We start from the raw sequence: 72,089 nt of genomic DNA on the forward strand, positions 1-72,089 counted from the left end.
TGTAAACTGTTTTACTAAATTTTATGGTTGTAAAACGTTTTCCATTTGTTTCTAATTGAAGTTTTTTTTTTTTTTTTTTTTTTTTTTTTACAACGAAACAAACACCAAAGAGTGATTTCCAAAGCATTTTTAGGTATCCAACCAAACACTAGAAAATTAATAATATAACGCTGATCAACGTATACTTGCTTGGAGACTTGGCCTGTAATTAATATATGTAAGATCAACTTATACTTTGACCGAAGAATTGGGTCTTTCAATCTTAAATTTAATTAGCAAGTACAAGTCGTACTGGTTAATACACGACTGACTTTCTATCAAAAAAAAAAAAAAAATACACGACTGACCTAGCAAAAGATTTATCAACCTGCATTCACACGATTACATACCGTCTTAGATTCTACTTGATAATCTATAAATAGCAACCAAACTATAACACTTTTGCAACATCAAGTTCTAGCTTAACATTTGCTCAAAAAAAAAGTTCTAGCTTAACTTCAAACTTTCTTAGCTATGGCTTATAATAAAGCTTTTTCTCTGTTTTCATTCACTCTCCTCCTCCTTCTCCTTCCTCTCCACTCGCATGCAACTTCACGAAACATCCATGACAAAAAATCATCACCCTTTGAGTTTCTCAAACATCTTCAGGGATGTCACAAGGGAGAACAGGTCAAAGGCATCCATAACCTCAAAGCCTACCTCAAAAATTTTGGTTATTTGAGCTATAACCATTCCAAAAATCACAATCATACTAATGATGATGATTTCGATGAACTCTTGGAATCTGCCATTAAAACATACCAACTAAACTACCATCTCAATGCCACTGGAACTTCGGATGCCAAAACAGTATCAACAATGATGATGCCTCGTTGTGGGGTGGCAGATATCTCCAATGGTACGAATTGGATGTGCTCAGGCAAGAAGAAACATCATCACCGCCATGGCTCTTTACATACCGTCTCTCACTATACTTTCTTCCAAGGAAATCCCAAGTGGCCATCTTCTAAGTACCATCTTACCTATGGATTTCTTCCTGGCACTCCAACTGAAGCAATGAGTCCCGTCGCAAAAGCTTTCGAAACATGGGCTGCCAACACACACTTCAAGTTCTCAAGAGCTCAGGAACACACAAATGCAAATATCAGAGTTAGTTTCCACAGGAGGGATCATGGAGATGGGCACGCTTTTGATGGAGCTGGTGGAATCTTAGCACATGCTTGGGCGCCTACTGATGGGAGATTCCATTATGATGCAGTTGAGCAGTGCAGTGTTGGAGCTGCCCCAAATGCGTTTGACTTGGAGACTCTTGCATTGCATGAAATTGGGCATCTTCTTGGACTCGATCATAGCTCGGTTGAAGGGGCCATCATGTGGCCTAGCATACGTCCAGGAGTGACCCAAGGTTTGCATAGGGACGATATTGATGGAATTAAAGCCTTATATAATTTTTGAGTGTGTAAGCCTAAATATTAGCGGGTAGAGAATAAAGCATTTGCTATCTACTAGTTAAATTAAGTGCCAATGCATGGCCTTAGGGGTACTAGGGTATACATACTTCGAAAAAGGGCAAGAGATTATTGCAAGGCGCATAATAAAGGTTTCACCGACTCACACGAGAAAGTGATGTTTGATTGTAATTTTCTTCATGCGGTAATAATAATGATTTGTTTGTTGTGATGTGGTAAATAAAGCTTTTAAAAAAAAATTCTAACTATAATAAAAATAATAATAATGATTTCTTTAGGATTTTTTATGATGGTGTTTCAACACGAAAACTGATGATGCTAAAAATCATCAGTTGAGTCACTCGTCCAATTCAGAATTTTTGAATATTTCGTAGGATATGCAAAATAAAAAGAATTGATCAAAGAAGCCACCAAATTGTGCTCGGTGGGAGAGCCTCCAATGCTTGAGTCAATATCAACTCATATTTTCCATATATAAATAGTTTTTGGTAGTTTTTGACATACCTTAGCAAGTGAGACAGCTTGTCTCTTTTATAGGTGACTTAGGTAGCTGTTGGACATAATTATAGGTGATTATTACCTTGAGTATAACAATTATTTTCTTTATGGGAGTTTAATACCTTGAGTAATGGTCGTCAATGAATATATTGAATGTTATTGAGCGGTTATCTTTCTTTGATGGCTTGCTAATGACTTAACGTCGTCCATTGTGGTTGACAACCAATTGATTTTCTTAGACTCATAAAAAACTATTAAAAAATTTGGATCTTTTAAAAGTAGGATATTATGTAGAGCAAGTTATCAATTCATACTAATGAAATATAAAATAAAATGATATGGATAAGATGTATTTGTCTAGGATCCTCGTCCGGTGAGCCATTGTCGAGAAACGACCTCAATTAGAACTCTACAAACAAAAAAAAAAAAAAAAAAAAAACATATGAGTCAACAAACAAGTATGAGATATGTACTACCCCAAAAACCAAGGAAGGCCTCCTGATAGGGAAACATGATTCCCAAAACATATGATCTGAATTTACGAGAGTAATGGTCATAAACGGATAAATCTAGAATCTATGTAACCCAAGAATAAAACTCCTATATATAATCTCCCTCGAACGCATGAAAAGAATCCTCCTCGGCCTAAATCATGATAGTTGCTTGAATTACAAGACTGATTAAGTGACCCAAGAGCTCTATAAATATAGTTGAATTCCAATTTCATGAGGTATGAGAAAATCACAACCGTAATATTCTCGCAATTGTGAATAGCGTGGGCATTAAGTCAAGCATCAAAAAAGTTTAGGTTGGCATTGCTGGAGTTTATGCCCTAAAATCCAATTTCTTAGCATATCATAAATAATTAAATAGTTTAATTATATGAGACTATCTATAAATGAACTAATGAGATATTATCTTAGTCTATGAGATGCATAGTATGTGATTTATGTGAAAAATCACAGAAGTTATAAATCACAAGTTCTTTGTTAACTCAGAATTTTAGTTCGTAGTTGATGATGAAATTGAGCATTTCATCTGCGAAGACTATAACATATCAACTAATATGATTTGTCTTGATCATGGAAGTGGAGACTTCTTGCAGACGACTAAATTTCTAGTTCGAAATAAATCAAACAAGTAAAATAGTTGTACAAATGTAAATTTGTATTGATGATTGTGTGGTACAATTCTCTGTGATTACAAATGAGTTATCCTCTGATTCGATCTCCTTGAAAGATTTGTTGATTGGATTTGTGGTAATGTGATTTTGACTTGAACACAAAGTATCCTTCAATTTGGTTGAAGGATGGATCGAAGATTGCTAAAACGGAATTACAATGAATTTCTGGCTATGAGCTTGTTAGAAATCCTTTGTTCTTCACGTTCTTCGTGTTCTTCGTGTGTTCTTCGTGTTCTTGGATTTGTGGGGAAGTTCTTCGGGGCTTTAGAGGCTTGAATCCGTAGAGCTTCACTAATTTTTGATTTGTTGATGTTTTCAGACACTTTAGGCTTGATTCCCGCAGACTTTTGGATCTAGGCGATGATTTGGATGATTTCTCTTCGAATGTTCTTCGTATTCGAAGTTGAAGTTCTTGAAGTTCTTGGAGGCTTTAGAGCTTGGTTCCGGCAGAGCTTCTGGACTTCTGAGTGCTTCAAATGGTTTGGTGTCCTCCTAAATGTCTAGGAAGGCTTCTATTTATAGGAGTTTTGGGGTAGGTAAGCGACACGTGGCGGAGTCTGATTGGTGACACATGGCAGAGCTTGATTGGTCTGCTTATGTCATCGCTTGCACATGTGGAATGATTGTGTCATCGCTTACACGTGCGAGGTTGCTTAGGTCATTGCTTACACGTGCGAGGCTGCTTATGTCATCGCTTGCACGAGCTGATGCATGATTGGTTTTTGTATGACACTTGGCAATTTCTGTTGGCTTCTGAATAGTAATAGTAAAATCTAGCAACAGCATGTGGCGCTTTGTAATTGGCTGCATTTTGTGGACTTGGTAGTGTGACGTGTCAGCTTTGATAGGTCGGAATTTTTCTTCTCTACAAATGCCCCCTCAAGACTCATTCACACACACAGTTTCAGAGTGTGGTGTGAGAATGAGTTTCGAAAACAGACTTTTACTCTTGGCTCTTCAAATGAAGTAATTGAAGGTGGCGGAGCTTTTAGCAGGATGAGATAATTTCCGAGGAGTAGACCCACCCATATGAAAGGTTTTGATGAGGCTGGAAAGAGGTTTGCAAGTATTTGAATGTACTTACATGACCGAGCTTCTTAGCAGAAGTTAAGTTGAAGTAACTTCAGAAGAGTATTTTTGGATTGTTGGCGGCGATCACATGGTGTAGAAGATGGGGAAGACGCGAGAATGGTGGCTGGGTACAGCCTGCAGAGTCATGGGGCTAGCCTCGTGTTTTCAAGAACCGCTGGTGAAGTTATATCAGAAGAGTAAACTTTGGATTACGGCGAGGCCATGTGGGAAAGTGGTTGAGTGCGCTTGTGTCATCGTTTTACTTAGGTCGAGGTAATTCCAGAAGCTTATGGATTCTGGAGATGACGGTGTTGGTGGTGAAGAAGACGGGGATGAAGCAAAGCGAATGGGTGAAACATACGCCACCATGGTTCTGATCCTGTATGTGCATTCTGGCAATTCAATTAATTTCAACTTGAGCAATTGTTCTAGCATTTCAGGCATATCGGTATCTAGGAAAGGATACACTTTTTGTTCCCATTCCTTGAGTGATGAGCACCACGTCTCACGCTGTTGGCCCACATCGGGCCTCTTTTCGTTGGCCTTCACATTTCTCGTTGAAATTTTGATTGGGGCAAGGTTGACATTCATTGAGTCTTTGACATTACTTTTCGGATTCCTGTCATTTTTCCTCATTTCCCGTTTCTCTTTCCTTTCCTCAGGTACGGGAGGTTTTGTATTTCCATGGTTAGAGATACTCAATTCCATGTCATGCGCACAAGTTGCTAACTCTTCAAATGTTTGGGGCTTTATCCCTTGAAGGATGTAAAGAAGTCCCCAATGCATGCCTTGGATGCACATCTCTATAGCAGATATTTCAGAAAGTCTATCCTTGCAATCTAGACTCAAAGAACGCCATCGATTGATATAATCAACGACAGGCTCATCTTCCCACTGTTTAGTATTGGTAAGTTCCATCATGCTCACCGTGCGCCGTGTGCTATAAAATCGGTTGAGAAACTCTCTTTCAAGTTGTTCCCAGCTATCGATTGACTCAGGTTCTAAGTCTGTATACCAATCAAAGGCATTTCCTTTCAGTGAACGAACAAACTGCTTTACCAAGAGGCCTCCTTGAGTCCCCGCATTCTCACATGTTTCTACAAAGTGAGCCACATGTTGCTTAGGGTTTCCTTTGCCATCAAATTGTAAGAACTTGGGGGGTTGATACCCATTTGGCATCCTCATATTATCGATGAGCTTTGTATAGGGCTTCAAATATATAAGAGAACTTGTAGAAGAGCCTCCATATTGTGCTCGAATAGTGTTCGTTATCATATCCTGCAATTGTTGGATAGATATTGAAGCCATTGAAGCGGAATGTCCGTGTTGAGAAGTGCCTTCACCTCCTTTTCCCTTATCACCCTTAACATTTTCTCCTTTCAAGGTAAAGCCAGGTGGGCGCTCAAGGTCATGACTTGATTCACCCGAATCTTCTACCTTCAGCTTGTTCATTAGGGTTGCAATTTTGACGTCCTTTTCTTCAAGTGATTTTGTGAGGAGGATGATCCGTTGTTCCATTTCAGCCATCTTTTCTTCCATGGTAGAGGTGTTAGTCATCATTACTGGCATGACCTCTAGAGATGATGGAGAAAATGATGAAATAGGATGAGTCAAAGGTACTTCATTCCTTAAGTTTCTCATCACAGGTGAAAAGTTGATAGAAAAGGTCCTTGTTGGGGATGATTCATTACTGTTCTCCAAATCTTTCGAGACAGATGAATCCTTATTGGTAGCTTTCCTATTTGCAAGAAAGTCTAGAGAGATGACAGTAGAAAGCTCGCCCTCTTTGGTTGGTTGAGGTTGAAGTCGATCAAGAGCTTTGGATCGACTGCGAGTGACTGGGCCGACATAATCATCAGTACTGGAAGCATCAACTACTGATTTTCGAACATTCTTGCTAGAGGCCATTGAAGTTGGTAGCAAGATGATGTTGAATTTCTTTTGAAGGAGAAAGAGATGAGAGGTAGAGAGGTCCCACCGGGCGTGCCAGAATATGTAGACGACTAAATTTCTAGTTCGAAATAAATCAAACAAGTAAAATAGTTGTACAAATGTGAATTTGTATTGATGATTGTGTGGTACAATTCTCTGTGATTACAAATGAGTTATCCTTTGATTCGATCTCCTTGAAAGATTTGTTGATTGGATTTATGGTAATGTGATTTTGACTTGAACACAAAGTATCCTTCAATTTGGTTGAAGGATGGATCGAAGATTGCTAAAACGGAATTACAATGAATTTCTGGCTATAAGCTTGTTAGAAATCCTTTGTTCTTCACGTTCTTCGTGTTCTTCGTGTGTTCTTCGTGTTCTTGGATTTGTGGGGGAAGTTCTTCGGGGCTTTAGAGGCTTGAATCCGTAGAGCTTCACTAATTTGTGATTTGTTGATGTTTTCGGACACTTTAGGCTTGATTCCCGCAGACTTTTGGATCAAGGCGGATGATTTGGATGATTTCTCTTCGAATGTTCTTCGTATTCGAAGTTGAAGTTCTTGAAGTTCTTGGAGGCTTTAGAGCTTGGTTCCGGCAGAGGTTCTGGACTTCTGAGTGCTTCAAATGGTTTGGTGTCCTCCTAAATGTCTTAGGAAGGCTTCTATTTATAAGAGTTTTGGGGTAGGTAAGCGACACGTGGCAGAGTCTGATTGGTGACACATGGCAGAGCTTGATTAGTCTGCTTATGTCATCGCTTGCACATGCTGGAATGATTGTGTCATCGCTTACACGTGCGAGGTTGCTTAGGTCATTGCTTACACGTGCGAGGCTGCTTATGTCATCGCTTGCACTAGCTGATGCATGATTGGTTCTTGTATGACACTTGGCGAATTTCTGTTGGCTTCTGAATAGTAATAGTAAAATCTAGCAACAGCATGTGGCGCTTTGTAATTGGCTGCATTTTGTGGACTTGGTAGTGTGACGTGTCAGCTTGTGATAGGTCAGGAATTTTCCTTCTCTACACTTCTAATTAATATGTTGATATGTTTTAAGAATTAAAATATATTGAACTGGACCGCTGTGAGATTTATTATTCTCCTAACGACTGTCAAATGAATAATAAATCTCACGACTTCTATTTACATCAACTCTAAATGCCAAGAGAATAATGGACGTGATCATGAGATGTAGGTTGCTTTGATATATCAGGAGTGAGATCTATAAGTTACGATCAAAATCTCAGTATGTTGGGCAGCCGCATTTAGTGGTGATGGAACATATATTCTTAAGATGGAATTCATAATCTCTTAACTGAGATATGAAATATTCCCTTGAGATAAATTTAATGGGTTTGGTTATTCAGAGTGTTGGGCCCAACCACTTTAGTAAGGAGTTACTAAAATATATATTTATGAAATTGGATTTCATAAATATATAATGAATAACATAAAAGATTAAACCGGGTACTCAAGGATTAAGATGTAGTAATCTTCAAAATGGCAGTCTATATTCATAACTTTGTATGACTACGAATATTTTAATGAAGGGGTTGCATGTATAATAAAGTCTTGGGATATAATCTATTAATAAGACCTAGAGTACAATTATATTCTTATAGTGGTATTGAATATAATTAATGGTAATTTTGGACTTGTCAAGAGTTGATAGAAAAGCCAAGACCCATTGGAGTTAAAGTCTTATTTGTTCTCTTTGGTCTCATCTCAAGCCACAAACTTAAGCCCAATTGGGTAGGCCTAAAAGGCTAATCCAATTAGATAATTGGTTTTTATTTAATAAGAGTTATTAAATAAAGAAACTACCAAGGTAGTTAAAATGTACGTATGATGAAAAGAAAATAAATTAGTTTTTCTCCATAAGAAGAAGAAGAAGAACTTTCTTTGAGAATCAACGTACAAAATGACTGATTGAAAGACCACACTTCTTGGGCATCATGTGGAATTAAGATGAAGATTAAAATTATTCTCAAGTCTTGGCTTTGAATTTCACTACATCAAGGTACGCTTCCTATTTTTTGTTTTAGAATTCAAGGTTATATGTTATCTCTCATGAATGAAGTAGATTCGTGATTGTTGTTTCTGCTATGTGTTTTGTATGAGATGCAAAACCAGATTTTCTAACAGGCATCACACTTAAGGGTGTCAATTCGAGTTAGAAGGTCATATTCATGTTATGTCGATGTATGGATATTCAGCAAAATGACTCAATCCATTTAATAATCATGTCATGACCCTTCAACCTTAACAAGAAATTTTAATGAATTAGGTGAACATGACAAGACTTACTTGATACGCTTAATAAACGGGTCGTGTTGTATAGGATTGACACGAATGTGACACAACCTATTTCAACCTGCTTAATATTAAATAGGTTGGGTTGACACAAATTCAATTTATTTAACCCGCTTAAAAAAAGCACGTGATTAATACTGTTATAAATTTAATAAACAACAGATTTAATACAAACTCATAACATAAAAATGCCTATTAAGCATACAATTTGAAAGTAAATAATTACATCAAATACTTAAAACACATCATCTAAAAGTATAAAATAACATCAAAGTACATAATAAATATTAGGTCCATAATGCAGTACTCTCTATCTAGAGTGAGAGGAAGGGTTTAGGGTTTGAGAGTGAGAGGGAGTGTGGACAGGCTGAAATTTAAAAAAAAAAATCAAATTAAATATTTATATGAAGGTTTAGAGATTTAGAGTTTGTAAAGTTCAAGGGCTTTATAACTGAATTGGCACCTTCCCATGCACAAAGTACTTAGGGGTCTAAGGGGAAAGAGTTTGTAAATTTTCAACTTATAATTATATCACTTATAAGTTTTTGTAATTACTTTTTTTTAAGTTAAAAAATATAGGTTGGATATAAAAGGTATTTGAACAATCTTGTTAACACCCCATTTTGCAACCTGCATTTAACCTCACATGAAGGATAAAAGAGTAATTTCACATTGAAAATAGGCATCTTAATTGTGGCCATTAGATCCTTAATTTCATTTCAACAAAATTATCTTAATGTTGTAACAATCAAATTGACTGGTCATAAGCCTTAATCGAACCATCAGATTGAAAATTGTCATCAAATTAAGTTTGAATGGCCAAGATGTACTATCACAAAATGAGTCTGACTATATATGATTATGAATAATTGATTTTAATTTGTTATAATTATAATCAATTTGAAATTAATGACGTGTCATAATTTTACTGACTAGGACTACTTCTTATGGTAAGGTTGCACATACTTGATTAATTAAATAATCAAACATTAATCATTCATTAAGTAATTTGTATAATTATCTTTTTAATTGGGGTAAATTTGGAATTGATTAAGTCTGAAATAGAAGTAATTTGAGCATATTAATGTTAACTAGCTTGTAACTCCATGCATATGCATGGATATACTTAAAGATATACAATAAGATGCATAATATAACTCCTATATATATATATATATATGATTTAAATACTATTAATAGTTATTTTAATATTTTGTTAACTCTTTAAAAAAATTTGTATAGATATTATTAGGTATGAAATGTAAATTGTCCTTTTTTTTTAAATTATTGTGAAACGCTTTTTTTTTACAATTCATTTATTCTAGACTCTTTGGTTTTTATACTTAATAACTCACTTGAATAAATATTTATGATGTGATCCCATATTTGATTCTAAAATTAAGAAATAAAACTTTTTAAAAATAAATAATTTAGAACACATGGTGCAAAATTGGAACTCTAATTTGAGTTTCTCTCAGCTTCACATATTATTATATATATAAATTGGAAACTAATTTGAGGCCTGTTAATATTAATTATGCTGAAACTATTTTCAAACAAATGATCTCTGTTCACTATTTCATTGATATCTCTCTGAATATTTTTAATATGTGAGTAAAGTTAATTTTACCAGAAACTAGACATTTGAGGCTTCAATTTGAGCACAAGAATGAAGCAATTGCGATCAGAATTGAGAAAAATATGATTTTTTGAAATTAGCTCTGAAAACTGTTATAGGAGCTACGGGAAAAACTAAGGTTTTAGATATTTTGCTTGCTCATCACTCCCACCAACCTCCAAATTTAATGCACCAACTTTCTCTAAATACTAAAATAGGGTCTAGGTTCATGATTTTCTTTGATCATTTGTCAACCCTCATTAAATATCATTTCATTCATATTCTCTCCACCACTATTATATAAACCCCCCCTCCCCCTTCCTCTCCTCCATTCCAAAGCACATAGAAACACTCTCTCTTCTCCTTTCTTGAATTCTAATGAAGTAGAGTAGTTTTGTCATATCTTGATTTTCTTGAGACTTAAGGTATTGAGTGAGACTCACTCTCCCTCTCCTAGTTCTTCTTTTCTACTCTACCCTTAGGACCTCCATAAAAAGCCTCCTCCACTATGTGGATGTGGATCATGCATGCAGGTATAATCCTTTTTCCTAACTTACTTTTTATATTATTATGATGAGATTAAGATTAGAGCATGCTAGTTTTTATTTAAACTCCTTGAATATTTTTAAATGTTCTTAAATGTTTATATGCGTTTTTCACATATTCTTAGTTATTCATCACATGTTTATGCATGGCACTAGCTTTGATCTTAAATTTACATCAAAAATATGAAAAACATGTTAGTTTCATAATTCTTTCAAATCCTTGAATCTAGGATATCGTCATCCACACACATTCACTAGAATTTATTTTTCAATCCAAATACAATGATTAATAAATGGAATTAGGGTTTATCACATGCATACACATTAAATTCAACATGCAAATTGATTGATAACATATTGGATAATATGATATGAATGTTGGCCACCATAGTCTAGAAGACCAGTTTCACTGGCCAAGATGGATGTCTAACACTTTCTCATCTTGTAACATAGTTTCTAAACTTAGATTAAGGGTTGATAAATCAATGCTTATGCATGTAATTTTCACTAGGAAACAAAGCCATGTAATTTATCTTAGATTGTATCTAGGACCAAAGTCATGTAATTTCCAATGATCAATATACAGTCATTCTTAGATCAACAAAATAATGAATTTTTCAATTTTGGTTTTCTTATTTATTCCAATAATTAAGTAAGTGGCGACTCCATTATAAAACCCTTAATCTAAAGGGAAAAATATAATCAATCAAACCTCCATTCTAAGAGATAATAACATTACTCCACACATTCATGTGGGTTTGGCCCAAAACCAAAAACAGGTCAAGGCAGTCTCTCACAAATCTAAAATAAAATGAATATTTATTTATTATACAAGTTAATTGGGTAATGTTAAATTGGTCATTTCAAGTAGACACGAATAAATTGGCATATCAAATTTGTCAATTGCGGGTCACGCTTATTGACACGTTTATTATCATGTTGCTTTCGTTGACCCATTTATGACCCGAACCCGCTCAAGCCCAACCTTAACTTGCAAAAATCTATGTCGTGTTCATGTCATTTTCGTGGGTCATATCAAAAATTGACATAACTAATCACACTCATACTGCTTGAATGATCAAATTTTCCTTTATGCAAAGTAGTTTATTAGGCCGTCCTAATCCCAAGTTAACCATATAATCACTTATACTCTATCAATTGATGCCATCTGTGGCAACTTTAGGCCAATTACCAGTTTCCTAGGGAAAGTTTACATGGTCCAGACTTGGTCAATGGATGCCAAACATACCAAAACTTTCAAAAGCTCACAACCACTAGAAGTGACCACCATGGAACAATAGCTCCACAACCTAATTTAAAGCATACAAGAGTTCACAATGTGGAATTTATCTATTTTTTCAAGCTTGCTATAATTAATGTACATTGATGTCGCGAAAGTCTGAAGAGAACACGTACAATAATCTCTTCGATGGAATAGAAACTAAACCATTAATTTTTGGTATTAAACCTCAAATCCACGAAGGGTTTCTTGAATTCATAAAGTGATAGGTCTGGAATCCATCAAAGAAAACGATAAAGAAAAACTCTGAATTTTATTAATAATAATCTGCTTTGCCTTTAGATGCTACAAAACATATAAATATTGAAACGGTAAAACCCTAAGATGACTAGGAAACTCTCCAAAACCCTAATTCGCACTAATCATGAGGCAAATTCTAAATTTTACCAAAAATGGTAACATTGAGTAAAATGAAAAATCATAAACTACTAAACTTAAAGGGGTTGTCACAAAACAAGCGGGGCCTTATTATGACTTTTGAGCAAAAAGTTATTAAGGAAACCTAAATTATTAAAAAGGGCAAAATCACTGTTTTTGGGCCTAAATGAAGGAATTCACCAAAATTAAGGCGCACCTCATAGCAAAGCGATGACTATTTATTAGAAGACCGTTTTCATTTAGCCAGTCAAATTTCTTACAATTTCAACTTTGCTGCCCACATGACTTCTACTAGTGCATTTTTATCTTGCAACGCCGTGATTTCAGGCGCTTTTAATGTTCTAAGAAGGTCACTACTGTCTCTTCTACATCCTACATATTCCAAACAAACCTTGGCATTTGGATGAGGAGATTGTCACAAAAAATAAATAAATAAAAACTTTCTTTAAACGGGTGCTTAAATTTTACGAACATCTTTTTAAGAAGAAATTCTACAATCCCATAAAAGACTGTCTCACTTTGACTACAACGAAGTGAATTCTACTCTACAATGGGAATCTCAAGGCATTTTGCTCAATTTTATCTTCGATTATGTTCCCAAAGATTATGTATTTATTAGATGAATACGCAAAGGAAATATGTCATTTCCAATAAATTCTTTTCCTTGAAGCTCTTATTGAGATTCTAAAGATTATTCTAGATGAGAACTTAATTTGAAAAGCATGTATATTGACTTAATTTTTGATCGACATAAACGGCATAAGAGATTGTTTGTTACATAAAACAGAAGGAACAGCATTAGAGTTAAGGAGTGGCTATTCTTAAAGAGTAACTATTCCATGGAATGAAGATGCAACTAAAGTCGACAACATGTGGCACGATTCAGCACCTGAAGTTGTCGGATTGAGTGCCGAGTGCACCCCAAACCTGATCCGACTTGACTTGTGGACACCCTTAATATTAAACATACCTTTAGTTACAATTTCTTAGATGCATTACATTAGATTCTCCAATTAAATTCAAACATATAACTACATTGAATTTAATTATTCTTGAAAAATTAACATTATTTGTGCTTCATTGATCAATGCAACTATGAGTTTGAATTTAATTGGGAAACTTAAGATGCTAAACCTAAGGAGCTATGCTTTGTAACGAAGGATTAATCAAATATCCTTTGTGGCTTTGTCCCACATTGATAAGAAAGAGATTGGATGTTGATTTTATAAGTTATCTTAAATATAGAGTACGACTTAACAAAAAAGAAAAATTATATATACCTAAGTAATAGAACCTTAGAAACCCATGGACATTTAAAATTTTACCTTGAAATAATATTACTAGCCATTCCTGGGTACAAATGCATCAATGCGAACAGCTACCAGAGATATGATTGATGCCACTGCCCCTCATCTAAGCTAAAATATTTACATCATCCAAAAAGACCAAATTGGAATGAGTAGTTCTAGCTTCTAAGTTACTACATCATTATGATCACCTGCAAAACATAAACGCTTCACCAGATAACACAGAGTAATGAATACTACCCTTCACTATAGTCTATATGACTACTAATTGAAGGCCAAACCTTCCGCGCTGCAATAGCAAATACTCTAAAACAGCATTATGGCTACACCATTAGGATAGTGGAGTTCTTTTGGATGTTGTAACTAGCCAAATTCCGATCATCCAAGAGCCTTTTTCCAGCAAACACAAGCCTCTGAGCATTAACTGGTGTACCCAACTTGTCAAAAATCTTTTCTTTTACATCACGAATAATATCCAACCTATGCACTTCAAGAACTATACTGCTCCCAGAATGTGGCTTGACAAATATCTGAATTTTAGCAGGCAACAACTTTAAGATTGATTTTTCCTCAATTCCATAATGGGCCAACGTGTTCCAGTCCTCAAGTCGATTTTGAGCATAACTTAGATCCCAATCTTCAACAGGAGAACTCAGCAAGTTCCCAAGTATTGCTTTCACATCACAAACTTTGTGCAACAACTTAACATCAAGTTCAAATGACTCCTCGCTTGGTGCTTTCACATAAATTAACAAAACATCTTTTGGGTTAAAAATCAAATTCAGAGTTGACTCATTCTGTAAGTTGAGTGAGGCAAGAGTCCGGTTATCTTCAAGGAGTTTTCCAGCATGGAACAGACTGTACTGATCTGGCTGTATCCCCTCCAGAGCCTGTATCATGGACTTAATGTTCTGAACTGTATATTGTTTCTTCACTTCAACCACAATGGTTTTCTGGTTTGATGGTATTTTGACATAGATTTTCATCCCAAATGAGTCTTGAATAAAAAGATGGAGAGTAGAGTTCCTTGGAATGCCACAATCCAGTAGTGTCTTGTCATCCTTGAGCTGATCACCAGCAAAAAAGAGCTCCTGAGAGATTTCTGGAACACCTTCCTTCTCCCTAAACATTGTTTTTAGATTTTTAATTGTCTCTGATTTTTTTACCTTCACAGCTACTGTTTTAATGAGCTTCAAGTATATATCAATCTGAGCAAAAGCAAAGGAGAAGAAACTAAGGCATGGAAGTTTCACAAAGAGTATCAATGGGGGAACTGTTGAGAGAGAAACTGAGAATAGTAAGAACCAACAAAACTACAAACCTAACAAGTTAAATTAAGGGTCCACTAGCTATTTAGTTAATGTTTTTGGTTTATAGATGCAACAAACACAGATAAATCTTATAAGGAAACCAAGCTGTCCAGCAATTCTTTTTCTTTAGTCAGTGAGCAATGTCTCAGACACCATTTAAGATGCACCAGTTCTTCAAAAAACATGCCAAAAACATATAGTTTAAGATAAGGGGATAGGCTTATAGGTATTATCCCAAACTCACCTCCAAAAGGAGAAGGTATCTTATTAATCCAACATATGCATCATCTTTTTGAGCATTCAATCGTGTGGGCTCTATGTGCAGTGCGAGATGATGAATATGCCAAATGCATTACATAATTATCCCTCAAAATGAGCACTCTAAGTCTCTAACCTCTAAGGTAGCTTAGAGGGTTATAACTAAATTAACATCTTTGCTCTCAAATTCGCAATGTGAGAGTGAGGCTAAGTGGATGGGATTTGATCACTAATGAGTAAGGATGTGTGCTTGTAAGTGTCTAAATTACCTTGTAGGTTAGAGTACTCCTTTCAAATGAGTTTGGCACTAATACCTATAAATCCCACCAAGAGCCTTGTGATTTAGTGATATCATCTCGTTCTTCCCATGGGAAGAACCTATGCTTGAATGTTCCCTCCCCCCACACAGGGGGCGGTATACAGTACACACCCCATCTACTCCTCCCCTTGAGTAGCGACAGGACTATCGTCCTATAAGAATCTTCTTAACTTAAAAATTGCATATAGAAGCAGAGCCAAACATAACGCTAGTTGATTCACAAAGCAATTCAATACATCAAATAGTGTCTAAACCCAAGATCACCCGACCAATTTGACCATGTGACATGTTAAATACAACGCTACTCATTCTTGATGATGACATGGTAGACATGCAAAAGTGCACTATTTCTGATCCAACATCGAAAACATAGCACAAGATGTAAACCTAACGGAGATTTCAAGTACTATAATAGAATCAAACTGTATCTCATTCACGAAAGAATTAATACGAAGAACAAAATTCCAAGTAAAGTTCAAAAGTCCTTGAACACTAACTTTTAAAACCCAAAACGTTGTTTAACAACAACTACTCTTCATAGGTTTTTTACAAACACTCATTTTAACCCAAAACACTGGTGAGAAACAGCTTATACAATGCACCCCAAATTAAATTAACCCGATATTTTAAATAAATAATCCTAAAAAAAAAAAAAAAAAAACCCTTATAATTCACATCCAAAAATTGCTTAACCAACCAAGATATCCCAAAACGGATAATAGAATTCAGCAACCAAAGTTTTCGGAGACAATGATGATAGCATCTTAACACATAAATGAGTTTAATCAAAGCAAAAAAAAAAAGGGTAAAACCTCTTCATCGTGCGGGTTTAACTGGAGACTGTGTGATGAGTGCCGGTGACTACTCGGTGGTGCCATTGAGAGCGTATATAAAACCTTAAACACGTCTAACTGAGAAGTGCCGGCATGCAAAGAGTCGCTGAAGCCAAGAGAGATAAAAGGTCCCTATCTTTCTTCTGCATAGGTTTTACTTAGTGGTGGGTAGTTTTGATGGGTTTTGATTTGGTTATAAGAAATATATATATATATATATATATACACAGACGTACATATATAATGGAAGTCTCTAAAGTTGCCACAAGTTTTCACAGTTTTTCACGTGAATACAATATTAAAAAAATAATATTAAAAAAAAATCCATTAACAAAAAAAAAAAAAACCTTTTCTAAAACCCAAAAAAAAAAAAAAAAACATAAACGCAAAATCAGAGAAGCCCACCCTTACACGCTCTGCCTTCTCCTTCCTCCAAAACGCAGAGCACGCTCTACCGTACCCCCTCACGCAAATCGCAGCTCAATGGCTCCACCTTCAGTCCAAAGCGCAGGCCACCATCAGTCCTTCTCTCCCACAACTCAACGGCACCACCCTTCTCCAACTCTAGGCGCTACCCACAACAGTTTCTCCCCCTCTTTCACCCTCAGTTCTTCTCTCCCACAACCCTGTTGACACCTGGGTTCTACCCATGGTTTGTTGTTGGGTTCTACCCCTATCGAAGCCCCAACACCCCGACGCAGAACAACCCCACTTGAGGGTGTGCTGAAGAGAACAGAATCCCAACCCTTCACCCTCAAAGTGTTTGACAAAATTCCTGAGCCCCAACACTTCCTTTCCTCTTTCTCTTTTCTCTTAATTTAAGTTTTTTTTTTTTTTTTGGCAGAGTTTCCACGTCTTCTTCCCAAGTTTGGTTTTGAGAATATCCGCTTATTCATGGCTGTATATTTGATTGAAATCAGAGAAGCACCCAACACCCGAGGCAGAACAACCCCACTTTAATGGTTGCCTTAGTCCCTGCCTTTAAGCGAATCCTACCACAGGTCCATCTGTGGCAGAGGGTGTGACTGCCTTTTCGGTTGTCATCATTGGCCACTTGGCCTCACCAGGTCTATTTCTATCTCTCTTCAAATTTAGACTCTCTGTTCTATAAATTTTTTCCCTTTACAAGATATTTTTTATAGTGGAATGTTTGTGATTAAGATGACTGATATTTAGGTAATCGTTATCTGAAGCTTGGTTTTATGTTTAGTTTAATTGTTTCATCTCAAGACTTTCATTGGTTTTATTACTTTTTATCTGATTTTAAAAGTAGCATCTACATTTTTGAGGGGTTTTGTTTGATTCTAATTTTTTAGTTATGCTAAGGTTGTATTTTTAATTTTGGTATAACCATGGAAGCTAAGATCCATAGCTATCAGCCTACTACTAACTTTTAGTTTTTGCGTTCTGCCATGCACATCGAAGGACCAAGTCTATAGAGTTTAGAAGCTGTCTACAAATTCCAGCAATAGCAAAGTAAAAAGGTAGAGCTATGTTTTTACTTCTTCCGTATCTATTTTTGAATCTATAGTTTTTTGATGTCTCTGTTTCTCCATTACTTTATTTCGGGCTTGATTTAATTTTTATTTGATTTAAAGTTTGGTTGGGTGGGCTGTTGGGATATGAGTTGCATTACAACATAAATCTTACCAATTTAAATTCTGCTCTTGCAATATGCCTTAATGGCTCTCCTTTTTTTTTTTCTTTTTTTTCTTTTTTTTGGGTGGATTACTTCATGCTTCCTGAATCTCATTCGAAGTAATTGTTGACTGATTGATATTTTTTGGCAACATGTAAAACCCAAAAATATGGAATCCTTGATTCAATGAAAATTATTAATGCAGAAAGACTGATTGCACAATTTTTATTAACATTTTCTATCAAATGTAAAACAGCATATATAGCCACCAAACACTCTACAGCTGACATGAAAAACAAATTGAATTTCTGTCCCAACATTAGACAATATACAGAGGATGAAATTCAGTGCCACCAAAATTAAGCCTTTAATAGAATGGAATGGAAAGCTCTGTTTGTATAGAGGATAGAATGAAGGAAATGAAGGTCATATTACTTGAAATTGATTTACTTAATATTGGGTTTCTTAATTTTAAGACTTGTATGAGCTTTATTTTAGACTTGCTTGAATTAGTGTAGGATATCTACGGCTGTCAATACATGAGGTGAGATTAGCCCAATAGCCAGTTTGCTTAGCTACAAGCTATTTGATTAGCATGGGCTTTAGGGGATGATGGCTAAAAGAAATTGACCATTAACCCAGACTTTTGGGTGCAAATTGGTTACATATGCATAGCAAAAACAAAACTAAAGAATATGTGTTAAAAAGGTGACCATCATAGTAAAACAAGCATATATGGGGACTGTGAGATAAACCTCTAATCTTCTCTGCTGATTCTTATTCTCTTGGAAGTATAATATTTTTTTTTCCTCAAAGTCATAATACATTTAGTGTTAATTTTGTGATTTTTCCTGGGTTGTTCTTGATTAATTTAAGTTGAATCTTTGAATTGAATAGTGGAAGCCATCCCAGTTCATAAGGTTATTATTGTGCAATCTATTTGTATTTTAGATTGAGCCAATCATTTGAGAAATTCACTAAAGCTATTTGATCTGTCAGATATGGGCTTAGATAGCAAATTTGGAAGTACTAATAGATACATGTTTTGGAATTTTTTTCTGTTACATTTGTAGTTTTGCAATGATTTATGACTATTATGTTACTATTTTAAAGTTGAGTATAGACATTTTTAATAATGTTCACTTTCATTAAGTGTTGTTTCTTTTACACGTACACAAGGTGTTTGCTGAAATTTCTTATAAGTTCTAGAAGCCATAATACATGGAGAGTCATAAGGAAGAAGATAGGTAAGAAATGTGATGCTCTATTGTTGATTTAATCAAGGTAAGTTGTGTTTGATTCTTATTACTATTTATCAATTAAAATGTATTGAATATAAATGTTTTTTTTTCTTCTAAACTTTTTCTCATTATTTTTATTTTCTTTTTTCTCCTGTTTTATCCTATACAATTGTTCAACTCAAGAGCACTCCACCAAATTTTAGATGCCTTTTCAATTGAACTAGGATAGGCTTATAGATATACATACTCCAACTTATAGATAGACTATCCATTTGGATTAAAAATTTGTTGTTTTTTACCTCTGGTAATATGCCATTACATCAATTATGAGATTTGTGTTACCAAGATTTTGTATAGCTGAGTTTATTGTATTGTTTATAGCGATGGAACTATTGAGAGTGTATTGTAGTTTCTTCAATGAAATTGGTAGGTTTAAGAATATTTGCAAAGTTGAGAATATTGTTTAGTGGTGGGGAACATAATTTTTTTGTTGGCTGAAAGCATAGACAACCACAAAATTTTAAAGGGTGATTAGAGATGAACCCCCAAAATATGGGTGGATGGTATGTTGATGCAATAGTTTCAAAATTAATGTCCGTTTGTGATTCGTTTATTTTGCTGAAACTGAAAACTTTTTGCTGAAAGTACTGTAGATGAAGGTAAAAGTAAAGTTAGTTGAAATAGTACAGTGGAATCCATAAATAGTATAAAAAAGTGTAGTGGAACTCATGAATAGTAGAAAAAATAAGCTAAATAGTAAAATAAGTTGGCAAAAATAATCTTTACAAAACAGACACTTAGTCCCTTTTAAACACAATTATGATGGACTATTTAGTACATTGATACAATTCTTTATTATGTTCAAAATCCTAACTTTCTTGATATGTGGCTCGAACAACCTTTCATATGAAAGCCAATAAACTTTGAAATTTTAAATTAATAATATAGATCATGTAGTCCAAACAAGATGTTCAAATTTATGATTTATGTCCCTTTGCATTCCTCTCTCTCATTTCAGATAAAAATTTTCTTGGGGAATGATCTTAATCTGTACAGCAGATTGCTTGCAGCCTTGCAATGTTGTTGACTACAAGTTTTTTCTACATGGGCTGCCAATGGATTCTGATGAGTACCTTCGTGTATTATATGAGATTTCTTTTAAACCTTCTCTCTTTTTGTGCCATTGCAATATGTTTTTTTTAATAATGAATTCTGTTTGGTTACTAGGAAAGTGTAGCAATAGAATACATATAGTTTTAGGTTTTTATTTAGTTTGGTTGGGATTTGGGCATCTTCTTTATATAGCTGTTTGGGCTTTGTTTTTTTCCTCCCCACCCCCTCCCAAAAAAAAAAAAAATTCTATTTGGTTGCTGAAGGAATTCAAGTTCAAATTAGAATCTCAAATAAATTACATTGTCGGCAAAAGAAAGCAAAAATATTTAAATTTTTACAACATTATTAGATTGCATGCATGGGATCTCTTATGGTCATTCTCTCAAAATTTTACACCGAACTACTGACATATGTGGTGACTCATGACAACATCATTTGCATTGAAAATTGACTTTTTGAAAATATGTAACAATTTTTTGGAGAAAAAACACCATTGTCTAATCCTTTAAGCAAATATAGATTCTAATTTAAAAATGGTTTACACATTCCAATCATTTCAAAATGGTGTTGATGATTTTGCTTTAAATTACTAGAACGGTTTTTCTAATTGAAGGGGTTGGCGATATTGATTTAGCATTGACAAAAAGTAGATAACTCAATTTAATTATGATCTTGCTTTCATGGAGGAAATGAGGACAAGAAAACAAACATCTCATGAGTTTCGCATACATAGTTGCAGAACCAGTTCATAAACCATAGAAATATGGACTATGCAAATGGACAAATGTTAATGTACAATGACAGATTTGCTTATTCAACTTGTGGTGGTGTTCAGATTTGTGATCGTTTGAAATTATGTTGTTTTAGCTTTTTACAAGTTTTGTGTTTATTTTTATTTTTATGTGAACTTTTATTTTGAATAAATATTTTTTATTTTCATATATTTTCAAGTCAATACCTTGAACAAAATAAATATATTTAGTTTATATTTAACTATTCTGTGCATCGCACAGGTTAGTGACTAATTTTATTAATACGCAAAGGAAATATGCTAAGAAATTTGGTTATAAAAAATAGTTTGTCACTTGAGTCATTTGACATATTAATAATATGTAGCGTGCCTATAAAATATATATATATATATATGTAATGTGCAATTTTTATTATATTAAATACCAAATTATGATTGATGATTAAAATAAATTTAATTATATTTTATATTATATTTTCAATAAAGTTTAGCTAAAAAATTTTTTTTTTTTTTTTTTTTTTTTTTTTGCAAAGTCATAATACATTAGTGTTAATTTTGTGATTTTTCTTGGGTTGTATTTGATTAATTTAAGTTGAATTTTTGAATTGAACAGTGATTTTTCCTGTTACATTTGTAGTTTTGCAATGATTTATGACTATTATGCTACTATTTTAAAGTTGAGTATAGACATTTTTAATAATGTTCACTTTCATTAAGTGTTGTTTCTTTTACGTGTACATAAGGTGTTTGATGAAATTTCTTATGAGTTCTATAAGCCATAATACATGGAGACTCCCAAGGAGGAAGATAGGTAAGAAGTGTGATGCTCTATTGTTGATTTAATCAAGGTAAGCTGTGTTTGATTCTTATTACTATTTATCAATTAAAAATGTATTGTATATAATTTTTTTTTTCCTTCTAAACTTTGTCTCATTATTTTTATTTTCTTTTTTCACATGTTTTTTCCAATACAATTGTTCAACCCAGGAGCACTCCATCAAATTTTAGATGCCTTTTCGATTGCACTAGGATAGACTTATAGATATACATACTCCAACTTATGGATAGACTATCCATTTGGATTAATTTGTTGTTTTTTACCTCCGGTAATATGCCATTACATCATTTATGAGATTTGTGTTACCAAGATTTTGTATAGCTCAGGTTGTTGTATTGTTTATAGTGATGGAACTATTGAGAGTGTATTGCAGTTTCTTCAATGAAATTGGTAGGTTTAAGAATATTCTCAAAATTGAGAACATTGTTTAATGGTGGGGAACATAATTTTTTCTTTGGCTGGAAGCATAGACAACCACAAAATTTTAAAGGGTGATTAGAGATGATAACCCAGAATATGGTAGGTGGATGGTATGTTGATGCAATAGTTTCAAAATTAGTCCCTTTTATATTTGATGATTTTTCTACACAATGATGATGGACTATTTAGTACATTGATACAATTCTTTATTATGTTCAAAATCCTAACTTCCTTGATGTGTGGCTCTAACAACCTTTCATATGAAAACCAAGAAACTTTGAAATTTTAAATTAATAATATAGATCATATAGTCCAAACAAGATGTTCAAATTTATGATTTATGTCCCTTCCCATTCCTCTCTCATTTTAGATAAAACTTTTCTTGGGGAATGATCTTAATCTGTATAGCAGATTGCTTGCAGCCTTGCAATGTTGTTGACTACAAGTATTCTCTACATGGGCTGCCAGTGGATTTTGATGAGTACCTCCTCATATTATGAGGTTTCTTTTAAACCTTCTCTCTTTTTGTGCCATTACAATTTTTTTAATAATGATTTCTGTTTGGTTGCTAAGAAAGTGTAGCAATAGAATACATATAGTTTTAGGTTTTTATTTAGTTTGGTTGGGATTTGGGCATCTTCTTTATATAGCTGTTTGGGCTTCGTTCCCCTCCCCCCAAAAAAAAAAAATCTATTTGGTTGCTGAATGTCGGCAAAAGAAAGCAAAAATATTTAAATTTTTACAACATTATTAGATTGCTTTGGAGAAAAAACACCATTGTCTAATCCTTTAAGCAAATATAGATTCTAATTTAAAAGTGGTTTACACATTCCAATCATTTTAAAAGGGCGTTGATGATTTTGCTTTAAACTACTGTTTCTCTAATTGAAGGGGTTGCTGATATTTCCTAGAGGTATGAAAGTTTTGATTTAGCATTGACAAAAAGCAGATAACTCAATTCAATTATGATCCTACTTTCATGGAGGAAATGAGGACAAGAAGACACATGTCACGAGTTTCACATACACAGTTGCAGAACCAGTTCAAAAACCATAGAAATATGGACTATGCAAATAGACAAATGTCCATGTACAATGATAGATTTGCTAAGAAGTGTTCGTAAAAGAAATATTCAACTTGTGGTGGCGTTCATAAAGTAACGTTCAACTAGCATTGATAACACCTACTCTTCTAAGTTAATAAAATTTTACATGTATTACTTTTGTGATCTTTTGAAATTATGTTGTTTTAAGTTCTATAAGTTCTGTGTTTATTTTTATTTTTATGTGAACTTTTATTTTGAACAAATTGTTTTTATTTTCATATATTTTCAAGTCAATACCTTGAACAAAATAAATATATTTAATTTCTATTTAACTATTTCGTGCATTGCACTAGTTAATGACTAGTTGTTATTTAATTTAAAACTTAAAATAACATAAATTATATACAAAAATATTTAAATATGCTTAAAAATAAATAAATATTAATTAATTAATTTCCGTATCTACTACATATCTTATTCTAGATTTTTTTAAATGTTGTATTCCCGTATCTTACCGTACCGATATCTATATCCGCATAGTCTGCTAGCATAGTGCCCGTAGAGTCGGACAATACAGATTTGGGTCTGTAATATCTATATTGGAACTCTAAAGTTTGTAAACAACACTTTTTTTTTCATGTCAAACATTTTCTGGAGTGGTGGTTTATATGTTCATATTGTATGTGATATGTACAGCATATGCACAGAGCAGCAGTAATTTATAGGAATTGTGTTAAAGAATCCTAGCGTTTCGCTGTTGCATCCGCAGTTATTGAATTCATGTCCAAGCTGAAGTGTGCTTCTCAGGAAGCCTTACTTCAAAACTTGATGATATCTTTAATATGAAATTCCTAAAGCATAGGTTCTTAATGCCTATCTTAAAGCATACACGTTCACTCTGAGGACAGTTTTTGCAATCCCAGCAAGTGCTGATACTGATACAGGACATCGGTACTATCTAGTAATGGGGCAATTCTTGTAAAAGTGGGTTACAATATAGCATAGTTACAGCAGATTAACAATATATATTTTACATAAATGTTTAATTAATTTTAGGTTTAAAGAAATAACCCAAAAAATTAAACAAAACAATATTTTCATATATATATATATATATATTGTATTGTTTTGGCTGAGAATTGCAAATCCTTTTTTATTATCATTATCTATACATAATAAAACTGAGAGAAAATGGACTTTTGCCATTTTTTTAAAAAAAGTTTTTGTCCTCTTTTTCAAACTAATTAGGAAAATGTCTTTGTTTTAAAACTCAATTTTTTAAAAATCGAGTTTCAATTTAAAAATCAATTTTTGGACAATCAAATTATAACAAACTGAAAATTTAAATTAAAAAAAAAATTTCTAGAACTCGAGTTTATGGAACTCGAGTTCCTTGAAGTTCCATGTGAAGAACTCAAGTTCCTAGAAAAATTTCAAGTGGAATTCGAGTTAAAAAAAAAAAAAAAAAAAAAAAAAATTCCTAAGTCCGCGTTCGCTATAACTCGATGTTCCAAAAATCAAGTTATACATTTGAAACTCGATTTTTAGAAAACTGAGTTTTAAAACAAGGTCATTTCCCTAATTAATTTGGAAAAGTGGGCAAAATGCTAGATTATTTGTGTGAAAATGGCATTTGCCCATTTTGGCCCTAAAAACTGAAGCTATTGAACTTTTTTTTAATCTTCCTCCTTTTTTTTTTTTTTTATTATTACTTCATGTCGAAGCTCTCAGATTAACCATATTAAAAATATAAAAAAAAAAATTTAAAAATTAAAAAAAAAAAAAAAAAAAAAAAAAAAAAAACTCTTTTCCTTCCCAGAAATAAAAGCCGATAAAAAGATCTCAAGAAACAAAAACTCTCTTTCTCATGTCTCTCAAACGCAACCATCTCCTACCCAAAAATAAAACCCAAAACTCAGATCTTTATATTGGTAGCAACTAGCAACCACGATTATACTCACATTCAACTCTCTTTTCTACCTTAAAAAATAAATAAATTCTTTTTTACTTTTTTAATAGTTATTTTTAATACCCATTCTTAAGCAATAAAATTGGTATATTGGTATTTTTTATTGTTTTCAACGAAGATATTAAAGATCTAGTTCTCATATAGCACGAAAACATGTAGGTAGCATATATAGATGTCCAAGAAACAAATACAAATTTCTTTTGAAAAAAAAAAAAAAAAAAAAACCTCCAGTAAATTTTGTACAAAAATGCTCCTAGGTCCGTCTGGTCAAGAATTTTGACCGAGATGCAATGTTACCGTTTTGCACCAAAACTTGTAGCTAGCATATACTTTTGAAAAAAAAAAAAAAAAAAACCCGAGTAATTTTTGTACAAAAATGCCCCTGGGTTCGTTTGGTCAACTGTTTTGACCGGAATGCATTGTCGCCGTTTCGGCACAAAAACTTGTAGGTAGCATATATGGAGGATATATAAAAGGGGAACAAAACCTTTTTTTTGTCAAACAAAATTAATTTTGATGGCCATGTTTAGATTAGGTTCTCAAGAGTCAAGACTCTTGTGGAGTTGAGGGGAGGGGAGGGGGGACTCTTAGATTAGGTTAGAGTAAAATTTTTATTTTATATATTAAAAATTAAAGAAGAAAAAGAAGAAACTCATTTCAGATTAGGTTCTCAAAACTCATTTCCAATCTCAAACTTTAATGCTCGTTACTTAGAAAATATCTAAATTACAAATTATATGATAACTTTGGCTAATTTGTAAGCTAGATGTTTTCTTTCTATATTAGTATTTTAACCTTAATGATCGTTACTTAGAAAACACCTAAATTACAAATTATATGTTAACTCTGCTAAGTTGTAAGTTAGATGTTTTCTTTTTATGTTAGTACTAACTTGTCAAGAATTAAAAGAGTTAACGGCCGAGTTAAGGATGGATTCATTATTATCAAAAGGGGGATTACTTGGGGATTGGTTGCATGTTGGCTAGGGATTGAAATTAGGGTACTAGGGTCAGGGTAATCAAAACTAGGAGGATGTGGTGGTGAAAACGGCTGACCTGAAGTCTTGTGAATGACCAAAGAGCACTTGAGTAGTCTAACATCATCTACGATTGTAAAATGCACGAAGTTCATTTGTAAATCGTGGCTGTAAAGCATCAAATTTGTATTGAACCTGATGAAGATCATGGATTCTTGTCTTTGTCGAAATAGCATCATCTTAATATTTATCCATGCAACGTGTACATTGGCGCCGGGTGTGATCAATGAGTCCACACCTGTTACTCAACTTGTGTAGTCTTTCATATCTACACTGAATCCAAACTCTAGAGCCATCATCAAGTCTTAAACATGAATCTTGCAATTAATAGAAGCCATGGGTAGAGAAGAGGTTGATTTGACTGTCTAACCGATGGCAGTGCGGTCGGCAGATACCCATAAGGGATAGAGCTCTTATGAGAGGAGTTGTTGTACACTTTTTCACCCAAAAAAAAAACCATAATCTCTTTAAATGGTAAATCTTAGGGTCTGTATAAGATCTGCTTATTTTGTTGAAATTGAAAATTTTTTGCTAAAAGTACTGTAGATAAAAGTAAAAGTTAGCTGAAATAGTATAATGAGACCCATGAAAGCACAAAAAAGTACAGTAGGGCCCATAAATAGTAGCAAAAATAAGCTGAATAGTAAAATGAACTGTCTTTTTAATTTTTGTCAAACACACATTTAAGGTCTGTTTAAGATCCACTTATTTTACTGAAACTGAAAACTTTTTACTAAAAGTATTGTAGATAAAGATAAATATTAGTTGAAATCGAATAGTAGAACTCATGAATAGTAGCAAAAAGTACAGTGAAACCTATGAATAGTAGCAAAAATAAGATAAATAGTAAAATAAATTGGCAAAAATAATTTAGCCAAACTGACACTTAATAATCTATTTAAATTGTAGAAATATTCTATACAATTGGTACCAAAAGTTGAGTATAGAGGTCCTTCTAAAATGGTTCCAACCTAAACCTTATCAAAGTGATCTATGGGCAATTTAACAATTCACAAAAGATGTATTAGCTCATAAAAGAGAGACCAAAACCAATGAGAGTACAATCAAAGAAGTTGATATCCTTTCGCGTGCTCCTTTATCAATGCATATAACAATGACTTATATCCTATGAAGCACGGGTGCATTTCTAGGTGTAGGTGCAGGACTTGGCAATGTTTGAAAAAATATGGTGCGGGTGCGACGGGGTGCGGCAATTAAAAAAGTATTAAAAATATTTTTATTTATATATTTTATATATTGCTAAGCATGCTTTTTTATATAATAATAATAATAATAATAAAGTTTTTGACATTTGAATTATTGACAAAGTAATTAAAATAGATGAGGCTTCTCATAAAAATAAAAATTAAAAAATTAAATAAAATAAAATAAAATAAAAAAAGATGTGACCTAGTGACTCAAAAATAAAATAAAGGATATATGTGGTTACACAAATTTTACAGTGACTGCATTATGGCAATTATATGCTTGAATGTCTGGGTAACCAATGATAGATAAATAGCAAAAGAAGAGAGAAATATTTAAACGCCGTTAAGTGAGTTTGTGCTTAGGGGAGTAAATTTAATATTTTTGAAAAGATTTAGTAGCTCCTAACATTAGCCCAAATTTTTGGGGTATTGCTTTTGTATTTATTCGTTTGCTATATGATTCTTTTTGTACTTTGGGTTTGGGGTTATACAATCAATAGCTTCTTAATGGGTGAGATTGTGAATTAAAAATTTATCTTTCAATTTTAGTCCTTGTATCAAAAAAGGTAAAAACTTTAAAATCTTTAAAATAAAATAAAAAAATAAAATAAAAAACTTCCAAAGGGTGAGATTGAAAGTTAATTTTTTTTAATTCTCTAATCTCAATCTCAAGCTTTAAGAATTATTACATCTTGTGCATTGGAAAATTATTAAATACTCTCGGAGTAACATAAATGCGTACGCCTAGCTCTCTCATGAATTGTGGGTCTCACCATGAATTTAATTTGTGGAACCTGTAATTATGTGAGAGGAAAGAATGCGCATTTATGGTACTTCAAAAGTATTCAATAATTTTCCCTTATGCATTACCTAACTAAAAATTGCACGGGATCTCAATCCCATGTCATCATAGCAATTACAATGAAGTTTTTTTTTTTTAAGAAGACATTTACACTAAAGTTAAATGACACAGCTGGGAATGTTGCTTTTCTTTTGACAAGATTAATACTATGGAAATACAAATTTCATAGCAATTGAGTTGACGTGTTTTTATTTTTTTTATTTGGACTCACCACTTACATCATTTTTTTTATTATCTATCATTAACAACTAAATTACTTTACTAGTTGTGATTTTTTTTGTGACTCAATTTTTTTATTTTTTTGAGAGTTTTGTGGGCAACGTCATCAAATAATTTGTGCCTCACATGAATTAAAAAATTGAAAAAAAAATATAGTGGAATGTCTAAGAGTCTATTAACTCAATCTTCTACTCACCCCAACATCCCAATTACTTTGTTATTACTTATTGCATAGAAATAAAAATACAAGATGCCAATTGCTGTGTAACTCAATTGGTAGGTATGTCATATTATTTCCAATGTAGACATTCAAGTTTGAAAAACCTCCTCTCCCATTGTAAATATCAAATTATCAAAAAAGAAAATGTGAGACACATGTTTGGAATCCCTAAATCCACCTCACCAAACCCCTCATTAGGGATATAAATGAGTTAATCTATTTTTGAATGGCCCAAGCTCCATTTGGTAAAAGTTTATTTATGTTTAATTATCTATCAAAAACAAGTTAAATTCAAGCCCAGATTTAGTCTCAACTACTAAATGAGTCAAGCTAAAAAATAACAATGTGTACTAGGCTTGTTTCAAGAATATATAATATTATATTTTTATATGTATATATGCATGAAAAATATTATTCTATATTTTTTATATTGGCTTATGTAAATTTGTAAATCAATTAATATGATATCAAATCATTATTTGTCATTTATTGTTAGTATAATTTGTCATTTTTGTTGTACAATACAAGATTGATGAATCTAATTTTATTAAGTTTATAAGCAAATATTGTCCTATCTAATTAACTCAAACAATATAAATTCAATTATAATTTATTTATTAAATATTAGCATAGATTTGTGAATAAATAATAATAAATAATAAATCCTTTGAATCCTAGTGTTTATATTGAAAAAGAATAAGTTAATCAACTAGTTCATAAACAAATTCAATTATGTTGGATAACAAAATAAATCAAACTTATATATGTAATATCGTTTTTTTGATGAGCTCAATGTGAAAATTTCAAGTTGTAGTGAGGGAAATAGTCAACAACAATAAGAAGATAAGAGAGAGAGAGAGATTAAAAGGAAAATTGTATGAATGTATCCTTACTTCCATGAGACTAAATCACACGAATACACAATTGTTTGACAAATACAAATTCTATTGTATAATGAATATATATTTGTAAGTGTCCATTGGGTTGGCACAATACCTCAACTAAGAGGAGTTTTGTAATGGGAGAGATTGCAATAAACATAAGTGGAATAACATGCATAAAGTAAATTGGATTGAAAACTAAGGAATTGTGACTAGCAACTAAAATTAAATGAACAATCCTAAACTTTTAATAATATGTTTAGTTCAACTCATTTACAACCCTACCTTTTATTATCTATTGTCTCATTTTATTTTTTTGTATTAAATTTCTATTTCTAATTTGTATACATGTTTGGTTGTTGAGAAAATCATGCCATAGAAAAGAAGCATTGAAATATACTCATGCAATAAGCAAACCATTAGCTCTTTATTTAAAGGGTCTAAATTTGCTAGAGATGGGATGTAAAACTCATATTTTACACAATCTAATAAGAGATTGTCACAATAACTTTTTTTTTATTTAAACTCAATACAACCTACCACATCTAAAAACATCTCAATAAACTCAAAGTCAAGTTAGATTTTCAAAGGGTATCAAAATTGATTGAGTGTGTTGTGCCTATTTTTTAATTTGTAATATGATGATGTGGCATGTTGAGATTAGAGGGGTAAAACTTGGTTTTACATCACATCCTTATTAAATTTAATCTTTTATTCAAATATAAGATTTTCTCAAACTCTACTTATATGTACAATTAAAAACAATCATAATTATATGGTTCAAATTATACATTTTTTTAAAGAAATTGAAATATTATATATATATATATAATTTAATTGGTTTTAAACTCTTCGGTTTTTTGCACTCAATAATTCACTTGCCACAAAAATTAAAAACTTAGATGGACGCGTGGCGAAAAATTTGACTCTAATTGAAATCCAATTTAGAATCTTATTGGATTTAAACTCTTCTATTTTTGTACTTAACTAGTGTTTTAAACTCGTGCATATTAAAAACAATTAGAATTACATAGTTCAAATTATACATTTTTTTATAGTAAATGTTGAAATTATATATAGTATTAGCTTACACATTTTTTAAACCATAGATTTCAAAAATATGTAATAGTTTCTCATTTTTTAAACCATATATATATAATTTAGAATTTAATTGAATTTAGACTCTTCAATTTTTGCACCCAATAATACACTTGCCACAAAAATTAAAAAATTAGACAGACACATGATGCAAAATTAGACTCTAATTGAAATCCAATTTAGGCTCTCAATTTTTACATTCAATAATTTACTTGGCATAAAAATTAAAAGTTAGATGGGACACATGACGCACAATTGGACTCCAATTGAAATTCAATTTGAATTTTAATTAGATTTTCTCTGAACTTCAACTTTTAAAAATAATCAAAATTATACGATTCAAATTATATATTTTTTTAAAAAAAAAATACGTTCCAATTATATATGGTATTAACGTACACTTTTTTTTTTTTTTATTATTGGAACATACACTTTTTTTAAATCATACATTTTTAAAATATGAATGGTTTCTCATTTTTTTATATATGAAATGGTTTCTCATTTTTTATATATACACATGACGGAAAATTATACTCCAGTTGAAATCAAATTTTGAATCTAATTGGATTTAGACTCTTTGATTGTTACACTCAATAATTTACTTGACACAAAATTAATAATTAAATGGGACACGTGTGTATATAATATATATATATATATAAATAATCAAAATTATACGATTCAAATTATACATTTTAAAAAAAAAAATGCGTTCCAATTATATATGGTATTAACGTACACTTTTTTTTATTTATTATTATTGGAACTTACACTTTTTTTAAATCATACATTTTTAAAATATGAATGGTTTCTCATTTTTTTATATATGAAATGGTTTCTCTTTTTATATATATACACATGACGGAAAATTAGACTCCAATTGAAATCAAATTTTGAATCTAATTGGATTTAGACTCTTTGATTGTTACACTCAATAATTTACTTGACACAAAATTAATAATTAAATGGAACACGTGTGTATATAATATATATATATATATATATCTCTCTAAAAGACAAAGTACTTTTTCTGGTTGAATGATTTTTGTTACAGATTTTTCAGTTTAGGGTTTTTTTTTTTTTTTTTTTTTGCATATGAAAGTGTTAAAATGATGAGAAGAAATAAAGGAATTTAAATATCTAAGCCTTAAAGTATTTTCTCACCAAAAAAAAAAAACCATAAATAGAGTAAAACAGGAACAAAAGAGGAATCCAAGTAAAGTAAGCAAAATTACTCTCTCTCTTTTTTTCTTTTCTTTTTTTTCTAGACTCGTTATTATTTAATTAGTTCTTAATGATGAACGAAGCGCAAAGTACGGCAGGCCTTAATTTCCACAAGTTTCTGTGTAATTACTCTGACTCCTTTCCGTTGTTAAAATAGTTTTATATGTTTTTACTGTCTTGGGATGGAGGGATGCCATGATAGGAGCTTGTAGAAAGATGCCATAATTGAACAGTTTAATAGAACGGTAATAAGAGTCTGTTGACCTACAAACGTGGGAAGAAAGAACAAGATCAAGAATGAAATAATACCAGTTAAGGATCCCAAGAATGATGAATATCAAGATATATCAAATCATACCTTATATTTCAAATGTTGGGAGATCTATTCTTTTATGGGTATATACATGTGTATGTGAATTTTGAGAGAATCTCCTTAAGTAAATGGATTACATAGCATTTAGTTAAGGACCCTCTCTCAACAGCTAATGCATTTGTATAGTAGGCAGTTATAAAAGGGGGTTCAATCAAATTAAAACAGATATGGAAGTATGTCTTTAAAAAACAAGCCACATTCTACTCCTCACACTGTCCTCTAAAAACCAGATAAAAATGAAAGCACATATATGTTATGAGGTGCATCTGATAAATGGGTAACTGATTATGAATCTAGGATATGGAATCATAATATCCTATTGATCCATAACGAAGAAAGTTAACCTAAGTCCTCACACTCTTTAAGTCCTCTAAAAACCAGATAATAATAAAAGCACATATATGCTATGAGGTGCATCTGCTAAATGGGTAACTGATTGAATCTAGGATATGGAATCATAATATCCTATTGATCCAAAACGAAGAAAGTTGTACTATGCACACACTGATCGATCCATGACAAAGAGAAAGAAACAAATTAATTACAATATTTCCAATACAAAAGTATGCAGCACCACTCAAATGTTCAAACATAACCTTGTTCAAACTACCTGTGAGAAGCATGAATTTGGAGCGAGTGGTGGTAGTTTGTTTTCCAGCGGCCTCAATGGGAGTGGAGTTAGTGGGAGATGAGTCTGACTGGGGTACTGCATTCCCTTTGCAGGTCTCAAGCAAGCCAAGTGGCCATTCGACTGGTTGTTGCAAAGAGGAAGTTTAATGGCCTGTACCATTCCTTCCTTCTCCTTTGGAACTGGAGCTCCAGTAGGGTCCTATATATATATATACACATCCATCCCACACAAGTACAAGTTCATATTATACATCAGCAAAAGAGAGTTTCTCAATATTTATTTATCATAGAGAAAAATTATTCAAAAATTTCTATCTTTAGTATGAAATTGAGTTTAGTATGCTCTATCTTAAGTTTGAAATTGAGTTCAGCATGCTATAAATTGAGTAAATATTAACATACCCCAAGCACAAGAAAAGTGAATGCTTGATTGTCTGCACCAAGATGGATTTCTATCAGCTTCCTCAGGTCAGCAAGGCTTGCATCCTTTACAACCTTGAGGGTTGTAATGAACTTCCCAGGATTTTCCTTTGAAGCCTCCCATTTCAAGTGCACATCTATTAGTGAATCAGCACCATCATGTGAAGGGTTGTAGTTCTCCTTTGAAGCCAATGCCATCTCATTGTATACTCTGTTCTTGTACATCTGTGTTTCTGTCAGTTTCTGATCTTTTACTTCTTTAATAGATGCAAGTGGATCCACAATAAGTGCGGGACTTGAGGCTCCAAACTCTGGCACAGGCATATCTTTCTGGACCACCAAATTTTCCTTGTTGAAATTTTTTGCAACAGAATCATCCCCATTTGTCATTACTGGAGATAACTGAGGATCAATGGTTCCTGACTTCTTTTTTGGCGGTACTGGGGTTCTGATGTGTTGAGAGAGCTCTCTGTGATTCCCACAAAGTGTGAATATATTTTGGATTCTCAACCTTCTAGAAGATCCTGTTTCCTTAGCATTTTCTGGTTCATCTATCAATCCTGATCCCATGAGCTCTAATCTTTCCTTCAAAAATTCTTCTCTCATTGGACTTCTGCTAGGCAGAAATGGTGTTTGATCAAATCTGTTTATGGGGCTACACTGATCAACCATACAGACCCTCTTATCCTCTACAATTTCCTTCTCCACTTCTTCATCTAGCACTTTCTCTTCATGTTCATCATCCCCTTCTACTTCTTCTTCCTCAAATACAGTGCTCAGACCAACCCTGTCACCAAATTTTGGTGCAAAAATATTATGATCCACAAGATTATCAAAAACACCTTGGATGCCAGTAGGTTTATGAACGATCCCACCAACATGTTTCACCTCACGAACAACTGGTTCTTGATCATCCATGTCCAAATCCATTGATTTCACCATTCCAGGATCCTCATTGTTGTACATCCCCAATAGCCTTTTGGCAAACCTGCTTCCCTCCGCGTCCTTTGATGCACTTTCATCAACACTTCCATCCCTTGAACGGCACAGCTCAAACTCAATCTCCTCCAATCTCTGTCGCAGCATTTCAACTTCCTGTTGTTGCTGCAATATCCTTTCTTCCATTCTTCTCCTCTCAATTTCAACAAACTCATTGGCCATTCTCTGGCACTCATCCAACTTCTTTTCCAGCTCACGTTTGAGAATCTGAGTTTGCTCATTCACCTTTAAGTTGATCTCCTCCTCACTTGCCCCAGTTCCCTTCCCTTCCATAAGCTCAAGTCTAGCTCTCAGTGCAGTAACTTCTTCTTCTTTCTTTAGCAGCTCCTTGTGTGCTTCATTTCGCTCTCTCTCTTTAAGTTTGCTCTCCCTTTGTAGCTTAAAAATAAATTCATCCATGGCAGCAATCCTTGATCCTAAAATGACTGCAGAAGAAGAGTCTTCAGCACCAATTTTATCCTTATTTGGTGTATGAGGACCACGAACAATGCATTTTGCCTTTGCTCCATATTCAAGGGTACAAATCGTCTTGTGTATCTCCTTAGGATCCGGGCTTGCACATAGTATCATTAAAATTTTTGACTTGTCATCCTCAAAAGAATCCTTTACAGAAAGAACACAAAACCTCATAAATCAAACTTCATATGAATAATCTAAACCACCATGATTGACATTAATATGAAGAGTAATTACCTGCAGAAGCATGGTCAATTTGCTGTCTCTAAATGGAACATGAGAATCACCATTGGCAATTGATTCAACCACCCTTTTCAATGCAATGTTTCCCTGGTTGATCTTTGCTGTCTAAGATTTGAATGGAAGTATAAAAATTAGAAAATGAACAGCAAACACTGAAGGCACAAAAACATAGGTGTTGACAAATCTTACCTGCATTTTGGCCTCAAATCCAATTTGACCAGCTTGCTCTATATTTTCAGATCCAGCCATGTCTACAAGCATCAGGCGCCCTCCCACTGTTGGTACATCCAGAATTATCTGTACAGATTTGCAAAGCATGTAATTTCCAGCCACTTACAAGAATCCAGCAGAACTATTAGCTCTAAGTAAAATCTAAAGGAATTATACCATGCAGTGGCTTCGAGAACTTCGCTCATTACATAGGGTGCTTTTAACAATCCTTCGCTTCTCCACCTTTTGTATCTCTTTGGAAATTTTTCCTGCTTCATTTCCAGATAGATAGGTGGCATTCTTTGCTTTCTTTCCCATTACTTCCAGTTTAACCTATAAATGCAATTCGCACATTCAAATTACTAATAGAGAACATAGTGCCCAACCAGAATTGACACACTTTAAATGCACAGAACAATAAGAATAAACACTTTTGGTGAACTTGAATTTCAAGAAATAACAATAAAGCTAAGTAGACAATGGATCCATGACTTCATATTACAAACAGACAGCACCTTGCTTCATGATTATTAGACCCCCAACCAGATCAGGTCTGAAAAATTAAATGGAACATTCAGATGCGTACATTTGCTCAGTTTGTGATTTCAGCTCAAGAAAACAGGTAGATAGCTACAAGAAATAACAATAAAGACAATCATATAGAAGAGCCCTCCCACTGTTTGTGATTTCTGAATTATAATTTCAAGAAATAACAATAAAGATAAACATTAGTTGATTGGCAAACTTGGCACTATAAAGACAATCATATTATCCCATTTCCAGAAAATTAACCAAAAATAACAAAAATTGTGACGCTTTCAAGAATCAGATAGATAGCTACAACAATAACAACAACAAATTATTCTAAATTGATAATCAGGTAAGAGAAAGAAAAAAAAAAGTGAGCAAACCACAAAATTACCTTGGACGCACTGCCCTTAGGCCATCCAAGGCCTAATCCTCCTCCACCATTGCTTGACAAAAGGTCATAAATCTCCTCATTGTATATCTCCAAGACTGTAACTTGCACAAACGTTCCAACCCTCACAATCTCGCTTTTGCCATCACTTTCTTCCTCACCACCACCAAGAATATCCCTCAAAGACCTGTACACAATCCCCGGCTGCTTCGAGCACCCGAACATGGTGTGACTCTTGCCCGAACCCGTTGGACCGTACATCATAATGGTGCATTTTTCTCCTAACTTCACTCTGTGGATTCTTGACTCCACGAACGTCTTGTAGAAGAGATCAAGGTCTTGGTCTTCGGAAAGAGAAACCCCATCTAGGCTAAAGTCTCGGTAGCCAAAATCGGCTCGAACCCGAATGGAATGGTTGTTTGAATTAACATTCAAAACCGAAGTGGGTTTTTCTTTCCGATCTGGGTAGTCTCGTATCCGAGCGATTACTTCGACCGGGTGTTCTTGTGGGTGTGGGGTTTCTTTGGCCGGTGTGTTTGGATTCGAAGATGGGTTTGGTTTGTTTGCATTGTTGTAATGCAAACGAAGCTTGGATTGTGGTGTTTTGATCTGTGTCGGGTGGGCTTGATTTACTTTTGAAGATGGCGTGGGAGCCATTAGAACGAAAACCAAGAAGAAATTTCAAGAAGAAATTTAAAGAAGACTCCAAGAGAAACACAAAGAGAGAAAGAGAGAAACCCAGAAAGCTGTATATGAAATTATGGATTAGAGATTTGCAGAGAGAGAGAGAGGTTTTGGTGTTCTTGAAAAGGAAAGAGAAAGAGAAGAGTAGGAATAGCCGAAATTGAAATGAGGATTTTTGTTTTTTGAAGTTTAAAATAAAATCTAGCCGTTACGTTTTGTAACGACTAGTTTCTTTTGTATCAAATGGTAGGGGATGCATCATCAGAGTAGATACATCAGGATTTCTATTTTTTCAAATTTGACTTTGATTTGATTGGAATGGGTTTTAATAAGTTTAACTTTTTCTACCTTTTCATATTGACCTTCTTGTCCTGTCCCAGTTCAAGTCCAACCAAAAAAACAAATTTTCCTAATTAAAGCATAAAGATTGGTCCGACGTGATGATGTGGGCCACACAGGTCAAAATCAGGCCCACTTGTATACTATATACAAATGACACTATTCTTATATTTATTCATCACCTTGAAGGAGCCTCTTGGGGGGGGTTTTAGAACTTAATTTTATGATGCACTAATAAATGATAATTGTGGAGTTGGTACCAATTCATTAATAACAGCAGTTAGAAAAAAAATTAGCTTCCATTATATATTTGATTATGATTATAAGTGAGCACTAAAAATTAAGATCTATGAAGTATAAATATTACATTTTTCAGGCAGAGGAAGGATTTAATTCCTTGCACGGAGCAAAGATTGGTCAGATTATAATTTAAATTACATCTCCATCTCATAAGTTAAAGCTTTGGAATTAATTCTTGCTAATAACTGAGCACAGATTGACCAAATGAAGCAGCAGAGATATTGGGCTTAAATACAAGTTTAGCCTAATTAAACCATGCAGCTTGCGGTTCCTCAACATCATTTGAAAATTTATGTTGCCTGTACACATTTTGTGAAGAAACAGTTTCATATTATAGATTATAACTTTACAGTTTCATATTAGATCGTTCATCACTGAACAGTATTTCTTGTGGTCAATTCGTGAATGTAAAATTTAAGATTAACATATTGAAGCAGGAACTGTGAATGCTACACACGAATCTTGAATATCGAGGCATTGTAGAGAAACCACAAATGCCAAGGTCTTATGAGATAACAAAAACCCTAAGCTCGTCTCTGTCTCCTCGGGTGACGCGGATCTCTGTGTCAAGATAGGTTACTTGAAATTCACCACTGCCTCTATTCGATTGAGGCCTAAAAGCATCTGGAATTCGTGGTAATTCTAATGGTGGCAGTTGTGACAAGTTTCCAGTTGTCTTTACAGTTGTCTTCTCAAATGTGATTTTTATCTTTGCAGATCCTATCCTCAATAAAGGTGGAAGCTTAATCAGGTTTGATCATTTTCTTCTTTACCACACAGAAAACCATACTACAGAAATAGAAATAAATCAACTTGCATGATAACTTGAAAAGGGAACAAACCTATGACTTCAAATTTGTGGGCTAATGTGGCAGTCACTTCAACAGGTGGCAGGGGCCATGGAGTGCCTAATTCAAGCTCCACTATATTATCAAAATCTTTACTTAAGATGTCAATCCGTTGAAAAACCTAATTACAACAGAAAACATACATTTAGATGATAGGACAATAATAAATTTTTAGAAATCTCTAAAAGGATAATATTATGCATGATGCTTGGATGTACGTGATATGAACCCAAGAAAAAATAGGTTAGATTCATATGTTAGAATTTTTACATGGTCAAAAGCATTTGGAGCATTCAAGTTGAGCAATGAGCAATCACCTGATCCAATTATTTGTTTCCAGAACATACAAGAAGTCTCCAGCTAGGGTTATCTCAAATTGAAGATAATGATGAAAAGGAAAATCTCTCTTCAAATTATTTACCCTTAATTGATTGACATCCATGTAAGGCGCTTGAAAACCCTGCGCCTTCTAAGGCTTATGTAAAGTCACTGCCAATTCATAATATGGCCTTCAAAATGGCATTGCTATGTTCATCCTATCAGTCGTAAAAATATAATACAAATAACAAATATACTAATAATACCACAGTACATGAGAATATAATAGAGCAGTTTTGGTAGCACACCTGACCAAGAGTTATAGGAAGTAGCCTTCCTGTGGGCGGTCCAGGACGGCTTCCACCTAGAGTACGAGATGAGAATGCACTGCTATATATCAGTTTCCATCTCCCTTGCAACTTATCAAGATCACTTGAGAGGTCCACCAGCCCTCCAGCATCTTCAAGCTCCTTGGCAGCAGCATCTGCCTTTCGCAGATCATCCTCATTTGCAGCAAGACCTCTATTTAGCCCAGAAACAGCACTCTGCGTTATATTACCCAGCATAGTTGTCAAATCGTGAATCGTATCGTGAATCGATTTTTAATTTTTTTGTATCGTGTATCGTATCGTATCGTGTATCGTAAGATACACAAATACTTAATAAAATTTATAAAAAATTATAAATATACATATATAAATGATATATTCATTATAAATTTTAAATATGTTCAACTAATGACTAATTTATTCATCACTTATGTAATAATATTTAACAAACTAATTAAATAAATCAAACTAGCATGTGTTCATAACATACACATTAAAATTACTTAAATTCAAAAGTGATAATATATTACAAATGACTCAAAAATAAAAATTTATTTTCATCATATTCATCAAATTGCCTAATCAACCCCATCTAAGTTAACGCTATCATCATATTTATAATTTTGCAAATTTATTTCTTTATGTGTTCATAACATACACATTAAAATTACTTAAATTCAAAAGTGATAATATATTACAAATGACTCAAAAATAAAAATTTATTTTCATCATATTCATCAAATTGCCTAATCAACCCCATCTAAGTTAACGCTATCATCATATTTATAATTTTGCAAATTTATTTCTTCATTAAAATTTTCTTCATCGTTATTCGTCATTAACATTTACTATCTCTTCTTGTTCTTTCCATTTCTATAAATTTTTTTTGGCATTCTAGTTTCTTGGACTTATAACAATAACAATTAAAATAAAAATAAAAAATTTTATAAAAATTTAAAATATTAAAGTGAAAGGTAAGTGTGTACTGTGTAGTCAATTGTAAGAGGGAGGGGAAAAAAACTTATGAATATGTTATTTTAGTAAGCTAAATTAAGAAAACTAATAATTTTGTGTTAAAAACAAATCTAACAACTTGTTAGATTCAAATAAAAGTATAAATTTTAACAAAAAATCTCATTTTAAAGCATTTGTCTATGTATCGTACGATACGTACAATTTTACGATACGATACGATTCATACGATACACACACTGTATCGTACGATTCATGAACACTTACGATACGCTGAAACGATACGGAACTTTTTACACACGATTCAATACGTATCGTACGATACGTATCGCGTATCGTACGATACTGACAACTATGTTACCCAATACATGTTTAGGAATTAGAAACATTTCTTTCCAGTATTGAATAGGAAATTCATTCCATTATAAAAGCATTTACCATGATAATTGCACCTCTCTATGTGCACTTCAATGTTTATATGTTACCACTTTCAAAAAAAGTGTCTCCAATTACAAAGACAGACTTTATATGAAGGACTCTAATTATGGCTGGTCTACTAACTGAACTCCAGGGAAGATGCAATTCAACATATTAGAAAGCATCTTTTATCTTCAACATCTTAGAAGAGTATTAGGAATTTGATGCAGGGAGCACAACCAAAATTATTTCAGATTTTCTTCCAAATTTCTATTTGAATTTTGAACTAGATTTCTTTTTAAGGGTCTATTTGGGATAAGCTTATTTTGCTAAATTGAAAACTTTTTGCTGAAAATATTATAGATAAAGATAAAAGTTAGCTGAAATAATATAGTGAGATTTATGAATAGTAGCAAAAATAAGCTGAATAATAAAATAAGTTGGCAAAAATAATTTTTTCCAAACACACACTAAATTTTGAATTTAGCTTTGATGTTGCTGAGGATTTTATGGGATGTAATTGGGCCTTAATGTAAAACCTAAAGCTGGTTAAAATGAAGCTCCAGGATGGTTAGAAGCAATGTAATTTCAATAAGAATTTTCTAATTAATTAGCCAAAAAAGAATTTCTGATAAGATAAAAATATGTTTCTCTAAGCTTGGTGGTAATTCCAAGCACCCTTAGTTGATGAAGCCCGAGGTTTCATGTAGACTCTAGGTGGTGAAGTCTAAGATATGTCCTATTCTTTCTTTCTTTGACGTTATTCTATTTTCCACCCATTTCGTTCTACATCAGAACTATACTAGGACCATCGCCGCACACTCTTGGTGCAATGGTCACTCCACAAGTATAAGTACTTGCAGATGTAGAGGGCAAGAGCTGGGATTCAAGTTTCCAAAAGTAGAATTTCTATCTTATATAAAAAATAAAAAATAAAAACCAGAATTATACTAGGACCAAAATGACAATGAGAAAGGTAACTCAAGAAGAAAGTAAATTATTGTAATTGTATATTCATCACCATTCCAATATTTGAAAGCCAGGTCCACTGTTGGTGTTTTGCATCTTTCAATTCTAACAAGAGACATGCTAAAGAATAATAGTATAGATATTTTCTAAGTTTTGGTACCGATTCAAACTCATATTCAACAATCCACAGACATTACCATTGGTTTCCCCAGTCAGTTGCATCCTAAGTTCCTAACTCTGCTTATCATGAGGTTGATTAAACAATTCAAAGTCAATATTACCAAGTAATCATTTAATTGGGATGACAGTCATGCGGCAAAAGAAAAACAATTCTTCATCCCTTAATTTCCCAAGACTAGAAGATTGAACAAAATACCTAATCAATCTTAATCGGAAATTAAATAAACGAAGTAGAAAAATTGATTTTTAAACCAAGTGATGATGCCAAAATGACTTGTATTGAAATAGGATCATGTCAACCTAAGCTCAAAACGATTAATTGACATCAATGACCAGTGACATAACACATAGCAGAAAGCAAGAAAACAAGTAATACCCAATTCACAATTTATCAATTCAAAAGCATAATTGAGCGCATAACATCAAAACCAACAAAAAATGAAATGCCCCAAGTTTATTTATAAGTCTAAACGCACAACTAAGTAGAAAACAACAATATGAAGAGCAAAACAAACAAAACCCAAAATTGGTTAATCTGTTAACAAAAGAATTACCAGTAATTTGAGCTTCAAAGACTCAATGAGATCAGACTTGGGTTCTGATGGTGGAGGTGGAGGTGGAGGGTCAATTACAGAAACCTCGTCCAGAGTTGATCTTGGGACAAGGCTTCGCTTAGCTGAACGAGACCATCTTGGAGAATGGACTGTGACAGTGTGAATTCTGCTGGGACTAAGACATGTAACAGAAGAAGAAGAAGAAGAAGAAGAAGGTGATAACGATGGCGATGGTGAGAGAGAGACAAACGTTGGCAGAAGAGAAAGAGAGGCCATGGGTGATGGGTATGTGGGTTTTGCTTGCACAGTGCGTGTGAGTGTGTGCTTGTGGCTTGAAAGCTTTTTGTATTTGTTTTTTGAAGGACTTGTGGCTTGAAAGTTAGAGAGTTGAGAAGAAGAAAGAAGACAAGTTAGGAACCAATGGAATGAGGAGAAACGATTTTAGTTTTATCTGTCATCGTTTGGACGTTCTGTGACCATTTTTGTCATGTGCAGAATCTTCTCTTTAGATCCCGACACTATTCTATCTTTTATGGGGTGGATTAACGGGCACCGTAAGTTGCCGTTACCAGCAGCTTGTTACATTTTTTTTTTTTTTTTTTTTTACTTTTTGTCATTTTTAATCACTTTTAGTAATTTATTTATTTATTTTTAAATGGTCACTGTTTATTTATTGTGATGAAATTGTGTTTTCGAACTATGTTACTTTAACGCCTGTTTGTTTTAGTATATGTTTGGATCCAACGTTTTGCATTTCAAAATCTGACGTTTTGCTTTCTTTTTCTTTTTTTTTCCTTAGGCGTTTCAGCTTTTACCCGACAAAGAGCACTATTGAGCATGGTTTATATACTATTCACGCATTATTCATAAACCCACAACCACTTTATTTAAAAAAAATATTAAAAATAGATCACATGGTATTATTTACACATTTAAAAATTATTTTTTTAATAATGTTTTCAGTTTTTAATTTTCAGCAAAATAAACTGTATTTAAACAAACTCTCAATGTAAAATATTTTAAAAAAAATGTTTTCTCATTTTACGGTGTTTGTTTTATAAGTGTTTGTTTTATAATAAAATATTTAATTAAAAGTAAAATATTTTCGTCAACTAAATCAACGAGGCAAATTTATGAAAAATATTTTACTCTTAAATTTTTGGTAAATTTACATTGGCTCTCCTCCCTCTTACCCGATTCTTCAACTTCCTTAGTCCTCAGTCCCTCTCTCAATTTTTGCTCTCCCTCTCCCACGACTACTATCCCTTTTTACTCTCAAGTTCTCCATCCTCTTTCTTCTTTTCTCTTCGGCAATCCATTAGTACTCCTACTAGTGAGTGGTGAGGCAATCAGCGTTGATCTCTCTGGCAGTCCATTTCTTTCAGGCCGCATCTCTCAGATTTGGATAGGTGGGTTGTTGGTAATGGGTTTGGTTTTGGGTTTTGGTGGCTAGGTATGGCATTGCTGGGTTTAATTTTGAGTTTTGAGTTTGTTAGGTGGGTTCCGGTGTTGGGTTTTGGTGGCTAGGTATGGCGTTGCTGGGTTTAGTTTTGAGTTTGGTAGCTGGGTATGGTGTTGGGTGATCGATGGTTCATCAGTTCAATGGTGGTGCATTGGGGTTGGGTTCCAGTGTTGATGGTGCCTGATTGGGGTGGGTTTATCATTGATCTAGGATTTTTCTTCTTCTTCTCATTGTTGTGGTGGTGTGGGTGGCTATTGCAGTAAGGGGCGTAGCTAGGATTTTTTACATGGGGGTTGATTTTTGACGACAATGATTATCATAATTGTATGGACAGTCTATTTATTTAGGTTGATATGGACATTTTTTGAGATAAGATTGTTGAATTTCATCTTGTTTATTGATAGGAAATTCATATATTTGTTTACGTGATCCTGGATCACAATCTATCTCTTTAGACTGAATTCTTGAACATTTGGAGGGGTGTTCATCAGGCATTAAAATATCAGCATTTATTTCTACAGCCACATTTGTTTCTATAGCCACAGGTGTCCTAAATTTTGAATTGCTAACATCTTTTTTCTTTAAAAATGCATCAATTGTTTTTCGTTTACTCATAATTCTTTTAGCTTTAAGAATATGACTCAAAAATTAACCTAAGAAGAACTAAAAAAATAAAATCTTAATTAGAAATTTTTACTTAATTATATGGATGTTATTCATACTCAAGAAAAAAATAAAATTTCCACTATAATTTAAACAGTTAACCCATTATCATTTCTATTATTCAAATTTTCTTGTATTTTAATTTTTTTTAATTAAGAATAACCCCTCAAACAAAAGCAAAAATTAAACACACAAGTACACAACATAAACCAAACAATTTAACAACACCCACTGCCACATAATATCTAACTAATCAAAAATAGATAATAAATCAAAAAAAATTTACCTTAGAAACATTGTCTTCCCTTCAAGACTCATCACAAACAACCTCCCTTCAAGACTCTTCACAAAGTGCAAACTTTATCTTCCCTTCAACCATATATTTCTCTAAAAATCTATGAAAAATTAAAGAGCATCTGAATATTTAAGTGTAGATAGTTGAGAAAAAAAAAAAAAAACACTAAAAAGAGATGAAGCAGAAACTGAAAACTCACCCTCTGGCTACGCCCCTGCTCTGAATGATTTATTTTAAGAAAGCAAGAAGAAAGAAAACAATGATCAGTTTTTTTTTTTTTTTTGTGGATCGTGAGGACTGAGTTTGAGAGGAGGGCTGAGCTGAGCTGAGGGTTTTGTTTTGTTTAGGGGCTGCTGGAACCATTGGAGTGGGTGGTGGCGTGTACACAGTAGACCAGAAGAGAGTAAAAAGAGAAACAAAAGGCCTACAATTGAAACTAGAGCCTGGGAGTGAATCTTCTGATTTTGAGTTGGAGAATGGGTGATAAAGTTGGGTAGTGCTTTGGGTATTTATATATAAGTGCGCTGTGGGCCATGTTTTGTTTTATTAGGGGATAAAAAGGCCTACAATTGAAACTAAAGCCTGGGAGTGAATTGAAATATTGAACGGAAATGGGAGGGGGGGCTGGATGTACATCATTGGGGGGGGGGGGGACCCAATTAAAATTTGTATATATGCTGATGGACGTTTTTTTTTTTTTTTTTTTTGCAGGGGCCACACCCCCCCCCCCCTCCAAGGGGCAACGTGGCTCCGCCCCTGATTGTGGTGATTTGAAGCATTGGGTTTTGGTGGCAGCAGCAATGATGGATTTTTTTTCATTATCCTTCTTCCTAATCTAGAATCTGGATTTGGTACCATTGGTGGTGGTTTGTGCTTACATTTGATGTTGGTCTATGCTTGCATCAAGTGGTGGTTGGTGGTGGCTAATTTGTACTTGGATTTTCAAGAGTTTAGGACAATCCAAACAATTGAAAATGTTTTACCAAAAATATTTTACTGTAAAATTTTTTACATTTGTAAATATTTTACTTCGAAATAAACGAAGCGTAAATAATACAATATTAAAAATATACTCTTATTTTGCAAATTTTGTTGTGGCTAACAGGCTAACCTAGATTCCTTTTTTTAATTGATTTATTTTATAATTCATATTAAATATTATAAATTTAAATGCATATTCATTTAAAACTTTAAATGACATTACACCATCAAATCTATGAAATAAAATTTTAATTAAGAGCATTCTCATCAGGCATTGTAAAATAATGTTGTTTTAACACATCAAAAAGTTACTTTTTCTATTTTTAACACACCATTTTACAAAAAACCATATATCAGATATTCTATTTTTTTTCCACTTTATTTAAATATTTTTTTCTTAATTCTTTTTAATTCTTATTTTATTCTTTCTTTATTATTTGTTCTTATGAGTCATATTTTCAAATATTTGTCTTATTCGAACGGTAACATTTTCAAATAATTGTCTTATTCTAATGGTCATATTTTTAAAAATCCATATTTTCTTAACAAGCATTTTTTTTTAAAAAAATTATTCTTATGATCATACTTCTGGAAATCAATTTTTTCGTGACAACCATGTTTTTGGATTTTTTTTTTTTTAATTCTTTAACAATCACATAAATTTTTTTGAAGAGAATGATAGATGCAATGGAAACTCATATCCACTTTAATTGAACTAAACTATCAATCTATCAAAAACTATATCCATAAAATTTAAACTAAACTCTAAACCTGTCATGACTCATATCAAAAGCTGAAAACATATTTATAAATGCAATCTAAAAGCCAACCTATCAAGTTAAAGTTGTTTCAATTGAACTAAACTACCAATGTAGTCCATAGAAAACTTACACGCATAACTCATATCCAATAACATTGACTCACACAGAAAACTCATTGAATTCAACAAAGTTAAGCTTGCCATTTCCTTGATGACAAATGGACTTAAACTTAACACAACAAAACAATTGGCTGGTACTTAGACTTAACACAAAAAAACAACATAGCCAATGAGTTTTAATGGCAACTTCATAAACAAAATGAAACAAATAAACCAAATCAAAAGTTTTAATGATAACTTCATAAAGAAGATGAGACAAATAAACAAAACCAAAATTTTTCATGACTCTCCTTGTAATTGCCATAAATGTTCAACAAGATTCATTTGGAGTTTTGAATGAACTTCTTGGTCCCTATTCCTAATGCATTGATGAACTTGAATGAACTTCATAAATTCATTTGTTGGCTCACATGACATTGGTGTACATGAAATCTCATCACTTTGTTCATAATCTAAGTCCACTGCTTTAGCTTCATCTTGCTCATCTTCAATAATCATGTTATGGAGAATTATGCATGATTTCATAATGTCTTGTAGCATTTCATGATAGAAAAACCGTGTAGGTCCACGTACAATTGCAAATCATGCTTGAAGCACTCCAAATGCACGTTTTACATCCTTCATATATGCCTCCTGAGCTTTTGCAAATAATTTTCTTTTTTGTCCTAATGGAGCTAGGATTGTCTTCACAAATGTTAACCACTTCGGATATATGCCATTGGCAAGATAGTATCCCATTGTGTAATCATGACCATTGATTGAGTAATTAATTGTAGGAGCATGTCCTTGTGCAAGCTCATAAAATATATGAAACCACTCCAACACGTTAATATCATTATTTAACCCAGGTAACCCAAAAAATGAGTGTCATATCCAAAGATCATATGAAGCCACTACTTCCAAAATAATAGTTGGCTCACGAATATGACCACAATACATCCCTTTCCATGCAGCTGGATAATTTTTTCATTTCCAATGCATGCAATCAATACTTCCTAACATGGGCTTGGAAATCCACGGTTTTGGCTATGGGCTAACAATCCAGCGATGTCTTTATTATTTCGTGACCTCAAGTATTCCTCTGAGAAAATAACAACCACCGCTGCAACAAATTTTTTCAGACTCATTGTTGTAGTGCTTTTTGCTATTCTCACATATTCATCCATAAAATTAGTTGTTACTCCATAAGCATTCATCCTAAGTGCAACGATCATCTTTTGAAGGGGAGACAGACCAAGCTTTTTGGCATTATTTCTTTTCTGGATAAAGTAAGGTTCATGAGCTTATACCTTAGATGGGATTCAAAGAAAAAGAGAACGTCTCATTCGAAATTTCCTTCGAAATACTTTGGAAGGATATACAAGTACTTCAACAAAGTAGTCATCATAAAGCCTTTTATAGCCTGGCAAATGATTACGGTTGATATACGGACGACGCTTACGATGTGATGTCGAACCCGTAAGAAGTTATATAATTATCTCATCTTTATCTAAGTCATCATCAAGCAATTCACGAAAAAAGATTGACCCATGGAGTCTATAGAGATAAACTAGAAGAAAACATTGGAAAGCAATTATCAATATAGATGCAAGAAAAATAATATGAAATGAAATCAATAACTTTAAAAGAAGATTTGATCATTATGTATAGAATATAAAATTTTCATTAAATAAAAATGCGGCCTAAGACGAGATCCTCTCCTATCTTTTTCTAGCACTAAGAATTGTAAACCAATGGATACATTTCAGAAACAATTAGAAAAACCCAATAGTCAAGACAAGCATAAAAACTATAAGAAAATATAACCAAAAAATGTATATAGTATATAATCTATGTAGGTGTATACTTTGCAAACGTGCATATATGGAACAGAAAGATGCAACTAACAATAGATAGACAATAATAGCTTCCAAAAAGATAACTATGTTGTTCTTGATATATTAAGATCCATAAAGCCTTGGCTCCAACTGCTTAATAATTGATCTAGAAAAGACTTATCAAGACTTGGCCCAGCCTTTAGTGATATAAAAGTATCTATAAGATTATCTCTTATCCAATACTCACATAGATATATTCCATAATACTGATATAATGCATCCATTCTTTGCACAATCACAATCTCGTGCATGTGCTTCAAGATTGGAACCCTCGAACTTGCTCAGACTAGCACTTTCATTTTTCAATGCACAGACCAATAATAATGATTCATTATTATTAAACCAAATAAGGCCAAAATTTCCTCATTTTACAAGTACATAGAATAGTTATTAATGATAATTTAAGATTTATAACTAGAAAATACACAATTATAGGCAACACAAATTCTATAGTAATATAAAATCAAACATAGAAAATACATGACATTTTATATAAGCTAAAATGTTAGGATTACTTAGATGACAGTGGCCTAGTAGAATCTACAACGAAATCACATAATAAAAGAGTCAAGACCTTTTGCCAAGATCACAAAATACATATCAAGGCCTAAAATAAGCTACTACCAAAATAAAGTTGAAACAAGACATCACCAACATCATCTCAACCCAATGAATGACTTGAACTTTGTTTTGCAAGGATTTCCTTTTGGAGAGCATCATAAAAAGTTCTTTGGTCTTCGTTCATGACACTTGTGTCTAGCATCATAATTCTTTTATTCTCTTTTAACTCTTGCAAGTGAACATTTTTTGCTTTGATATGTACTTTCTCATTTTCATGTGCACAAGATTCTTCAAGAATTTTCATTTTTTTTTCAAATATTCCATTGCTAAATCTTTCCCATCATCTTTTTTCTATTGACTAGCATTTTCAGCTTTACTACCTATTGGCCTCTCGAAATCCATAGTGTCATCAACCTTCCCTCCTTGATCTATTGAATCTAGAGTTTGAGGCATTTCTTTTCTTGAATCTTCCCCAGGCATAGTATGTACACACTTGGGAAAATCCTTCAACAATAGCCAACAATGTTCATATTGAAAAAAGTAACCGTGAATTCCTTTAAACAATTCCCTTGCTTTCTTAATCTAAAAAAAATTAAATAAATATAACAAAATTAGTTTCTTTAAAAAATTCATTTGTGTTGTAAATCTAAAAAAAATTAAAGACCATTGCAAAATTTATACCTTCATTTCAGCAGTGGTTTCACTTTCTTTCTTTACTTCAATTTTAGTTAAAGGACCCACAAAATTTAACTGTTTCCCTATTAATCACTCCTCATTGGCTTGTTAGTGATGAAATATTACGTGTAGAATTAGTCTTGTGGTCCTTGAATTATTTTGCAACTTTGCCACAAAATGTTGTTTTATGTTGCTCATTACCATACATAGGATCGACACTGGTATTGAGCCATGTTGCTACAAGCAACATATGAACTAAGTTGATACCTCAGGACTGAAGTTGATACCACATGTTGTTTTTTTCTTCGAAGTGACAACTTCATCATTTAGTGGAGAATCTTGGACTAACATGGGACTATTTTTAGATACACCGAAAAGTTACTCTTCAAGAATAATATCCCCGCGTAAGACATCAGTGTACAATGAATAATCTCTTAAGTCCATGCTCTAAATAAAATATGTAGATAAAAATAATTTTGGTAGTCCAAAGAGAGCCCACAAAAATATAAAAAAATCAAATGCATATCTAAATGCACAAAAATAAGAATTATTGCAAAAGATTTATTATCATTCTAAATTCTAAATGTGAGAATTAGACCTTTGGTACGTATGGTTTTATTCTCATAATTAAATTCCTAAATGTAAAACCATTTGTGAGAGATATGATCTTAGCCTAAATTCTAGAATTAATCAAAGAAATATATTATCATTCTAAATGTTGAAATTAGAATTTAGAATCCGTAGTGTCTCATAGTTTGCATCCAAGTAATTATTCGGTAATGCAAAAGAATAAAACACACACACACAGCACATATGAACTAAGAAGATAGAGAGAATAGAAGTAGACACCAAAATAATAAGAGAATCACAAAGAAGACAAAGAACTTACCTATACGCAATAGAAGTAGAACGAATCGATGAAACCTTCAGAGAAACGGTGAATCAATGAAACCTTTAGATAATCGAAGAATCGATGAAACCTTTAGAGAATTGGTGAAACTGAGATTGAATCGGCGATACCGAGATTGAATTGGCAATACCTTCAACAAATTAGCGACTCCGAAATACAAAACCAATAAGCTGAGATGCTAGACAAAATAATAATGCTTTGCTCTGAGATGAACTAAACTAAACCAAGTAGATTCGGTGTATGAGATAGAATAGAGAGGAAAGAGTGAACAAAAAGGAAAAAAAAATGGTGAAGGAGATTTTATAGATTAGTGATGATGGAATTTGTGAGATAGTAGAGAGGAAATTAGTGGTGGCTTATGATTCATGAATGGGAAGAGAAGAAAGCAAAAGGGAAGAGGGGAGAACAAAAGAGTCTGGGAGAGTGGAGATGGAGGAGTGAATGTGTGGCTAAAAGTGTAGATGAAGAGATATTTTATTTGAGATGAGAGAGAAAGATGAATAAAAAATAATAAAAACCAAATGCCATTTTCATCCATACCATGCCAAAGATGAGATTGTACTGTAGCATGTTTCAAAATTTTTTGGTATTTAACACACCTCTTGATGGTTTGTTTTGGATGTTTGGTGTGCCAAATGCCAAATGCCAAATATTTGGTAGTTGGCACACTGGATAGGAATGCTCTAATAAATTGAATCCCTCCATTCCAAATAAATTGAAAAGAATCATGTTATCAAGTCGTAATGTGTCACTTTTGTGACACAAATCAAGTTTAGGAAGGAGGGGAAAAAATCTGTTTTTCTTTTTAAGTAAATTCATACAAATCCTTCCTTATGATTAAGGATAATCTTTTTTTATCCATCAAATTTATCACATTTGGGTAGTTTATACTAAAGTGAGCATATCACTTATAATAGGGTTATATGCAATCGCTACAATGCAGTTAGCTCACATGATAGTAAAATGTCAAGTCAAGAAAGAAGAAAAAAAAAACCTTCAACTCAAAAAAATTGATGTGTTAAACAAATTGGTAAATTACATTGACACCTCCAAGATATATTGAAATTAGACTCATTACATTTTGCTTTTAAAAAATGTCACTCCACTCCCAAATAATTAAAATTATTGACACTCATCCTTTTCCACCCTCAATTAATCAAAATAATTAACACGCTCCCCCCCCCCCCCCCTCCCCCCCAAAAAAAATCAAAAAGAGAGAATGGCCTATCAATTATTTTGATCGTTTGGGAGTGAAGTATCAGTTCTTATAAATCAAATCTAATTTCACTATACCTAAGGGTCAGTTTGGTTGGGATGAAAACAAAGGGGAAGACTCTATAAGTGTAAAGGAGAAAGTCCATTAATGAGAAAAGGAAATAAAGGATAGTGTTGAATCATATTCTCAAGTGGTCTCTCCTCTAATGGTCTCTCCTTAATACTCATGTAAGACATCACCAAAAATTGCAAAGAAACAAGCTCAAATGGTTAAAATGCTTGAGAGGCAAATTGACATTTTTCAATTTGAAATTGGTAGCAGCAACAAGTATAAGGCAATAAAATGATATTGCCAAAGATGGACTTGTAATTATAAAGCAAGGACATGAGATTACTAAGGAGGAATTTGCTATCATGGAGAGGATGCCCATCTTGTTATTCTAAGGAATAAGTATTTTTAGAATTATTAAAAATAGGAGTACCAGAGAACATCCAACTTCATGCTATGCTATTCTTGATTAAGGACCCAACAAAAGTGAGAACATTGTTTTGGTGTTCCACCTGATCAGTTACACTGGAAAATATTATTCAAGATGATGGATGGGTAATACTCCTTAGAGGTTGGATAATTTTTTTTTTGTTAAGACTTTAGAAAACTGACTTTAGGTAGAAAGCAAGCATATATGGATAATTTTACTTAATATCATATGAAATGAATTACTTTTTACTTAATATCATGTTGGAGGAACAAAACAATGAAAATAAGCCTAATCAAATATTTAGTTCTCATTCTTTCACAAATATGTCTAAAAAATGTTCTGAAGAATTTAATTATGCCATTGAAAAAAGTTACATCAAGAATTACATAAAAACCTTAAAAGCTAGTTTCCATGCATGTCCTCTTTAAAAATTTGAGTAGATTTACAAGGAATCCAATTGCTTTTAACTTTTTTAGGTTGAAGTTGAAGACTTGAAGTGTGAGCACCTTTTATAGAGGTTAGTTACTTTTATTTTAACGTCATGGATATATTTTCAGACCAAGTGAGTGCATTTTATTGATATTTGTTATAATAAAAATGATAATATTAATAAGTGTGTATTGTATTCCTTTAAGCACACCCAAATACTGGAAAATGGAAATATACTCAAATTCAACATTATGTGAAGTTGTTATATTTGTATGCTAAAGATAGGAAAAATGATGAAGGTTTTATAAGTGCAAATGAGAAATTTCATCAATGAAAAAAGGAAATAGAAGATAGTGTAAACTTGAAAGAGAATGTTGACGGTTTTGACGAGTATAACATATCAAATGATGAATTATATTCTCCAATCATCTCTCGTTTGTACTCATGTGAGACATCATAAAAAAAGGGCAAAGAAACCAACTAAAATGGTTGAAACGCTTGAGAAATAAATAAATATTTTTAATGTTGTAGCAAGTGTAAGGTAAGGAAATGACATTGCTATAGATGGGTGTGGACACAGCGGATGGAGTGACCTCCTAGTTTTTGTAATAGTTTAGAAACCATATATATAGTGTCCTTTAGAGGAAGGACCATTGATTTTATTATTAGAGTATGGGTTCGGAGTTTAAGTACGCTCTTGGGAAGGTGTTAAGCACCCAAGATTGTCAATCCTAAGGTTGGCCTCTCATCATTGTGTCTTATGTCTTAATCCTATTAAAAACTAACTCAACACTTATATCCTAGACTCTCACACACACGCACACACATACTAACATGCATCTAACATACAACATGACATCTTTATCTCTAAAAAAGCATACTTATCCATCCACAAAGCAAAAGAGAGCCAAACACACAAAAGAAAACCTAGCATTCATCTAGCATGTGAAAACCCTATCATACATCTAAGCATGCTCCATCATATCATCAAAATAAACCATAACACAAATGCATGAACATTTTTAATGCATGACTTATCTTTTACTTACCTTGCAACAACATAGCACCTATAGCATTGATGCATGGAAATGTGAATTAATGGCTTGACATCAAAGCAAGAAACAAATATAAAAACCCTAATTTAAACATATTAAAGACAAAAAACATACAATACAAAGGCACAAATATGTATAAACATATGAAAATGGCTTTAAAAAGAGACAAAACAAGTGTAACAAATGATCCAAACAACAAGAAATCTAGATTAGGGTTTTTGGGTAAGTGCCGGAATGCGTAGCACGCATGCTCATAGCATGCGTGTGTGGGACTTGTTCAAGACCCTAACCCAGAAACAAACAAGGCAGAAAAGCAGAGCATAAACTAAAACCCTAATTCTAACAAACAAACATGCATTTTAAACATACAAAAATTTAAACCTAACCTAGAAAAGCATGTTAAAACATAATCTAACAACAAACAAAACAAACATGAGGATTTAAAGGCAGACAATAAAAGAAAGGAAAAAGACAAGTTTAAATATTACCTCACACAAAAAGCTTTCCAAACTTAATCTTATATTTCTGAAACCTTAGCTGCATACGCATGCTTTGGTCCATGTACATAGGCCACAACCCATGTACGCAGGCCCAAGGCCACTTTGGTTATTTTATTTTTAAAAATAGCTTTTTGCTCATTTAAAAGGTAATATTTTCCTATTTTTACATTACTCGAGTCAATTTGATATTTGATTGGGCTCTAAACTGGCCATGAGCCTTAGAGTTTGAGCATCATTAGGGAACGGAGGCCCGAGTCGAAAGGGGTACAAAATGCAGTGTCTACAATGGGCATGCTATTATGAACCAAATACATGAGATTGCTAAGGAGAGACTTGCTATCATGGAGAGAGGACGACTGTATTGTTATTATAAAGATGAAATATTTTTAGAATTAGTGAAGATGGGCGTACGCGAGAACATCCAACATGATGCTATGTTATTCATGATTAATGATCCAACAAAAATAAGAGTATTTTTTGATGTTCCAACTGATCAGTTACATCAACAAATATTGTTCAAGATGATATATGGATAATGCTCCTTAGAGGGTGAATAATGTTTTTGTTAAGGCTTTAGAAAATTGACTTTGGGTAGGAAGCAAACATGTATGGATAATGCTTCTTAATATTTTGCTGACTTTTGATGGATTGAAAGTAATATATTATGGTCTTAATGTAATATTTGATGAATTTATATTTGGTTAAGACTTAAACAATAGGAGAAAAATGTAATATTTTGCTTTATATGAAATTAATGAATATGATCAATATTGGAAGTTCAACATGCTTTCTTCGGCCACCTATTGGAAGATTTTTTTTTTTTTTGAGAAACAGGCGAATAGTTTGTTAATACATATTTGTTTATATATTGGGCACCTATTGCTGAATTCTAATATGTTTGCTTTCGCCATGTATTTGTTGGCATTACTGGTCATTTGGAGAATTCTATATTGGCTTCAAAACCAAGTTTTCTCATTCAACAGATTGAAGTGCAGTTGAACATGTGTGACGTTTAATCATAACTATGACCATTTACATTTGATTACTTGACCAATAGCAATTTCTTGAATCGATTTGTTACACTATATATATATATATATATTAGAGCATTGCTATATTAATAAATACATTTTATCAAACTTTTCAGTTACATGTATTAATTGTCCCACATTACTTAATAGAGTGTTGAAGTTAGAAGATAAAGTGATATCTTGCATACTTATTGGCTTTAGAATGCAAAGTTTGGCTACAAGCTTTGAGATCTTTAAAAGACAAAGACGATCATAAATAGGACTACTAATAAAAATAAAAATAAAAGCTTTATAAGTGAATAAATCAATTTGAAAATTAATAGGAGAGTGGTTATATTTTTTAGGTAATGTTTTAGGCTTTGCTTGGGAGTTCATAAGGAAAGGGAATGGAATGATCATAAGGGGATGGAAAAGAATGGAATGTATTTAGGTAAGAGAAATAAATGGAAAAGAATGGAATGTAATAGAATGTAATTAAGTAATCTTGATTGGATGTTTTAAAATAAAGGAATGGGAATGAATGAAAATAAATGCAATGTAAGTTATCTAGTTTGGGAGTAGCATAAAGGGAATGGAATGGAATCATTTTATGACAATATTACTATTAGACCTCTATTTTAAAATGAAGAGTTGAATATATAAGGGTATTTTGTAAGTTTCAGTAAAAAAATCATTAAATCTAATTGCATTCCCTCCCATTCCTTCCAATTTCGAGGGGAACGAAAATTTGAGGTTTTAAGGGAATAGAGTGTTCCCTCCTACTCATTTCATTCCTCTTACTTAAACTCCCAAACAAGGGAATTGACTTTCTTTTCCCTCTGTTAAAACTCCTAAACAAGAGAATGAAAGAATATTCTAAAATGATTCTTTTTATTTCATTCAATTCCCTCCTCCCAAGCAAGGCCTTAGTGGGAGTTAAAATTGTATTTTTACCAGATTGTTTTTTAGTTTTGTTTTTACTTAAATATAGGGGTGTATAAACATTTTTGAACTAAAAAAAAATGAGAAATCCAAATAAGAAAAGCCTTTTAAATAATAGTATAGAAGATATAGATAAATTTTTTTGAAAAATAAGTATATAAAAAGAAAATTTTTTTTTTTTGGGCACCAAACTAAAAAAAAAAAAAAAAAAAAACAGCACAGGCACAGCCCTCCAAAAAAATTCAAAACTCAAAAACCAAATAAAATCCCGCCCAAAACCCACCCAAATCTTTTTCAGTTCTCTCTTTCTCATTTTATTATTAACATTGTAGATTTGTAAAGTCAAAACTCAAACGAACAGCTTCAAACTCAAACACAAACCCATAAAAGCTTTTCAGTTTCACCAACATACATTTCAAACAAATTCATTAACTTATACTTATACTACTAGCAGTACTAAATTAATGTCCGCCTCATCAGCTCGCCGCCTCAAAGACCACGGCGTCGGAGGCGGCGCAACCAAACCCGCCGCAAAAACCTTAACCCCAATCTCCTCCACCAAACCCAAAAACCCTACTTTACAGAAATCTGCCTCCGGCAAAGAGAACCCCAGGCCCACCACCGTTACTTCTCGGTCCCAAAAGCCCACTCTCCGCCCAGTTCCTCGCGTCGACAAGTCCGTGTCCATGTCTCTCTCCAACGACGGCGCCGATACGCGTGTCCGGTGGTCCACGTCATCGGTCCCTAGAGGTAGGAGCTCTAGTCCTTCTGATCCCATCAGGGCTTTCTCAGATCGTAGGGTTTCTAATCCTGTGGTTGTCAGTGGTGGTAGTGGTACTAGGCAGAAAAAGGGGTCTAGGGATTTGAGTGCAACTCGGACTAGGGCTTCTAGGGATTTTAAAGAAAGTGTGGAACTGGAAAAAAAGAGTGGGCTTTGCGAAAATTTGAAAATGGGAGGAGTGGAAAGTGGGAAGAAATTGAATGGGATTAGGGTTTTGGAAAATTGTAATGGGAAGCTTAATTTAAGCTCAGATTCGATGAATTTTGATGAAAAAGTTGGACTTGCTGCTTGTGTTGGGGTTGATAAGGTTCTCAAGTCGAATGAGGAAGTTGTGAAGGTTGGAAATGGTGTTGAGAAGTCTTGGAATGATTCGAAGAATGAGAAGGGCTTAGTTGAAGATGGGGTGGGTGGTCAGGTCAGTAGCAAGTATCCGAGCAAACTTCATGAAAAGCTTGCGTTTTTGGAAGGGAAAGTGAAGAGGATTGCGTCGGATATTAAGAGGACAAAGGAGATGTTAGATATGAACAACCCCGACACCTCAAAGGTGGTACTTTCAGATATTCAGAGCAAGATTTCAGGGATTGAGAAGGCGATGGTTATCGTTGGAGGCGATTCGGATGGGAAAGTGGGGGTGTTGAAAGGAAATGGTGAGCGTGAGGGCGGGGTGGTTGAGAAGGGAAAGAGTGTGGAAGGGGATAGTGCTAAAAGTTCGGTTAAAGGGTTGAATTGTGAGGAACTGGAAGCTAGACTCTTTCCTCATCATAAGTTGCTCAGAAATCGGACGTCTTTGAAAGTAAAATCAGGTGGTTCTCAAATTCATGATCCACATGTTGTAGGATCTAATTGTGAATCAAAGGTGGAGGGGAAGTTGTTTAGCCCTATTGATGAGAACTCAATAGCAGTTGAGTTCTTGGCTTCCTTGAATACCGAGCAAGCTAAAGTCACCACGAGGGACCAGCAAGCTGGTTTAGAATATTGTGAAGTTCAAGAAATGGATGGCGCTGCCTCTACAGGAGCTCAAGATTCTTCAAATATTTTCCATGATAAGCGTGATTTTGAGCTCAATCTCACAACTGATGAGAGACTTGATGAGTTTGATGATCAGGAGAATATAGAGAATGCAATAATTGGTGAGGAGATAGAAGATACTTGCATTGATCAGCTGAATGAAATTGGCTGTAAGACCTCAACAGGAGGATGGTTTGTCTCTGAGGGGGAGGCAGTGCTACTCGCCCATATTGATGGTTCTTGCTCATTTTATGATATTGCTAATTCTGAGGTATGCACTCTAGTTATCTAATTGGAGGTACATTTCTATCGAGTGTTTATGTAGTTATGTATTGTGATATTTAATTTGCCAATCTAAAATGATTTTGTCCATTTTCAATGAAAAATAGTAGTACAAATACTTTAGATCACTTCTACTTGCATTATGTCAATGATGTGCTTTGGATGGATTGTTCTGTTCGATTCTTATTTTAATGGTTTTTACTCTATATAATTATCTCTCTTTTTGCTAAACTGGAAGTATGTTTAGATCAATGAACTACGTTACATGTTTTAATGGTGGTATGAATTGCTTGTTGCATTAATAGACATCAACCCAAAAACTAGCACTGCGTTTTTAGATTTGTTTTGTCCACTGATGGTCCATCTTTGTTTCAGGAGAAGGCTGAGTACAAGCCCCCATCAGGAGTCTCATCTGGTATATGGAGAGATTGTTGGATAATTCGTGCCCCTGGTGCGGATGGCTGCTCGGGAAGATATGTTGTGGCTGCATCTGCTGGGAATGCCATGGATTCAGGATTTTGCTCCTGGGATTTCTACACCAAAGATGTGCGAGCTTTCCAAATTGAGGAAGGTACAATTTCTTCCAGAACAGTACTTGGTCCCTTATCCAATAACGTTGTACATAGAAGAACTTCTGTTCATAGTATTCTGGCCCCGGAAACTCGGCAATGGTGGTATAGACCCTGTGGACCTCTTATAATCTCAACTGCCAGCTGTCAGAAGGGTGTGAGAATTTTTGACATTCGTGATGGGGAGCAAGTTATGAAATGGGATGTGCAGAAGCCTGTGTTGACAATGGACTATTCAAGCCCAGTGCAATGGAGAAACAGAGGAAAAGTAGTTGTTGCTGAAGCAGAGACAATTTCTGTGTGGGATGTGAACTCTCTCAGTCCTCAAGCACTAGTATCTGTGTCTTTGTCTGGTCGAAAAGTTTCTGCTCTTCATGTGAACAATACTGATGCTGAATTGGGTGGTGGGGTTCGTCAAAGGTGAGTGCTAGCATTTTCATTTTGCATTTTTTTTTTCACTATTTGCCTTTTGTTCTAGTACTCTTCTTGTTGGCTGGTTCACCATATTTTCTTGCTTTGGCAGTGACACTTTAGTTTGGTGAATTTGTTTCCCCCAAATAGAGTTTAGCTTTTTTTATTTTTTTTTTAAAACAATTTTTTTTTTCATGATTAATAGAGTTTGGTTAAGTTGTTTCCTCCAAAATCTTAGTGTCATTGTGAAATGATCATTTTCTGCTTCTGATATTGCTTGCTTCTCTTAGGAAAATGATTTTTGATATATAGCATGTTCTAAGGCTACCCGCCTGTAAATATACATGGGATTTGAAATGTTCTTGTTGTAGTAATTTAATACTTTTTAAAAGATGTTACCAAATTTCTTGTACCTGCTCTGAAATAGTTGATATGGAATGCAGAGTAAGTTCAGCGGAAGCAGAAGGAAATGATGGTGTATTCTGCACTACGGATTCTATCAATATTTTGGACTTTCGCCACCCATCTGGGGTAGGTCTTAAGATACCAAAACTTGGTGTCAGTGTACAGTCAGTTTTCTCTCGTGGAGATTCTATCTTCCTTGGCTGCTCTAGTTTAAGGTCAGTAGTGGGAAAGCAGTCTTCTTCACAGGTGCAACAGTACTCATTGCGCAAACAAAGGCTACACAGCACTTATGATTTCCCAGAATCCAATGCACACTTCCACCACACAGCAATAACACAAGTTTGGGGAAATTCAAACCTTATAATGGGTGCCTGTGGGTTGGGGCTATTTGTATTTGATGCCTTGAGGGATGATGGGTTGCAGACTCTCACCATTGATTCTGGAAACACTCAAAAAGTTATAGATACCATTGGTCCAAATGACTTGTGTTCCCCTTCCTTTGATTACTTGTCATCTCGTGCTCTCGTTGTATCAAGAGATCGTCCAGCAGTGTGGAGGCGCTTATCAGAGGTATGAGACATGCTTGAAACCTGTTTAGCCTGATTTGCCTAGGAAAGGACTATAAGCAAAAGAATGTGCTGCTGTTTGTGTTCTATTATCTCATGCTATGTAAGATGTTTCAAATAATATGTGCTATATTTATTGAAGTTGAACTTGTTATATAGAACTTGGTATAGGCATCAGATCAATTTTGTGTATATATATGATATTATGATTTAGAATATTTTTCAAGTGCCGAGGACAGGTTTAACTTAGTAATACCAGAAACCAAATAAAATAAAATGGGAAAAAAAGGTTGGGAGAGCTTGGTCACATCAGTTATATAACTATAAACCTCTTCGCTAGAATTATCCTTTTAAATCATGGGTACTTTCTGTTTCACTTTCCATTAGGTGACTTGATTTTATAGGCAAATCCAAGATTTTTGTTTTGAAACCGGTAGAAATAAGAAGACCATGTTGTTTATAAAATTTACTACACACTTCTGAGGGCTTTGATTTGAGCAAACTTTTGAAGAAAGCAATTTTCATTCCATTGCAACTGTAATTGGCCAAAGTACCAGAACTTGGTGTGGTTAGCACAATGCAATATAACAGGCTCTTCTCATGGGGCCAATTCGAAATTGCTAATGTTTCTGCCATTCATTTATCTCTCTGCCTTTTTAAGAGAATTTAATTTTACGGGTTTAGTTAATAGATCTCTTTGATGTACTTGCTCACCTGCATCCATTGCTATTTCTTGTTAAATAGGGAAGATCTTACTATGAATTAAGCAGTCCTCAAGTAGAATAAACGCTGAAGAAATCTATTAAATTTAATCTGTTTATGGTTAATCATTCAAATTACAAGTTTGCTTGGATTTTTTTTGGAAAGAGGTGTCATTTTAATCACTTCTCCGAAAAGCTCTACTGTATTGTATCAACAAGAGTAATAAAAAAGATGTCATTTTAATCTCTCACACACACAGAAGATTAGTTGATTCTTCAAAACTGTGATCAATTCGCCATTTCTAGCCATTTTTAGCAAAAAATGTATCAAAATGATAAATTGGACAAAAAGAAAGAAGAGAAGAGGTAATAATCGGACCAAAACTTGGGTTGGTTGATGAGAGCAAGTTCTCACTTTTTAATGCATCACTGAAAACTTGTCACCTCAATAATTTGTGAGAAAGTGTCAAAAAGTTGTGTACATAAATTTATTTTTATTAAAATGGAAATTTGATCAATTAAATTTGGCCTAGTTTCTAGAACACTGTTTGTCCTCACCTGCTTGATTAAACTAGAGGCAGTGCAGGCCTGAATTCCTTGTAACTCTTGTTGAAGTCAGTTTTAAGAACACAGTTTACCATGGCCTGCTTCTAGCAGTTTTTAGGTTCTTGAATTCCTTGTATAGTTTTTTTTTTTTTTTTTTTTAATTTTTTTTAAAAATTTTTTATGGGAAAATTTCTTGTACTTGTATATACTATATTAATATAATGCCGTTTGACCATAAAACCTTAAGGATATCGTTTGTTAACGCAATAACTTATCAAATTGTTTTTTTTTTTTTTTTTTTTGAGAAGAAGATTAAATTGGGGATAATTGACACCGTTTTTATTTATCCCAATTGCAATTTACAACATACTATATCAGTTGTAATTTATTTATTTATTTTTAATTTTATCAATAGATTTTTTTTTTGGGAGAAGATTGTCAATAGATTTGTTGTGTATGAATGGAACTGTAACCAGCATTTTTAATTGTTGGTCCATGCTACATAAATGTCTTGAACCTATAGCATAGATCATGGGTCCGATTTAATTTTAATGATTGGACCACATTAGTTGGGCTAGAGCCCACATACTTAAATTTTTTTTTTCTTTTTTTGAGAGGTCACATACTTAATTTTCAAGGGACTCGATGTCCTGGTTGAAATGAAGAACTTTGATGTCTTGACTTAGTTTAATTAGAGCATCTCCAACAAGTTCTCTAAACTCAAAATTTAGAGAGTAAACTCACAAAATAGTGCTCCAACAGTCTCTAAATTATTGTTCATTAGCAAAAAATTGTTTGTTAATGAACAGTCACTCTCTTGGTTTGATATCCTATTGTTCACGAGCAAAACAATTAATTGTAGTAAAAAATTCAAATCACCAAATAAAATATTCAATTTTACTTGAGCTCACAACAGCTAAGTGCAAACATCTCAACCATTCTAGAATTTTCTTTCTCTCAAACAGCTCTATTTAAACTCAATCACAATCAAAATAAAAACTCAAATTGCAATCTTAAAACTAATCAAATTAGAACAAAAAAAAAAAAAAACAAAAACAAAAACAAAAACAACAACAACAAAGTTGTGGGGCCAGAAAATCGAGTAGCTAAGGCCCACTTCAACCCAGGCCGAGGACGCACGATGGGTCCGAGGATGACCCTATCCTCGGTCGTCCGAGACCTCGGTATGGAGAAAGGCAAGCTCTGGGCGAACCGTCACCTCGCCATTGAATACGTTCACCTAACCCCTCTGGCCGCATTAATGGGGATGTAACCCCTTGCCAGGGCGATATCGATCAGGGTGAACCACTCGAGCACGGATACGACCCTTGATGGGATAGGCGGTCAGGAGGAAGGCCAATAGATGATCAACAGGAGGAAGAAGATGAGGATATATAAGAAATGTAAGCAAAATGTAGAGGGGGTCTTTCTTGGGAGGGGAGAAGGAGAAAAGCCTCCTCGGCCATGGGCCGAAGAGCATCCCCCAGTTGTAAACTGTTCTAAGTATTTATTTTTCAATAAAAGAGAAAGGAGTTCATGCTTCGTGAACGCCGGCCAGCGCCTAAACCTTCGATCCACTCTCTACAAATTCATTGTTCTGGGTTCGTTGGGCCTTTAACCCATATCCTTTGGGCTAGGACTACAAAAACAGACCCTACAATTGACGCCGTCTGTGGGAAGGATTAGTGCGCCGACCGGCACAACAGGCGATGGTTCTAAGTAATCGTTCTATGAAAGATTGGTGGTGATGCAAAAAAAAAAAAAAAACTGCAGAAAGATAAAAGTTCGAGACGGAAGATTCAACAGAAAAGAAAGGAAGCTTGATATTATTTCATAAAAAGAAAAGTACAGAATACAATCAGAGGCTCAGGCAGGCGCGCTTTAAAACTATTCCTACCCGTTAGTTCTACAATCAGAGGCCCAGGTGGACCCGTCCTAAAACTAGCTAGAGGGAAGTGTCAACCCGTGCTTTTATTGGCATCAAGAGAATGGGAGAACTTGACAATAAAAGCAGGGAAGGGGGAGGGCCAGCTTGTTTCAAGGCCACCAACAACTCCTTTCTCGGTGCGGCGGAGCTTGAACAAAGCGAGGAGCAGATGCAGGGGCACCGGGATGCCTTCCCTCGTGATGTTCCCTTTATTCTCTCCACTCCTCACGAGCATTGGCTGTTGGAGACGGCAACACCTGGGCACCAGCCATGACATAGGTTCGCGCGTCTCCTCCGTAAGGGGTGCGCTCCGAGGAGAGATGTTAGGTACTTCAACGACATCCCTTCGGGCCACTATGTATGGCGCCATCGGAGTTACGCCTAGACTCTACCGCACCGGAAGCCCAGTGGGGGTTGCGGCCACAACGGCTCTTGGCACGGATGTCCTCACACCCGCCCAAAGCCGCCCCATGGCTACCAACTCCGGTCATAATTCCGCCGGGGTTATTAAAGGGGTTTGGGGAGCTGAAAGGGTGTGTTCTTTCTGTTTGTGTTGGGAGGTTCATGGAATATGGAGAAACCATCCCCCCGGAAAGCCTTATATAGAGGATGAGGGTTGGTGAGAATTAATCCATGCAGAATTCAAAAAGAGAGTTACCAGCAGGGCTAATAATGAAGCTACCAAATTCCAAGGGGGCCGTAGACCGTTGGACTGGTGTTAATTCACGAGGACATTAATGAAGGCACGTCTAGCGCGAAACACGAACGGCCAAAGGGCGCTTTGTAAAGGAAAAGGATGGGGGCTCGAGCTGGAAGCAAGATCAACGCCACGTGCAAGATCATAATCCGACCCAAGGAGGAATCATCTCCAACAGAGCGGTCCGAGGACAAACCCCTCCTTACAGAGAAATGAAAGCGTTAGATAGAACCAAGGCACTGCATGGTCCTCGGACTCAGGCCTGTGGGGAAACTACTCGCTCCTCTATACCTGGGTACTAGACAGAACTAAGGTATTGCATGGTCCTCGAACTCAAACCTATGGGGAAACTAAATACTTACAGAGAAATAAAAGCGTTAGACAGAACCAAGGCACTGCATGGTCCTCGGACTCAGGCCTGTGGGGAAACTACTCGCTCCTCTATACCTGGGTACTAGACAGAACCAAGGTATTGCATGGTCCTCGGACTCAAACCTATGGGGAAACTAGATACTTACAGAGAAATGAAAGCGTTAGACAGAACCAAGGCACTGCATGGTCCTCGGACTCAGGCCTATGGGGAAACTACTCGCTCCTCTATACCTGGGTACTAGACAGAACCAAGGTATTGCATGGTCTTCGGACTCAAACCTATGGGAAAACTAGATACTTACAGAGAAATGAAAGCATTAGACAGAACCAAGGCATTGCATGGTCCTCGGACTCAGGCCTATGGGGAAACTACTCGCTCCTCTACACCTGGGTACTAGACAGAATCAAAGTATTGCACGGTCTTCGAACTCAAACCTATGGGGAAACTAGATACTTACAAAGAAATGAAAGCGTTAGATAAAACCAAGGCACTGCATGGTCCTCGGACTCAGGCCTATGGGGAAACTAACCGCTCAATTAGACCAGGGTGCCGAACAGACAAGGGCATCGCGTGGTCCTCAGACTCAGACCTACAGGGAGACTAACTACAAAATATCCCAAGTTAGGAAAGGATCAAGCCCCACTTGGCCCTTGAGACGCAAAAGAGCTGTCCATGCATACGTTCTCTCTCCTTATCATCGTTACTGGCGCAACTGGCTGACATACAATTCGAGCTAAAGTCATACAGATCTAAGGAAAAAAGGAAAAAGCAGGCAACGTGTGCACAAATAAGCAATTCAAATAAAAGGAAAATCAAATTCGCATTACAACAATGAGTTCGTAAAAATTGCATGGCAAGAGCCACAGTACATAGAGGAGAAGTATAACAAAATAAAATGACAACGTGAAAGTAGGACGAGCCGATATGCCGGGGAGTCTACTCCTTTTGCTCAGGCTGGACAGGGGCAACCCCTGACCCCTCCGAGCCCTGGCCTAAGGGGACGGTCTCCGGGGGTACGGCGAGAGCAGCTGCTTCCTCAGTGGTGGGGGCTGGATCATCGGAAGGGATCTCCACTATCTCTTGGGGTGCCTCCTCACCCGAATGCTCCCCCAGTTCAGCTACCCGCACCTCTTCAACAATCTCTTCAACCTTAGGGTCCTCAGGGACGGCCTCACGGATAGCGGGGGGGTAGTACACGTTCTCTGCCTTCCGTAGGTCGGACGCGGCCTCCACCCCAGCTTGTTTGAGGGCCTCAGCCCAAACCTGGGAACAATATCGCCTACACACCCCCGGGACTTGAGCCTTGTAGGCAGCCTCTACCGAAACCATCCCATCAGCATAGGCTGCGGACTCAGCCTCCTCCTTGGCACGCTCGGCCACCTCCCTGTCGTGGTCAGCCTCGTCTTTAGCCCGCAGAGCCTGGTCTCTGGCCCATTTGGCCCCCCTCTGGGACTCTTCGGCCTTTGCCGCCTTAGCTTGCAGATCAGCGATTAGATCCCTCGCGATCCGTAATTACTCCTTTGCCTGGCCCAGGCGCCTCGTCTGCTCATTGGCCTGAGTCTGGGCACCCTCGAGGCCAGACCGAGCATTGTCCCGCTCCTTGGTCACCGCCGTCAAAGCCTCTCGGGCCTTGGCGAGGTCAGCCTCAGAATTCTTCAGGGTCGTGGTGGCCTGGTAGCGCCAAGCACGCTCTCGTTTGAGTTCATCCTTCTGGTCATTTGCTGCCCCCTCCAACCTAAAGATAGCTTGGACAGCTTGCCAGAATAACCAGTGTGCAATGAGCCCAATAAGAGGAAAATAGTGGGAGAAGAGTTAAGGTTGTAGCCCTTACTATCCCCACATATCGCTTGAGGTTGAGGAAGACCTGCTCGCTCGTCAAAGAGTTAAGCTCAGCTATGTCCGCCGGGAGCAGCAGGCTCCTCTCCAGTGCGTCTGCCACGCGCGTCCCTTCGCCCTCGTTGAAATCCCTGAGGGAGGCGTTGTCCCTCAAGGGCTCCCCGCGGAGCATCGGGGCTGGGACCTAGGCCTGGACCTCGGAGGAGGTGGTATCGACGACCCGCCTCTCCTGGCTCTGGTCGCCTATCTTAAGCTGCTTGGACGGCCGCAGAGTAGTGTCCTCCTCCTATGAGGACACCGTCCTATCCTGCACGATCCTTTTACCCTTATCCTTCTTCTTCTTAGGGCCAGCAAGCACGGTCCCAGAGGGCGAGTGCATCTGAGAAGGAGAAGGAGGGAGCTTCTGCCGAGCGGAAGTCGACTTAGCCTTCGGAGGAGGAGTAGGAGTTTTCTATTGGGACTCCCCCGGCTAGCCCTCAAGCAAGTCTAGCAAGTTGGTGGTGGGCTTCCTCTTGTAACCCATTGACAGCCGAGGAGTGGCTTCTGAAGCAAGGAGGTCTGCTTCGGTCAGATTGGGATCACCCAAGTCTCCGGGAGGGTCCTCGGACTGATCAGGCTGGGCGAAAACGTCAAACGTGTCCCTTTCCCCCATTGGAGCTTCCTCGGCTGCCTCAGCGAAGGGTTGGGAAGAGGAGGGGACGGCTATTGTGACAGCTTCCTGGTTGGAGGGTTCCTCGGGGAACGAAAATCCGTCCTCGGTCACGGTAATCCTCTGAAGCCGAGGATCACCAACGAGGATGACGTGCTTCGGAACCGGGAACGATTTCTGGGTATGTTTATAACCCAAGATTATGTGGGCGGCCCTAACCTGGTTGTCGTCCTCGTTTATATACACCGGCGCCCTCAGCACCTTTTGCAAATCTTCCCGGTTGACCAGATGGAAGTGACACTGAAAGGCGTGCGGGTCTGCAAACGGAAAGCACCACTGCGTTAGTAAAAAGAAAAAAAAAAACGAGAGCTTGAAACCCTATCTGTCTCCTAGTGCCCCACCTAGTGTTCCCTCTGTTGTTGGGCAGTGAAGGCCATCGTGCCACTCCCCTAACACGATGAGGAAATCCTCATAGAACCCCTTGCTGGACTCGGGGAGGCACTGAATGAGCCGCACCCTGTCGTCTCTCGTCTTCAGGTAATACGACTTGCCCTTAAGAAGCTGAAGGTTGTAACACCAGTTCACGTCGTGGTGGGTCAACCTCAGCCTCATCTTCTCGTTCAGGGCGCCCACACAGCCTAGAATCCTAAAGACGTTTATCCCACACTGGGTGGGGGCCAACCGGAAGTGCATGAGGTAATCCCTCATCACCGGCCCCATGGGGATCGTCATTCCCCCTTCAAGGAAGGCGACTATGGGAATTACCACATCGCCCTCCTGCCTGTATATGCGCCACTCCTCGTCCTCACAATGCCTCAGACTTACATTACCGGGAATCTTGTAGTCGGTGATGAATTTCTCCATCGCCTCCTCAGTATCGACGTATTTCTTAAACCTACCCATCCCAGTAGACGCCTAACAGAACTAAGAAAGAACAGGTGAAGCAGAAAAAAGGGTAAAGAGAAAGAGAGGCCAAAGAGAGACAGAGCGACTTACAGGAAAGAGGAAGGGCTCCTCGGACAGTCTTTTGTACTGGAGGTACTAGTAAGAGTGTGGCTGAACTCAGGAGGGGCGCACGAATGTTCTTGATTACAAATGAGAAACTGGAAGAAGCGGTTCGTATGGGTATTTATACCCCAAATCGAGGAACCACGCGGATTTTCCCGCTCATAAATGCAAGACGAATCTCCACCGTCGGATGGGTAACGCCTTATTGGACGTGGGGAGCACAGAGCCGCCTGAATTTAATGATGGGCACGCTACGTGCTCCGAAACGTCAGCGACATGCCTTTGGCAGGTGAATGGACCCCAGCGCTGACGAGGGGTGGGGGGGGTAAGGTTGAGGATGTCAAAATCTTTCTCCCCGCCCGAGGATGCGTGCAGCAAGATTTTGAGGGGCTATTGTGGGGCCAGAAAATCGAGAAGCCAAGGCCCACTTCAACCCAGGCCCAAATGGCCCACGCCGAGGATGCACGATGGGTCCGAGGATGACCCTATCCTTGGTCGTCTGAGACCTCGGTACGGAGAAAGGCAAGCTCTGGGCGAACCGTCACCTCGCCATTGAATACGTTCACCTAACCCCTCTGGCCGCATTAATGGGGATGTAACCCCTTGCTAGGGCGACATCGATCAGGGTGAACCACTCGAGCACGGATACGACCCTTGATGGGATAGGCGATCAGGAGGAAGGCCAATAGATGATCAACAGGAGGAAGAAGATGAGGATATATAAGAAATGTGAGCAAAATGTAGAGGGGGTCTTTCCTGGGAGGGGAGAAGGAGAAAAGCCTCCTCGGCCATGGGCCGAAGAGCATCCCCCAGTTGTAAAATGTTCTAAGTATTTATTTTTCAATAAAAGAGAAAGGAGTTCATGCTTCGTGAACGCCGGCCAGTGCCTAAACCTTCGATCCACTCTCTACAAATTCATTGTTCTGGGTTCGTTGGGCCTTTAACCCATATCCTTTGGGCTAGGGCTACAAAAACAGACCCTACAAAAGCAAATTTGATGCATCTGAGCCGTGGTGGTGAGAGGACGAGTAGTGGTGGAGCGGACAAGGTTGCATGCATGAATGCCGATTCAAGGCTAACTCTCTCTTGCCGACGATCTCTTTGTGTGTGTGTAAGTGAGAGAGAGAGAAAGAAAGAGAAAAAGAGAGAGAGAGCTGAACGTCTGGAGGTAAAAACAAAGAATGAAAATGAAGATAGAGATAAGAAGTACAATTGAGAAATGCTGCTATAATATTTTTACAATACTTTTACAATAAATCTTAAATTATAGGTTATTATTAGTTAATATTAGTTAGACAAAATAATTTTTTCAGAAAGAAAAAAATAATTTTAATAGTATGTTCAAATTAAAATTAGTATCAACTTATCACGAATAATTTTTTGTAAAAGTATTGTAAAAATACTATGAAAATAAATTTTAGGAATGAAGGAAGGAAAATTAAAGAAGAATAAAAAAATATTAAAAAAATAATAAAAAAATATTTAAAAAAAATAAAAAAAATGATAGAGAGTCAATTGAAAAATGTATTTAAAAAAAAATAATAAAAAAAAAAGTAAAATGTTCTGTTAGTTTTTCGAACAGTACAGTACAAAAATGTAAAGAGTACGCTGGAGATCCTCTGACTGAATGAAACAATCTATCGCCTATTATTTATTTAAAGGAAAAAAAAACACCAGGTTGGAGCAAAGAGCTGAGCCCTTACTTTTCTTCAAGCGTCCTCCATGTGTTGCACTATTGCTAGGCCTGGCGCACCCTACAAAAAAGGAAAAAATTAATTCAAACTACTTTGGCGGCGCAGCCCAAAATTCTCAATCAATATAAGAAAATTAATGCAAACTACTTTGGCGGCGCATCCCACAAGGCCATAACGAATATGAGAAAAGATACATAAAATTATTATAACGATAAATTGCAAATTCCATTTCCAATGTTTAGAAGCGTTTGAAATTTACATCTGAAATTTTATAATTTTAATTTTATCTTCTTAAATTCAAAAGTGTTTGAATTTTATTCTATGATGTTTTCAAATTTGGAATTTACCTTTTAAATTTTAGGAGTATTTAGATTTTACTTTCTAAAATTTAGGTGTTTGAATTTTACATTTTAAAGTTTTTGGCGTGTTAAATCCAAACACTCTCAAATTTTAAGAGATAAAATTCAAATTTTGAAATATCAGAGTGTAAAATCCAAACACTCCAAATTTTAGGGGGTAAAATTCAAATTTTAAAATTTCAAAGTATAAAATTTAAACACTCCAAAACTTTAGGGGTGTAATTTGTAATTTAACTTTATTATAATTATCATTTTAACAATGAATTAAAAAGAGATATGGGGTTCGACCACTGCTAATACCAAAAATCAATTGGTGTTTTAGTATGACAACACTAAAGATTTGTTTGAGATCTATTTATTTTGCTGAAACTAAAAAATGGTATTCAAATAGACTCTAAGTTGGCAAAAATAATTTTTACCAAACAAAAACTAAAAGAGATATGGGGTCATTTTGATGTCAGGAGTGGACGCTATAGCTATAGGTTGAAATTTTCTATTAAAAAAAAAAAAAAACTAGCATTAATTGAGAGAGGAGAAAATGGTCCAATAAGTTTTATCTTTCGAATTATTTCCAATTTTCTATGGTCCAAAAACACTTATTTGAGTGTGTTGGTGTTCTAAAATTTTATTCCATCAAATTAAACAAAAAATTTTATATATTTTAAATGACGTTATATACACTCTCAAACTCCTCTCTTTCTCCATTGACAACTATTGAAAAGATGTTAACCAAGTTTTAATTTTTTTTTTTCAAAGTAATAGTATTTTCTTTGCTCAAACTAGCTCATTTCTCAATTGAATTTTTTGTGTAGATTCTGAATTTTTAGGCTCTTAAATGACCCAGACAATAGAAATGTTTTTCAATTTGGGTCTGTTTTCGTGAATTAAAGAATTTTTTTTCACAATTCCTCCACCACTAACTCATACCACATTCTAGTCAACATATCCTCAACGTTGTTGTATGATTCTATTTCTACCGTCGACGAGATTGACGATGAGAACCCTAACATCATCACTCTTTTTGGGTAGTTTAGTTGGTTTTATGTTTCTGGTACTTTTCTGTTTTTTCTGGATTTGGATTTTGTGGGTAGTTTGTTTTCTTGTGCATTTCAATTAATCATTGTGAAAAATTGTGCCCAGTTTATTGTCGGAAAATGACATTTGATCACTTATGTGATTATATCTCTTCAATCATCAGAAATTGTTGAGTGAAACTTGTTCTATTAGAAAGTATACATACATGGCTTCAATATGGACACATTTGACTAGTATGAATTTAAAATGAGTGAGATATAGTTTTTTAAATTTGGAGTAGGATCGATGTCCATCTGTGAAAGCTGCATTTGTAACTTTTGAGACTCTGTGTATGCATCTTGTGGTGGAAAACCCTCTCTAAAAAAACTCGAAAATTGAGTTTTAAAGAAAATTTTATTACGGGTATGTTCCATTGTTTTGCACGAAAAAAAGAAAGAAAAAGAAAAAAAAAAGGCATCGAAAGTCGAAACACATAACCCACAAAGCTGGGATGTGATTTTCAAGCCCAAAGCCCCAAACTTCTCCTATAAAAGTCCAACATCTTAGAAAAACAAAGGAAATGATTTTCTAGAGATGATCCCCGATTTGTCTATATACATATATATACATTGGACGTTAGGCGTTATTGTGAATTGTTAAGCATCCAAATATTACATGGCAAAAGTGTAATACATTTTTCCTTCTTTTCTTTGCAAAATTATTTATATGAGCTATTTCATCTACTACCCTTGTCACCTAGGGGAGGGACTTGAAATAAAAATAGCTTAACATATGAAATGAAGCTAACGAAACACAGGAAAAGTGGTAACAACTAACAAGAAAACAAACATAGAGATCATTCCAAAGTTCCCTCCCCCCAAATAGAGGAAAAAAATCTTGGATGAGACGGGCATATGCGCCCACTGTCTCACTGATATGCGGGTCCCTCATGCATGGGACCCACATGTTAGTGAAACAATGAGCGCATGCACTTGTCTCCCAAGATAACGTCTCCACACATAAACATGTTAGAATAAAGACTAGAGTCTACTTTCTTCTATCTTCATTTACTATAA

General features: G+C 34.9%; 5 protein-coding genes and 2 long non-coding RNA genes across 10 annotated transcripts; 4 read left to right on the forward strand and 3 right to left on the reverse strand.

The window, feature by feature from the left end:
* The first annotated feature begins 513 nt into the window (after positions 1-513).
* LOC136069145 (metalloendoproteinase 2-MMP-like) lies at positions 514-1,455 on the forward strand. The gene has a single exon (XM_065777351.1). The coding sequence runs from the start codon at positions 514-516 to the stop codon at positions 1,453-1,455; it is 942 nt and encodes a 313-aa protein (XP_065633423.1).
* A 12,139-nt stretch (positions 1,456-13,594) lies between these two features.
* Positions 13,595-16,512, reverse strand: LOC112036209 (polyubiquitin). Of its 2 annotated transcripts, none has more exons than XM_024069030.2 (2): positions 16,309-16,512; positions 13,595-14,731 (listed from the first exon to the last, which is right to left on the reverse strand). In XM_024069030.2, exons 1-2 carry the CDS (start codon positions 16,314-16,316, stop codon positions 13,933-13,935), a joined length of 807 nt encoding a protein of 268 aa, XP_023924798.1. In that variant the 5' UTR covers positions 16,317-16,512; the 3' UTR covers positions 13,595-13,932. The 2 variants fall into 2 exon arrangements, with proteins under 2 accessions (XP_023924798.1, XP_023924790.1); XM_024069022.2 differs by having other exon boundaries at positions 13,595-14,817.
* Positions 16,513-16,605: 93 nt separating this feature from the next.
* LOC112036166 (uncharacterized) lies at positions 16,606-20,662 on the forward strand. Of its 3 annotated transcripts, XR_010630414.1 has the most exons (4): positions 16,606-17,396; positions 17,755-17,813; positions 19,148-19,252; positions 20,228-20,662. It is a non-coding gene; the product is annotated as an uncharacterized LOC112036166 (long non-coding RNA). The 3 variants fall into 3 exon arrangements; XR_010630412.1 differs by having other exon boundaries at positions 16,606-17,813; XR_010630413.1 differs by having other exon boundaries at positions 16,606-17,813; positions 19,148-19,215.
* A 914-nt stretch (positions 20,663-21,576) lies between these two features.
* On the forward strand, positions 21,577-23,569 carry LOC136069158 (uncharacterized). The gene is made up of 2 exons (XR_010630415.1): positions 21,577-22,832; positions 23,223-23,569. It is a non-coding gene; the product is annotated as an uncharacterized LOC136069158 (long non-coding RNA).
* A 9,128-nt stretch (positions 23,570-32,697) lies between these two features.
* LOC112036070 (kinesin-like protein KIN-10A) lies at positions 32,698-37,438 on the reverse strand. The gene is made up of 6 exons (XM_024068899.2): positions 36,347-37,438; positions 35,602-35,757; positions 35,404-35,511; positions 35,209-35,319; positions 33,499-35,118; positions 32,698-33,295 (listed from the first exon to the last, which is right to left on the reverse strand). The coding sequence occupies exons 1-6, from the start codon at positions 36,998-37,000 to the stop codon at positions 33,068-33,070; spliced, it is 2,877 nt and encodes a 958-aa protein (XP_023924667.1). The 5' UTR covers positions 37,001-37,438; the 3' UTR covers positions 32,698-33,067.
* Positions 37,439-37,928: 490 nt separating this feature from the next.
* Positions 37,929-42,701, reverse strand: LOC112036149 (plastid-lipid-associated protein 6, chloroplastic). Its single transcript, XM_024068966.2, has 4 exons — positions 42,254-42,701; positions 39,141-39,377; positions 38,509-38,635; positions 37,929-38,386 (listed from the first exon to the last, which is right to left on the reverse strand). Exons 1-4 carry the CDS (start codon positions 42,527-42,529, stop codon positions 38,172-38,174), a joined length of 855 nt encoding a protein of 284 aa, XP_023924734.1. The 5' UTR covers positions 42,530-42,701; the 3' UTR covers positions 37,929-38,171.
* Positions 42,702-56,509: 13,808 nt separating this feature from the next.
* LOC112036080 (KIN14B-interacting protein At4g14310) lies at positions 56,510-60,427 on the forward strand. Its single transcript, XM_024068908.2, has 3 exons — positions 56,510-58,247; positions 58,634-59,247; positions 59,682-60,427. The coding sequence occupies exons 1-3, from the start codon at positions 56,652-56,654 to the stop codon at positions 60,217-60,219; spliced, it is 2,748 nt and encodes a 915-aa protein (XP_023924676.1). The 5' UTR covers positions 56,510-56,651; the 3' UTR covers positions 60,220-60,427.
* The last annotated feature ends 11,662 nt before the right edge of the window (positions 60,428-72,089 follow it).

Source organism: Quercus suber, unplaced genomic scaffold (assembly GCF_002906115.3).
Source record: "Quercus suber isolate HL8 unplaced genomic scaffold, Cork oak 2.0 scaffold_154, whole genome shotgun sequence".
Lineage (NCBI taxonomy): Eukaryota > Viridiplantae > Streptophyta > Magnoliopsida > Fagales > Fagaceae > Quercus > Quercus suber.

Excerpts from the sequence above, each read along its gene's own strand:
- LOC112036080 (XM_024068908.2), top strand. The coding sequence starts at position 56,652 with ATGTCCGCCTCATCAGCTCGCCGCCTCAAAGACCACGGCGTCGGAGGC. Across the intron at positions 58,248-58,633 it reads ATGATATTGCTAATTCTGAG|GAGAAGGCTGAGTACAAGCC; the intron begins GTATGCACTCTA and ends TCTTTGTTTCAG. Across the intron at positions 59,248-59,681 it reads GGTGGTGGGGTTCGTCAAAG|AGTAAGTTCAGCGGAAGCAG; the intron begins GTGAGTGCTAGC and ends TATGGAATGCAG.
- LOC112036209 (XM_024069022.2), bottom strand. The coding sequence starts at position 16,374 with ATGGCACCACCGAGTAGTCACCGGCACTCATCACACAGTCTCCAGTTA. Across the intron at positions 14,818-16,308 it reads TAAACCCGCACGATGAAGAG|ATTGATATATACTTGAAGCT; the intron begins GTTTTACCCTTT and ends GCTTTTGCTCAG.
- LOC136069145 (XM_065777351.1), top strand. The coding sequence starts at position 514 with ATGGCTTATAATAAAGCTTTTTCTCTGTTTTCATTCACTCTCCTCCTC.
- LOC112036070 (XM_024068899.2), bottom strand. The coding sequence starts at position 37,000 with ATGGCTCCCACGCCATCTTCAAAAGTAAATCAAGCCCACCCGACACAG. Across the intron at positions 35,512-35,601 it reads GTTCTCGAAGCCACTGCATG|ATAATTCTGGATGTACCAAC; the intron begins GTATAATTCCTT and ends AAATCTGTACAG. Across the intron at positions 35,320-35,403 it reads GATTTGAGGCCAAAATGCAG|ACAGCAAAGATCAACCAGGG; the intron begins GTAAGATTTGTC and ends TTCAAATCTTAG.
- LOC112036149 (XM_024068966.2), bottom strand. The coding sequence starts at position 42,529 with ATGGCCTCTCTTTCTCTTCTGCCAACGTTTGTCTCTCTCTCACCATCG. Across the intron at positions 38,636-39,140 it reads TTCCTATAACTCTTGGTCAG|GTTTTTCAACGGATTGACAT; the intron begins GTGTGCTACCAA and ends TGTTGTAATTAG. Across the intron at positions 38,387-38,508 it reads CCACAAATTTGAAGTCATAG|GATCTGCAAAGATAAAAATC; the intron begins GTTTGTTCCCTT and ends TATTGAGGATAG.